The sequence below is a fragment of the Amphiura filiformis genome, chromosome 4 (assembly GCF_039555335.1).
Source record: "Amphiura filiformis chromosome 4, Afil_fr2py, whole genome shotgun sequence".
NCBI classification, from domain to species: Eukaryota; Metazoa; Echinodermata; class Ophiuroidea; order Amphilepidida; family Amphiuridae; genus Amphiura; species Amphiura filiformis.
In genome coordinates, this window is record NC_092631.1 from 27,050,163 (window position 1) to 27,122,251 (window position 72,089).

At 36.8% G+C, this 72,089-nt stretch overlaps 2 protein-coding genes across 2 annotated transcripts; both read right to left on the reverse strand.

The window, feature by feature from the left end:
• Nucleotides 1-252: 252 nt before the first annotated feature.
• LOC140150091 (adenosine receptor A2b-like) lies at nt 253-2,499 on the reverse strand. Its single transcript, XM_072172095.1, is given in 3 exon segments — nt 253-839; nt 1,697-2,451; nt 2,453-2,499. Coding segments are annotated over 3 exon segments (972 nt in total). The 3' UTR covers nt 253-669.
• A 26,967-nt stretch (nt 2,500-29,466) lies between these two features.
• On the reverse strand, nt 29,467-31,652 carry LOC140150092 (adenosine receptor A1-like). Its single transcript, XM_072172096.1, has 2 exons — nt 31,473-31,652; nt 29,467-30,312 (listed from the first exon to the last, which is right to left on the reverse strand). The coding sequence occupies exons 1-2, from the start codon at nt 31,650-31,652 to the stop codon at nt 29,467-29,469; spliced, it is 1,026 nt and encodes a 341-aa protein (XP_072028197.1).
• Between the last annotated feature and the right edge of the window lie 40,437 nt (nt 31,653-72,089).

The following is a 72,089-nucleotide window of genomic DNA, read 5'->3' on the forward strand; positions in this document are numbered from 1 at the left end:
TCACCGATGTACACTGATGCGCATTTTCGACACGTAATGGCATATATGCAGTCCTTAGTGGTGCAAGTGAAGTCATCCTTGATGTTAAAGTTATCTTTGGGACCGTTGATTGTAGCAGTGTTATAGACAAACCGACAAGTTTTACATCGCGGTCTCTTACATGCGGTCATGGAGGCATTATCTTGCTTGGGTGAGACTAGGGAGTGGACGAGAGAGTCTGTGAGGTTTTGGTCTTTCCTGTATGCTTGTACACTGCAAATGTTCCCGAACACGTGACGCCTCTCAGACGCGTCCGAGGTGTTCATAATTGTCTCTTTAGAACGCTAGTGTATTTGAAAATATGATAAGCCTTGCACATTAGTGTTCTTTTAGTATAATGTAGAACACATAGTATTGATCAGACGTGTCACAAGTGTTCTGAATGATTATATTGAATACTAGTGTTCAAAAATGGAACGCATGAGCAGATAGAGGCGTTGGAGAGCTGCGACGTGTCAGCGAGAAATACACGGTGCTCCTTTGAAGGAGGGATATAAGTAACAACAAGAACAACAACAATGGCGATGAAACGTGGAAACGCTTCCGGGAAACGCTATGACAAACTGTCTTTTCCAAGACAAATGGGATGATAGTGAGAGTAAATTCGAAGGATTTAGAGAAGAATGAAATTCAGGGCAACTTTGGGAGCGACTCGGAGCCCGTATATCTGTTGACAGCGATGAACAAGCATAGGAGAGACACCAGAGGGTGACTATGGCCGAGCAATTTTAATCGCATTAAAATGCGTTGCGCTGTCAGCCGGGAGATACGATCGGCGAGGGTTCGAGCCTTGGACTTGCCTTAGCTGAAAACTCTCTGGTTTCATCGGAATTCTTCGGAACACCGCCATTATCTTGTTTATACTACCATGCATTTGTTTATTGTCGAGTAATGAGATTTTGAAAATGTATAAATAAAGGTTGAACACCAGCATTCTGAAAATCAATGTTTGAACACGTGTCATGTGTTAAAAAACTGTTACATTTCTTTCATGTGTCCGAGGTGTTCATAGATAGTAACTTTGAACACCAGAGTTTAAAGGATTAGAACATGTTACACTAGTGTTCTGAGGTAATAACACCTGTGTTCTCTACATTAACACTAGTGTTCTCTAAATAAGTTGAACACGTGTCATGTGTTAAAAAACCGTTACATTAATGAACGCGTTCCATGTGTTCTGGCCAATTTACAGTGTAGGGGAGGTGATGGGAATATGGCATGAGTAGGAGCCTATTCACGGCCACCGTGATCCATCACTGACGATGCTGCTGTTGGTACTGATGAAGAATATCTTATTTAATTGTTTGTGATTATGTTTTGGGGTTAGAGTTAGCGGAGATCCTGGTACAGGAAACTGTACGACTATCACTGACATCTCGCACATCTCAAAATGAAACTATATAGTCAAGACGACCTTTCCTCTGTATGTTGTTCTATACTTTTGAAGACTTCTCGTTAAATTGATCTCAGCTCAAGTTGAGAATTTGCTGTCAGAATCATACATGTACATCTGCGATTGTTGACTGACCTCTCGATCTTGACAATTGACCAACGTCGATCACAGAAAGCGGATAACCAGTAGCATCATTCCGTGTTGTTTCAATTAGTTTCAATTTTTGTTTCTTAGAAATCCCAAAGAGTTTCCGAGCATACACACGAAACTGTTCACTACGCAAGCTATACACAATAGGATTGGCTGCACTATTTATAAATGCAAAATATCTGACGAGATTTCGTACATCTTGTCCTACATTATATGAAGGGTTGTATATTTCAGCAAGTATCACACCGCAAATGGGTACCCAACCAAAGATACACAGACCCAATAGAATGACCAGTGTTTTGATAGTTCTACGTTCTCGCTTTAACCAGAATTGTCGTCGCCCCTCTCTAGCCTGCTGTTGAGGTACGATCCTCCTTTCCTGTCGTATCGTTTGAATCAGCACGCGAAAGATTTGTCCATGTATTATGAAGATTAAACACTGCGGAAACAAGATATTGCCGAAAATAAGAAATTGTAGGTAGAATGGATTGAAAACTATTGAAAATCTTGTACATGTTAAATCTTCGTGCGTTTGATTTGCAATACTAAGTGGCAATCCATATGTCGTTAGTGCTGCATATAGATATATAGACATCACGATCATCATTGCTACTCTTTTAGACATCAAGTCATGATAACGCAGTGGCATTACAATTTTTAGATAACGATCCAAGCTGACTGACAGCAAAGTCAAGCAACTTATGACAGAAGGAAATATAATGGTGCACCGAAGCAAGAGACATCCAATTGGTGGTATTGGCATCTTAGGATTTAAATTGATAATAATGTTTGATATCAGGGTGATCCCGACGGTAAAATCGGTACTTGCCATTCCTATGATAAAATAATTTGTAGCAGTTCTTAGGCAATTTGATAAGAAGTACGAGTACCAGTCCGTTTCCTCCAAGGATAGTCATAACTAGACTAAGCTGTGGTCTAACCCACGAACACAGCCGTGTTGTTACCCCTAATGACCTTTGACCCCAAAATATATGAAAACGGCCATAGATATTGGCTAATGTCAATGCATGGGTGCATGTGGCACCACTTTGCTATGTTACTTGTGGCAGAAGGGGCATTTTAAAGGTTTTTCGTCTCAGACCGGAAGTGACCCCTTAATGACATTTGACCCCAAATAAAAAAATACCACATATGAATTGTATACCCACAATTCATGTGTGAACATACCGTTACTGTCCTGTTTTTCTTAGCAAATAGAAAATTTTGACGGTTTTTCGTTTTATACCGGAAGTGACCCTTAATGACCTTTGACCCCAAATCTGTGAGGACCCCATAGACACTGGGTTATAACAATGCATGTATGCAAGTGGTGTTACTGTCCTACGTAATTTGTGGGAGAAGAAGCATTTTAAAGGTATTTCGTTTTGTACCGGAAGTGGCCCCTTAATGACCGTTGACCCTAAATAAAAAAATACCACATATACACAGGGTAATTATAATTTATGTGTGAATATACCGTTACTGTCCTATGTTTTTCTTAGCAAATAAAAAATTTTGAAGGTTTTTCGTTTTATACCGGAAGTGACCCCTTAATGACCTTTGACCCCAAATCTGTGAGGACCCCATAGACACTGGGTAATATCAATGCATGTGTGCAAGTGGGGTCACCGTCATACGTAATCTGTAGGAGAAGAAGCATTTTGAGTTGAAATAACGTTTTTGACCCCTATGACCCCAGCGTGACCTTTGACCCCACGAGTTTCATGTGACATGTAGGGGCATGGTCAATAATGGTTGTGACCAAGTTAGGTCCAAATCGGTGTAAGTATGTGAGTGCTAGAGCAAATGTAGTGGTCGGCAGAAAGAAAGAAAGAAAGAACTAGACTTAGCTGTGGTCTAAGACCACGAACACAGCCGTGTTGTGACCCCTTAATGACCTTTGACCCCAAAATATATAAAAACGCCCATAGACATTTGCTAATGTCAATATATGGGTGCACCTGGCACCACTTTGCTATGTTATTTGTGACAGAAGGGCATTTTCGTCTCAGACCGGAAGTGACCCCTTAATGACCTTTGACCCCAAATAAAAAAATATCACATATGAATTGGGTAACCACAATTCATGTGTGAACATACTCGTTACTCTCCTATGTTTTTCTTAGCAAATAAAAATTTTTGAAGGTTTTTCGTTTTATACCGGAAGTGACCCCTTAATAACCTTTGACCCCAAATCTGTGAGGACCCCATAGACACTGGGTAATAACAATGCATGTGTGCAAGTGTTGTCACTGCCCTACGTAATTTGTGGGAGAAGAAGCATGATTTTAAAGGTATTTCGTTTCATACCGGAAGTGGCCCCTTAATGACCTTTGACCCTAAATAAAAAAATACCACATATACACAGGGTAACTACAATGTATGTGTGAACATACCGTTACTGTCCTATGTTTTTCTTAGCAAATAAAAAAAATTGAAGTTTTTCGTTTTATACCGGAAGTGACCCTTAATGACCTTTGACCCCAAATCTGTGAGGACCCCATAGACACAAGATAATAACAATGCATGTGTGCAAGTGGTGTCACTGTCCTACGTAATCTGTGAGAGAAGAAGCATTTTGAGTTGAAATCACGTTTTGACCCCTATGACCCCTGCGTGACCTTTGACCCCACGAGTTTCATATGACATGTAGGGGCATGGTCAATGATTGTTGTGACCAAGTTAGGTTAAAATCTGTGTAAGCATGTAAGTGCTAGAGCAAATGTAGTGGTCGGCAGAAAGAAGAAGAAGAAAGAACTAGACTTAGCTGTGGTCTAACCCACGAACACAGCCGTGTTATAACCCCTATATGACCTTTGACCCTAAAATATATGAAAACGCCCATAGACATTGGCTAATGTCAATGCATGGGTGCACGTGGCACCACTTTGCTATGTTACTTGTGGCAGAAGGGGAATTTTGAAGGTTTTTCGTCTCAGACCGGAAGTGACCCCTCAATGACATTTGACCCCAAATAAAAAATACCACATATGAATTGGGTAACCACAATTCATGTGTGAACATACCGTTACTACTGTCCTATGTTTTTCTTAGCAAATAAAAAATGTTGAAGGTTTTCGTTTTATACCGGAAGTGACCCCTTAATGACCTTTGACCTCAAACAAAAAATACCACAAATACATTACGTAAACATAATTCATGTGTGCACATACCGTCACTCTCCTATGTTTTTCTTAGCTTATAAAATTTTTTGAAGGAATTTGGTTTTATACCGGAAGTGACCCCTTAATGACCTTTGACCTCAAATCTGTGTATGATTCATAGCCACTGGGTAATAGCAATGCATGTGTGCAAGTTGCGTCACCGTCCTATGTAATTTGTGGGAGAAGTAGCATTTTGAAGGTATTTCGTTTTATACCGGAAGTGAACCCTTAATGACCTTTGACCTCAAACAAAAAAATACCACATATACATTAGGTTAGCATAATTCATATGTACACATACCGTCACTTTCCTATGTTTTTCTTAGCTAATAAAATTTTTTGAAGGAATTTGGTTTTTTACCGGAAGTGACCCCTTAATGACCTTTGACCTCAAATCCGTGTATGATTTATAGACACTGGGTAATAACAATGCATGTGTGCAAGTGGCGTTACTGTCCTACGAAATTTGTGGGAGAAGTAGCATTTTGAGTTGAAATCACGTTTTTGACCCCTGTGACCCCTACGTGACCTTTGACCCCACGAAATGCATGTGACATGCAGGGGCCTGGTCAGTGATGATAGTGACCAAGTTAGGTCAAAATCGATGAATGCATGTAAATGCTAGAGCAAATGTAATGGTCGGCAGAAGAAGAAAGAAGAATTAGCTGTGGTCTAAGACCACGAACACAGCCGTGTTGTAACCCCCAATGACCTTTGACCCCAAAATATATGAAACCCCATAGACATTGGCTAATGTCAATGCATGGGTGCACGTGGCATCACTTTGCTATGTTATTTGTGGCAGAAGGGGCATTTTGAGGGTTTTCGTCTCAGGCCGGAAGTGACCCCTTAATGACCTTTGACCCGAAATAAAAAAAATACCACATATGAATTGGGTAACCACAATTCATGTGTGAACATACAGATACTGTCCTATGTTTTTCTTAGCAAATAAAAATTTTTGAAGGTTTTTCGTTTTATACCGGAAGTGACCCCTTAATGACCTTTGACCCCAAATCTGTTAGGACCCCATAGACACTGGGTAATAACAATTCATGTGTGCAAGTGGTGTCACTGTCCTACGTAATTTGTGGGAAAAGCAGCATTTTAAAGGTATTTCGTTTAATACCGAAAGTGGCCCCTTAATGACCTTTGACCCTAAATTAAAAAATACCACATATACACAGGGTAACTACAATTTATGTGTGAACATACTGTTACTGTCCTATGTTTTTCTTAGCAAATAAAAAAATTTGAAGTTTTTTCGTTTTATACCGGAAGTGACCCCTTAATGACCTTTGACCCCAAATCTGTGAGGACCCCATAGACACAAGATAATAACAATGCATGTGTGCAAGTGGTGTTACTGTCCTACGTAATCTGTGAGAGAAGAAGCATTTTGAGTTGAAATCACGTTTTTGACTCCTATGACCCCTGCGTGACCTTTGACCCCACGAGTTTCATATGACATGTAGGGGCATGGTCAATGATGGTTGTGACCAAGTTAGGTTAAAATCGGTGCAAGCATGTAAGTGCTAGAGCAAATGTAGTGGTCGGCAGAAGAAAGAAGAAAGAAAGAAAGAACCTGTAAGAAAAAAGACACAGCCGTGACTAACGTCACGGCTGTGTAAAAAAAAAAGAGAAAGAACCTGTAAGAAAAAAGACACAGCCGTGACTAACGTCACGGCTGTGTAACTAGAACTAAGCTGTGGTCTAACCCACGAACACAGCCGTGTTGTTACCCCTAATGACCTTTGACCCCAAAATATATGAAAACGGCCAGGCAATAAACTGAATCTCGACCTACTCCCCTAAAATCCTCACACGCTTTGCGCATGTGCGAGTACTAGTCTGTGTTCAAGACTTTACGTATATTTGCCGTGCTTGAGATCACTCGTAGGCCTTAGGGGCCTTAACAAGTGTGCTAAAATCATGAAAAATAAACTGTTACTTTTACGATAAAAGAAAATATGTCTATAGGCCCCTATCCATAGAAATATTAATGCTTTATGCAATCAACTATCATTTTATTGTACTTTGCATATGTGGAAAAAATAAATTATGTTAGGCCGTGTAAAATTAATATTTTGGTTCTCGTCCCCTCCCTCCTCAATTTCTGGGATTTGTCAGATTTTTTTTTTTTTTAGATTTTTCAATTTTTTTAGACTTTGGAATGATTTATGAAATCTTCATACATATAAATATGTTTATTAGAGAACAAGCATCATTTCCAAGTCTTTTTGTGGTACTCTAAGGAGTTTATACCTAAAAATCTAAAAATAAAAAAAAAAAAAAAGGGCCTCATCGTTTCCTCGAGCACTGTTGGAGATAGACTGGCCCCAGTCTCGGTTCGGTTCCATCTCTGGATAATGTAACAATAAATAATTAAGTAATGCCCTATGAAAAAAAATGCCAACTCCCCCCCCCTTATTTTCTTCAATGCCAAAAACCCATTCCTCTTCATCCACAAATCGACGCCACTAATTACACCCACCACAGTCAACCATGCAGCAATATAGAAATATACTCGTATTATAAGTGAACGCGAAAGTCCATTGAGCGCTGATTCCGAGACTGGTCCAATCTGTTAGAGATCTCACTTCCAAATATTCGTTCAACGAAGCACGGTGATTCCGATGTCAATTACGAAAGCCCCGCCCCAGTTTCAATTCAAATATGGTAGCACAAAGCTATGCCGCGGGATGTGACGCAAGATCGGATGGGACACTTGTCAACAACTGAGAGGTATTGAGCTCAAGTGGCACGCGTCTGATAGACCCATGGTACGCGCAATAATAAAAAGGCAACCACTCGACTCGGACTTAGGCCTATTGTCCATATTGCGTACATTATCGCGTGCGGTTTGCAAATGTTTGCACATTATTTAGCTAGGGAAGCCTTTTCAAATATCCCCGCGCTGCCAAGCTGCGTTGATTGGTCGGATACAATATCGTTGTTTAGTCGCTTACACAAACGTTAATGTAGTGAAAACATGGACGTGGTATATAGAAAGATTGCGTGACTCCAAATCCGTAAAGTGAACTTCCAGCAGTTTGTGGGAGCTGGAAGTCAAATTGCCTACAGACTGGGAGGGTCCGTGTATTGGGTTGATTTTTAATGCTATGTAATCTACATTACCAGTCGTTCTCCACGGACCCGAGGGAGGGTCTATGTTGGAGAAGACCGAAAACTACTGACAATGCTAATTTTACATTGAAAAAAAAAAAAAAAAAAACACCTCCCTCCCTCATCAATTCATGAAAATCCTCTGGACGAGAACCAAAACATTAATTTTATACGGCCTTAGGCCTATGTTATGTTAATGCCGTGAGTTGGCTAGGCCTATGCCCGGGCTCCTATGCCTAGCTTTAATAGGCTCTTTTTAAAAAATCTTAAAAGATTTTTTAAAACGGCACGATGACTGTTAATTAGGTAGGCCTATTAATTATTAATTTTAATTTAAAAAATAATAAGTAATTAAAATCACTTATTATTTTCTTTATGTAGGCCTAAAGTTTGCAAACCTGCTTCAAAACATACCCCGTAGGCCTAGTCCACTTGCCCATTGTGCATGTATACTCTGGATATTCGATGATTTAATTAATGTGTGCACAATTGATAGATTTTCACATCTGATCAGTCAGATCACTTCCTCTGTTTGTTAGCTGGAAATTTCGGGGTTCGCTATCAATAAACTGGTAGATTCCATAATCAGAATTGTTCAGTATTAAAGTGAGCCGTTATAATTATTATGCAAGATAATGTTGCATTCAATTACTTTTATTGTCACTAATCGTCTGATATTTTTAACTCTTTATTACCATTTTACTATTGAATACTTTAATTTAAATAAACATCAGTTTAATTTTGAGTTCAACGAAATGGGTTCATCATGACTAATAATAACATATTTTTAATAAAATTCGACTATGGCATAGGCCTAGTCTACAAAACATATGGATGGATCTTCTTACAAACCATTATAAGTTCCCCCTAAATACTTATCGGAGTGGTCACATCCCGATATCAACGGTACATTTGGCACTGCAGCTATAAGGCCGTGTAAAATTAATATTTTGGTTCTCGTCCCCTCCTCAATTTCTGGGATTTGTCAGATTTTTTTATTTTTTTAGATTTTTCAATTTTTTTAGACTTTGGAATGATTTATGAAATCTTCATACATATAAATAAGTTTATTAGAGAACAAGCATCACTTTCAAGTCTTTTTGTGGTACTCTAGAGGGGTTTATCCCTCAGAATCTCACACTTGAAAAAAAAAAGGGCCTCATCGTTTCCTCGAGCACTGTTGGAGAAGACCGAAAACTACTGACAATGCTAATTTTACATTGGAAAAAAAAAAAAAAAAAAAAACACCTCCCTCCTCATCAATTCATGAAAATCCTCTGGACGAGAACCAAAACATTAATTTTATACGGCCTAATTATTGCGATTATGGTTGATTTTATAGGTCTACATTGATATCTAAAATGCAGGGGTGTTTCAGTATCATAGTTAAGAAGTAAAAAAAAAGTAGCAAATTAATATAGGCCTATGTCATTTTGAGAAAATGTCAAATAAAGACCAAATAGGCCTAATTCTCAATTTTGGACGCGGGAATTATTAGGCTAAATAAATAAGAAATAAGTAAATAAATAAACATGTTTCACGTCTTCTCTTGCTTTCTTTTTTTGAGGTTTCTTCGATTTATAGGCCTATAGGCCTATTATTAATTTTTTGAAATTCAGTTTAATATAGGCTAACTTTTCAAAACAGATCTAGGCCTATAGGCCTATGTCTAGGAAGTTGAGATGCTTTCTATAGCCTAGCTAATACAGGCCTACAAGAAACATTTTTGGAAGGTTTTGTGATAATTATTATTTATTTTGTTTGTTTAGGCCTATAAATTTGTTTATTTATTTGTTTATAAGTTTGTTTATTTGTTTGTTTGTTTGTTTATCTTTGTTATTTATTTTGTTTATTTGCCTGTATTTTGTTTGTTTTTAAGTTTGTTTGTTTATTTATATTTGTTTATAAGTTTGTTTAAAACTTTATTCATAATTTCTTCGTTTGCTGATCTTTTTGTTAATTATATTGTTTATTTGTTTGTTTTTAAGTTTGTTTATTTTGTTTCTTTGCTTGTTTGTTTATCTTTTGTTTATTTGTCTGTATTTTGTTCAAGGTGTATAAGTGTTTATTTATTTATTTGTTTATAAGTTTGTTGATTTGTTTATAACTTTATTGTTAATTTAGTTTGTTTATCTTTAATTATATTAGGCCTATATATTTGTTTTTTGCTTGTTTGTTTATCTTTTGTTTATTTGTCTGTATTTTGTTTAAGTTGCAAGTTTGTTTGTTTATTCATTTGTTTATAAGTTTGTTGATTTGTTTATAACTTTATTGTTAATAAGTTTATCTTTTTGTTAATTATATTGAATATTTGTTTGTTTATTTGTTTTTTGCTTGTTTGTTTATCTTTTGTTTATTATTTTGTTTATTTGTTTATTTAAGAGTTGTCCAGTGGAAGTCATTACTTAATGACAGTGACAGTTCGCTTATGAATGCAATACAAATGGCATACAAATTTGAATTAATGATCAATTGTGATTTTGGCAGCCATTTTGAAAAACCTTTAGGTTGAAAAAAACAAGACAGCTTTAGTGAATATTACTTATGTAAGTTGTATTTAATAGTTTGTAGTTTTAAAGTCCCAAAATCATATGAAATATTACGGTAACGACAATTACAATGATCATTTACACAGGAAAGTGGTGATTTGGTCAATTTGGCGGCCATTTTGAATATTTATTGCATCAAACAGACCAGTATTAATACGTATGTAATTAGTAATGGTAGGTTTTAATTTTAAAGGCTCAAATTACATAGAAAAACAGATTTTAGATGAGGTTAAGACAACAATATTGGTTATTTGGACAAAAATGTGTATTTTGGCGGCCATTTTGAATTTTGCCATAGAACCAACCCCAGGAGTCATCTGACGGCAAAAATAACAATATTTTTGGATTCTACGTCAAATTTCGCCACAGAAAACACATGAATTGCTTGTATTTTAATGAAAAAGTTTGTGACATTATCATGGGTCCTTCAAAATCAAGATAATTTGATTGAACAGTACGAAGTGCTGATTTTGACCCCCTCTGAAATCCCAACGAAATTCCGAAATCTATCTTTTTTGGCATTAGGTATTTCAGACACAGCCAGTGAGTGACCACATTCAACAAGAAGATCACAACTGATTCAATTAAGAAGAAAGTGCCCCTCAAAGAGAGCACTTTGTAATTTGGACCCCTTAAATTCCCAATTTTGGTCGAGGTCGCCAAACTTTGATTGCCCGCCATTCGCAAACGAAATGGAATTTGAATTTTTTCTTGTGACCTCACCTAGGGATCCATGAAAGGTACCCCTGAGCCAAAGGAGAACAAAATCCAAGAGGGTGGGTGTACACTCAATCTGTTTTGACATGGTCTGACCCTATTTTTAGTAGATAGCAGATTAATATCGCTTTTTTCAGCAGATAGCAGCTTAATATATAGCTATCTTCAGTAGATAGCAGATCAATATAGCTATCTCCAGTAGATAGCAGATCAATACAGCTATCCTCTGTAGATATCAGATCAATATAGGAGCTTAACTATCGTCAGAAGATAGCAGATCAATATAGCTATTTTCAGTGAATAGCATATCACTATAGCTATTTTCAGTAGATAGCAGATCAATATAGCTATCTTCAGTAGATAGCAGATCAATATAGATGTTGTCAGTAGATCAATATAACCATTGTCGGTAGATAGCAGATCAATATAGCTATCTTCAGTGGAAAACAGATATTTTCAGTAGATAGCAGATTAACATAGTTAGTAGATAGCATTTTAATATATAGCTATCTCTAGTAGATAGCAGATCAATATAGCTATCTCCAGTAGATTACAGATAAAATAACTATCTTCAGTAGATAGCAGATCGATATAACTATCGTCAGTAGATAGCAGATTAATATAGTTATCGTCAGTAGATAGCAGATCAATATAGCTATCTCTAGTATATTGTAGATGAAAATAGATATCAGATTACTATCGCTATCTTCAGTAGAAATCAGGTTAATATATAGCTATCTTCTGTAGATAGCAGAACAATATAGCAATCTTCAGTAGATTGCAGATCAATATAGCTATTTTCAGTAGATAGCCGATTAATATCGCTATCTTCAGTAGAAAGCAGGTTAATAGGCCTATATAGGAATCTTCAGTAGATAGTAGATCAATATAGCTATCTTCAGTAGATAGCAGGTCAATATAGCTGTTGGCAGTAGATCAAAATAACCATTGTCGGTAGATAGCAGATCGATATAGTAGTCTTCAGTAGATAACAGATTAATATAGTTATCTTCAGAAGATTACTTTATCGATCTGCTATCTACTGAAAATAGCTATATTGATCTGCTATCTACTGAAGATAGTTATATTCACCTGCAATCTACTGGCGATAGCTACATTGATCTGCTATCTACTGAAGATAGCTATATATTAACCTGCTATCTACTGAAGATAATTATATTAATCTGCTATCTACTGACGATAGTTACATTGATCTGCTATCTACTGACAACAGCTATATTGATCTGCTATCTACTGAAGATTGTTAGCCTATATTCATTTGCTATCTATAAAAGATAGCTATATTAATCTGCTATCTATAAAAGATAGCTATATTAATCTGCTATCTACTGAAGATAGTTATATGCATCTGCAATCTACTGGAGATAGCTACATTGATCTGCTATCTACTGAAGATAGCTATATTGATCAGCTATCTACTGAAGATAGCTATATTAATCTGATATCTACAGAAGATAGCTATATTGATCTGCTATCTACTGAAGATGGCTATATATTAACCTGCTTTCTACTGAAGATAGCTATATTGATCTGCTATCTACAGAAGATAGCTATATTGACCTGCTATCTACTGAAAATAGCTATATTGATCTGCTATCTACTGAAGATAGCTATATTGACCTGCTATCTACTGCAAATAGCTATATTGATCTGCTATCTACTGAAGATAACTGCATTGGTCTGCGATCTACTGGAGATAGTGATATTGAACTCCTATCTACTGTCGATAGTTAGGCCCCCATATTGGTTTATAAGGTTTTAAATTTATATATCTATGTATTTGTTTGTTTGTTTATAGTTACTTCCAGAGTGGTGTAAATCGTTTTCATTTAATAAATTAATAATTGCTAACCGCTGCTTGCCTATTTGTTTGTTTGCTTACATGTCTATTTGTTTGTTTGCTTACATGTCTATTTGTTTGTTTGCTTACTTGCCTATTTGTTTGTTTGCTTACTTGCCTATTTGTTTGTTTGCCTACTTGCCTATTTGTTTGTTTGCTTGTTTGCCTACTTGCCTGTTTACTTGTTTACTTGTTTGTTTACTTGCCTGCTTACTTGTTTGTTTACTTGCCTGTTTACTTGTTTACTTGTTTGCCTACTTGCCTGTTTACTTGTTTACTTGTTTGTTTACTTGCCTGTTTGTTTGTTTACTTGTTTGTTTACTTGTTTACTTGCCTGTTTGTTTGTTTTACTTGTTTGTTTACTTGTTTGTTTACTTGCCTGTTTGTATGTTTACTTGTTTGTTTACTTGTTTGTTTACTTGTTTACTTGTTTGTTTACTTGCCTGTTTACTTATTTGTTTACTTGCCTGTTTACTTGTTTACTTGTTTGTTTACTTGCCTTTTTACTTGTTTACTTGTTTTTTTACTTGCCTGTTTACTTGTTTGTTTACTTGCCTGTTTACTTGTTTGTTTACTTGCCGGTTTGTTTACTTGTTTGTTTACTTGCCTGTTTGTTTGTTTACTTGTTTGTTTGTGTGTTTGTTTACTTGTTTGTTTACTTGTTTGTTTACTTGTTTACTTGTTTGTTTACTTGTTTGTTTACTTGTTTACTTGTTTGTTTACTTGTTTGTTTACTTGTTTGTTTACTTGTTTACTTGTTTGTTTACTTGTTTGTTTACTTGTTTACTTGTTTGTTTACTTGTTTGTTTACTTGTTTGTTTGTTTAATTGTTTGTTAGTTTGTTTACTTGTTTGTTTACTTGCCTGTTTACTTGTTTTTTTGTTTTTTTGCCGGTTTGTTTACTTGTTTGTTTACTTGTCTGTTTGTTTGTTTGTTTACTTGTTTGTTTACTTGATTGTTTACTTGTTTGTTTACTTGTTTGTTTACTTGTTTGTTTACTTGCCTGTTTGTTTGTTTACTTGTTTGTTTACTTGTTTACTTGTTTGTTTACTTGTTTACTTGTTTGTTTACTTGTTTGTTTACTTGTTTGTTTACTTGTTTGTTTGTTTACTTGTTTGTTTACTTGTTTGTTTACTTGTTTGTTTACCTGTTTGTTTACTTATTTACCTTTTTACTTATTTACTTACTTGTTTACTTGTTTATTTATTTATTTAATTAATTAATTATTTAAGTATGTATTTATGAGTAAAATGAATGATTGAGTAAGACGGGAATTGAGTGAGTGAGTGAGTGAGTGAGTGAGTGGGTGGTTTGATTAGCTTATGATTGATTGGTTGATAATATTATTGAAATGTTGATTATGTTAATTGATATGTTGATTGATTGAATGGCTGAGTAAGTGATGATCTATATTCATGATATTGATCGCATGAGTGATTGAATGAGTTCTGAAGTATTACTTGATAATAGTAATTGTTTGTTTGACATGATCGAGTGAACTAATGAGATATATATAGATGAGTGAGCAAGTGAGTATTAATAATTGAATGATTGGATGATGATTGCTTGATTGAATGATTGCAATTTTGATTGAACAGGTGGGTAATTCAGTGAGTAAATGGGTGAGCGAGTAATTTGATTGGTCGATTGGTTGATTTATTGATCGGTTCATTGATTGCTTGATTCGTTGATTGATTTTAAGCAATCAGCGAATCATTAAAATGGTTTAATAATTGCTCGATTGCTTGATTGTGTGAGTGAGTGACACTGGTGGGGTTGATGAGTGAGTGATGAGTGACTGACTGTGTGCAAAGTGAATGATACTGAAGTAGTCGAGTATGAGCTTAATTGTGAGTAAGTTTGTTGGTCATAAGAAATGAGCTAGTGAGTAAGAGGTGAGTGAGTGAGGGAGACATGAGGGGGTGAGTGTATCAGGGGTGAGTGAGTGGATGAATGAGTGAGGGAGGGGAGGAGTCACGAGTGAGGGAGGGAGGTAGCCAGGGAGGTAGTAGGCCCTAATTAGTGAATGAGCGAGTGATAAGAGGGGGTGAGGGAGGGAGGGAGGGAGGGAGGGAGGAATGAGTGAGTGATGACTGACAAACAAGTTATAGGATCAAGGCCTGCATTGATGTATTTATTTGTTTAATCACTTATATATTTAATTATTTATGTAGACCTATGTATTTATTTATCAATTTATTTGTTTATTTATTTATTTATTTATTCACTTGGAGAAAGATGACTATCAAATTAATAAATATATAAATAAGTTAATAATTTTATTTATCTATTTATCTACCTATTTATTTATTTATAGGCCTATTGAATGTAGAGTCAATTGACTCCACAGGTAGAGTCAACTGACTCTCTTGTGTCAGTCAGGTGACTCATTTTGAGAGTCAGTGCTAGTTTACTCCACTTTGAGAGTCACTTGACTCCATTCTGGCTATCAGTGTTGTTATCAGACGGGTCAAGTTGGCATATATCTGTCGACAAGTAAACAAACAAGTAAACAAACAAGTAAACAAACAAGTAAACAAACAAGTAAACAAACAAGTAAACAAACAAGTAAACAAACAAGTAAACAAACAAGTAAACTAACAAGTAAACTAACAAGTAAACAAACAAGTAAACTAACAAGTAAACTAACAAAGAAGTAAACAAACAAGTAAACAAACAAGTAAACAAACAAGTAAACAAATAAGTAAACAAACTAACAAACAAGTAAACAAACAAGTAAACAAACAAGTAAACAAATAAGACTTAGTAAACAAACTAACAAACAAGTAAACAAACAAGTAAAAAACAAGTAAGCCAACAAGCAAGTAAACAAACAAGTAAACAAATAAGTAAAAACAAGTAAACAAACAAGTAAACAAACAAGTAAACTAACAAACAAGTAAACAAACAAGTAAACAAATAAGTAAACAAACAAACTAACTAACAAACAAGTAAACAAACAAGTAAACAAACAAACAAGCAAAGAAACAAGTAAACAAACAAGTAAACTAATAAACAAGTAAACAAACAAGTAAACAAACAAGTAAACTAACAAACAAGTAAACAAACAAGTAAACAAACAAGTAAACAAACAAGTAAACAAACAAGTAACAAACAAGTAAACAAATAAACAAGTAAACAAACAAACAAGTAAACAAACAAACAAGTAAACAAACAAGTAAACTAACAAACAAGTAAACAAACAAGTAAACAAATAAGTAAACAAGTAAACAAACAAGTAAACAAACAAGTAAACAAACAAGTAAACTAACAAACAAGTAAACAAACAAGTAAACTAACAAACAAGCAAACAAACAAGTAAACAAACAAGTAAACAAACAAGTAAACAAACAAGTAAACTAACAAGTAAACTAACAAAAACTAACAAAGAAGTAAACAAACAAGTAAACAAACAAGTAAACAAACAAGTGAACAAATAAGTAAACAAACAAACAAACAAACAAGTAAACAAGTAAACAAACAAGTAAGCTAACAAACAAGTAAACAAACAAGTAAACAAATAAGTAAACAAGTAAACAAACAAGTAAACAAACAAGTAAACTAACAAACAAGTAAACAAACAAGTAAACTAACAAACAAGCAAACAAACAAGTAAACAAATAAGTAAACAAACAAGTAAACTAACAAACAAGTAAACAAACAAGTAAACAAACAAATAAATAAGCAAATAAATAAGCAAATAAATAAGTTATCAATTAATTTATTAAATGAAAACGATTTACACCACTCTGGAAGTAACTATAAACAAACAAACAAATACATAGATAAATAAAACCGTATAAACAAATAAACAAATTAACATACATAATTATAAACAAACAAATGAACGAATAAACAAATATGCAAAAAATCAACAAAATAATAAACAACAAATAAACAGACAATAAATAAACAAACTTATGAAAATAAACAAATTAATTAACAAAAATAACAAATAAATAAACTTATAAATCAACAATATAATTAACAAAAAGATAAACAAATTAACAAACTTTTAAACAAACAAACAAAATAGTAAACAAAAAATAAACAACCTTTAAACAAACAAATAAATAATATAATTAACGAAAAGATAAACAAACATATTAACAATAAAGTTATAAACAAATCAACAAACTTATATAATCAAATAAATAAATATAGAAATAAATAAATAAATAAATAAATGATTAATTGATCAATACATACACAAAATGAGCAAAAAAGCAAGCAAGCAGCCGTTATCAATTAACTTGATGAAAACGATTAAATAATTAAGAAATAAATAGATCAATCATTAATTGACAAATAAAGACATAATATATAGGCCTACAATCAATTAATTGATAAACAAATACATAAACAAACAAACAAACAAATAAATAAATAAATGGATAAATAAATAAATAAATAATAAATAAATAGGGTACCTGCAGGTAATATGGGACCATTAAGGACGTTTAGCTTATGTGCATAAAAACTATAGAAGATATGCCCAAAAGAGATTGTTATGATGAACAACCTGTCCTTTAAGATTAATAAAACAGGCAATGTTATCTTGTTTTATGTTTGTTTGGACGCTATGACGTCAAAATGACGTCATCGTCAAGTGTCCCATATTACCTGCATGTGCAGGTAATATGGGACACTGTGTTATCTCTATGGTGAAAATCAAAATGTTCAGAAAATAACTCTTTTGTTCTAAAAACATTTTTGTTACATGATTTTGAATGTTAAATGCAAATTTCAACAAGAAAATTCAATTTTCTAAATAGTTTTGCTTTTCGCATTGACAATGCACACAATTTCCTATGTGTCCCATATTACCTGCACCCATTCAGTTGAAAATCAGAGAAAATAATCATTTATAAAGGAAAGTGCCACTTTTCAGTGGAATTTTACCTGCTGATAAGCTTAACCCATCACCTAAAGATCATAAAAAGTGACAAATGCACCCTCAGTACCAGAGTATTTGGATACACAATCATAAAATGTGGCGTCATTGATTTTATATCAGGCCAAAAAAACGACATAAATTTTTGGGCAATTTCACTCTTTTTGGCATTGATTTCCAAGAGTTTGATACACAGACTCCAAAACTGCATTTCTAGAAGCACAATTGATGTCTCTAAACACTTAACAAATCAACTTAAAGTGTTTACCTTCTCTAAGCTACTTTTTTTTAAAATGAAAACAGGTGTCCCATATTACCTGCTGTCCCATATTACCTGCAGCTACCCTAAATAAATAAATAAATAAATAAATAAATAAATAAATAAATAAATAAATAAATAAATAAATAAATAAATAAATAAATAAGTAAATAAATAAATAATTTAATTAATTAATTAATTAATTTAAAAAAATAGATAGATAGACAGATAAATAAGGCAAAATAAAAAAATAAACATGTTTCACGTCCCTCCACTTCCTTTTTTGAGGTTCCTCAAATATATTTTATTTTTGAAATTCAGTTATAACTTTTCAAAAAATATGTCTAGGAAGTTGGAATGCTTTCTATAGCCTTGTTAAGATACAAGAAACATTTTAGGAAGGTTTTGTGATCATTGGAGGGGTGTAACTCTCAGAACAACAAATAAAAAAGGGCCTCCTCCTTTTTCCAGGCATTTATTGTATACGCTAAAACAGCTCTAAGTATGGGTATTTACACCAATTTTGCGATAAAAAATAGAAAATAAAAAGCCCCCTCCTCCTCCTTTTTTTTCGAAAACCCGGACGTGAAACATGTTTTATTTTTTACTTGGCCTAAGTAGGCCTAAATACCAAACCAATACCAAAAATACCTACGGTACTGCACAAGTTTCAAAAAATATTGTTTTCATTTAGGGCCTATGCATAATTTTGACTAAATATAGCTTGAATAGTATATACTAAAAAAAGCCTATTAATAGGGAGATATCATTTTTATTTGCGTAAATGTAACCCCCTTACCTCCCATCATCCAGTTGAAAGGCCTACCTTCGCTTCGTTTTATTAGGCTAAGTAAAAAATAAAACATGTTTCACGTCCGGGTTTTCGAAAAAAAGGAGGAAGATCGAGGGGGCTTTTTATTTTCTATTTTTTATCGCAAAATTGGTGTAAATACCCATCCTTAGAGCTGTTTTAGCATAAACAATAATGCCTGGAAAAAGGAGGAGGCCCTTTTTTATTTGTTGTTCTGAGAGTTACACCCCCTCTAATGATCACAAAACCTTCCTAAAATGTTTCTTGTATCTTAACAAGGCTATAGAAAGCATCCCAACTTCCTAGACATATTTTTTTTAAAGTTATAACTGAATTTCAAAAAATAAAAATTTATTTGAGAAAACCTCAAAAAAGGAAGCGGGAGGGGACGTGAAACATGTTTATTTTTTTATTTGGCCTTATAATAATAAAATATTATTATTTCATCTTCAAAGAAGCATTTTCCCGGAGCATTTTATTCCGGGGTTTTAGTTCGATTATTAATATTATAAATCCAGGCAGGAAGATCCATGGTTATATCATATTAAATTATGGCCGGTAGGTTTATCATGGTTATGGTATTAAATAATAATTGTGGCCATAAATGTTGTACTTGTACTTGTAGGCTACTGGCTACAACATCAACATCAAACTAAATTTCCCGCGAAATGCACGCAATGTAGCAACGTTTCGCGATTCGTGCATGACACCGTGATTTATTTATAGACTGCATGCACCGCGCGCTAGACTTGTGAAATGAATCGTACTTGTGCCGTGTGCAAATTTAGGGGAGTAGGTCGAGATTCAGTTTATTGCATAGACATTGGCTAATGTCAATGCATGGGTGCATGTGGCACCATTTTGCTATGTTACTTGTGGCAGAAGGGGCATTTTGAAGGTTTTTCGTCTCAGACCGGAAGTGACCCCTTAATGACATTTGACCCCAAATAAAAAAATACCACATATGAATTGGGTACCCACAATTCATGTGTGAACAAACCGTTACTGTCCTATGTTTCTCTCAGCAAATAAAACTTTTTGACGGTTTTCCGTTTTATACCGGAAGTGACCCCTTAATGACATTTGACCCCAAATAAAAAAATACCACATATGAATTGGGTACCCACAATTTATGTGTGAACATACCGTTACTGTCCTATGTTTTTCTTAGCAAATAAAAAAATTTGAAGGTTTTTCGTTTTATACCGGAAGTGACCCCTTAATGACCTTTGACCCCAAATCTGTGAGGACCCCATAGACACTGGGTAATAACAATGCATGTATGCAAGTGGTGTTACTGTCCTACGTAATTTGTGGGAGAAGAAGCATTTTAAAGGTATTTCGTTTTGTACCGGAAGTGGCCCCTTAATGGCCTTTGACCCTAAATAAAAAAAATACCACATATACACAGGGTAATTACAATTTATATGTGAACATACCGTTACTGTCCTATGTTTTTTTTACCAAATAAAATTTTTTGAAGGTTTTTCGTTTTATACCGAAAGTGACCCCTTAATGACCTTTGACCCCAAATATGTGAGGACCCCATAGACACTGGGTAATAGTAATGCATGTGTGCAGGTGGGGTCACCGTCATACGTAATCTGTAGGAGAAGAAGCATTTTGAGTTGAAATCACGTTTTTGACCCCTATGACCCCAGCGTGACCTTTAACCCCACGAGTTTCATGTGACAGGTAGGGGCATGGTCAATGATGATTGTGACCAAGTTAGGTCCAAATCGGTGTATGCATGTGAGTGGTAGAGCAAATGTAGTGGTCGGCAGAAAGAAAGAAAGAAAGAACTAGACTAAGCTGTGGTCTAACCCACGAACACAGCCGTGTTGTTACCCCCTAATGACCTTTGACCCCAAAATATATGAAAACGGCCATAGATATTGGCTAATGTCAATGCATGGGGGCATGTGGCACCACTTTGCTATGTTACTTGTGGCAGAAGGGGCATTTTGAAGGTTTTTCGTCTCAGACCGGAAGTGACCCCTTAATGACATTTGACCCCAAATAAAAAATACCACATATGAATTGGGTACCCACAATTCATGTGTGAACATACCGTTACTGTCCTATGTTTTTCTTAGCAAATAAAAAATTTTGACGGTTTTTCGTTTTATACCGGAAGTGACCCCTTAATGACATTTGACCCCCAAAAAATACCACATATGAATTGGGCATCCACAATTCATGTGTGAACATACCGTTACTGTCCTATGTTTTTCTTAGCAAATAAAAACATGTGAAGGTTTTTCGTTTTATACCGGAAGTGACCCCTTAATGACCTTTGACCCCAAATATGTGAGGACTCCATAGACACTAGGTAATAACAATGCATGTATGCAAGTGGTGTTACTGTCCTACGTAATTTGTGGGAGAAGAAGCATTTTAAAGGTATTTCGTTTTGTACCGAAAGTGGCCCCTTAATGACCTTTGACCCTAAATAAAAAAATACGACATATACACAGGGTAATTATAATTTATGTGTGAACATACCGTTACTGTCCTATGTTTTTCTTAGCAAATAAAATTTTTTGAAGGTTTTTGGTTTTATACCGGAAGTGACCCCTTAATGACCTTTGACCCCAAATCTGTGAGGACCCCATAGACACTGGGTAATAGCAATGCATGTGTGCAAGTGGGGTCACCGTCATACGTAATCTGTAGGAGAAGAAGCATTTTGAGTTGAAATCACGTTTTTGACCCCTATGACCCCAGCGTGACCTTTGACCCCACGAGTTTCATGTGACATGTAGGGGCATGGTCAATGATGGTTGTGACCAAGTTAGGTCCAAATCGGTGTAAGCATGTGAGTGCTAGAGCAAATGTAGTGGTCGGCAGAAAGAAAGAAAGAACCTGTAAGAAAAAAAAAACACAGCCGTGACTAACGTCACGGCTGTGTAAAGAACCTGTAAGAAAAAAGACACAGCCGTGACTAACGTCACGGCTGTAATCAAAGCCAAACTAGAAATAAAGAGGATGATCGCTTTCGCACTTAGTGGAGTAGGTTCGGTAATGTTAACATCATCTGGGCTTTCTCCAAACAAGAATGAGTCATTCATGATAGAATTCTTGATAAGAAGCTCCGGAGATTGCAATGCCATGGTGTTCTGCTGAAATTGTACAGAAATTAATAGCGATTGTACGTACAGACAATAATAGCGATTAAAGTGTTACAGGAACTCAGAGGCAAGAGTGATAATTCACATCTGTTGTTTGGCAGCAGTCGTGCATTTGTATGACTTTACGGTAAAAATGTATGCTGCATGTCATGATTCAGCAAGTTTTATTTGCATAAATTGTTGCTAATTAAGTCACATGGCTTGACAAACACTAAAAATGGGCAGAAACAATCAGTGTTAATTGTAGCTGTATTAATGTTTCTAATGTCATTTTCTGCGTCATTATGCGTTGCTATGGAGATAATACACCAGTGTACTTCGGTTACATTTATAAATGCGCTTTTATAAATACGCACGTGACCCATGGGCACGACATACCAAGACTAACAAGCGTGACCAAATCCTCATGCATTGCCGAAAAGGATAGGAACCCTATAGATAAATATTATCAAATATAACAAGTATACTTTACAAGTGACTAACTTGGGAATTTAGAGTGCTCAAACCCATTACAGGTGAGCTATAGAAACAATATGTTATTATCAAATATACGTATTAATTGAATAGCAAAATTATTACACATGGGGGATTCCGAATTTGTAACATGTTATCAAAAACAACATTTTGAAAGTATTTGACGACGGATAAAATAATTCAAGGACGGAAACGTTTACCAATCACAAAGTTTGCTGCACAGTAGTCTCATGTTGTTCCGCCTTTGCATTTGTATGTATAGGAAGACCACCCGCTATGTAGAAGGTCACTTCCTCTACAAGCTGTTATGGCAGCGTGGAGGTGGTCACGTGCGTATTTATAAAAGCGCATTTATAAATATAACCGAAGTACACTGTACAGAGGGGGTATTGCTAACTGCATGGCACGTTAGGGGCCTAGGAACGAAATCGAGCATAACTTCTTAAAACACAGGCCGGATCCATATACTAGGTGTAAATGCGGCGCGCGTATAGCTCGTATGTCCTCCTAAAGTTTCCACACTAAAAAGACACAGAAAAAAGAGGACAAACGTAATGAGTAAGAGAAAGGAAAGAAATAACAGTAGTAAGACATGCTTATTTTGCTCTGAGCTTATCTTGTTTGCTACTGAGTTCTATTTGAACTTGCCTTCAGTTTTTGACTTGAATTTGTTTTTAAACTACAGCATGTAGTTTCCGTTGTGTTTGCTTTTATATTTTGTTGTCTGTCCCTGAAGAAGAGCAGTTTATCTGCTCGAAACGTCGGTTGTTTTTTGTCTGTTTGGTTTTGTTTGTCTGCTCCAGGTTACTTTATCCTTGTTGTTTTTGCAGGTTTGGCACTTTTGTGAGCCTTGGAACTGGTAATTTTTGGCTATCGAACTTGCCTACTTCCTATGCCTACATTTGCTGGTTTTGCCCCCTGCCCCTGCATATTGTCTAGTCTGTACTTGTTTCCCCACATCAAGTTGGTGTACCTTGCTTGTTTTCTTTTCTGTTGTTCATATTCAAGGTATCCTCTTGTATCATTTATTGATCCTTGATGTGTTTTGTGTCCTCGTCCGTTGGATTCACCATTACCCACTTTAACAGTAACATAAATAAAGACTAACATAGTTTATACTGCGCAAGTTGATCTGGTCGAACGCGTAGGCCTATACGCATCGATGTTGAAAAGGTCCGAATGAACGCAGGCAAATGAATATTCACTAGGTTGAATTAATTAATATTTGATGTTTCATGTTTTTGTAATCTATTGCAGGTAGAATATATTAGGCCTATACGTTTTTAAAGTCATTCATTTTGAAAGTTTTCTACTCAATCCCGCCCAGCAAACACGCAACATTGTACAGATAAATATCTGTAATAAAGGGTATAAACCGCGTTCTGATAACATTCAGAAAACATTTTTGAAAACAATGTAAACATTTGCGACGGCGAACCTGGCGAAAAATTATGTTTATTATATATAATTCCCGTCGATCATACCACCGTTTTCCCAAACAATGTATTAAGCTTCTGTCAGAACTATCTGTTGGTCAAAATAAACTAAATATTTCTTGATTAAGATTGAATCCTACGCACATTATTATTTAAAGCTACATCCTTTAGCCGTGATCTTAAATAAACATAATTGCCTAGCTCACTAGATCACTGTCCATTTTAAAAATAAATGTACTACCGTACATTATATGACATGTTATGTTTTACGACGTACAAAATGTGTCTAAAAATGTCACTAAAAATATTTAGTGTCACAAATGTCATATTTTGAAGACTCGTTTTTCAATACATTGACACAAATGCTACAAAATTGTATCGTTATTGCATAGTAACTCACTCAAAATATACTCAAAAATACTTTGATACATATTTATTTAATCATATACCATGCTGATTGCTGACCACTCAAGGTTCTGAACAGAAACATGAGACACAAAACATCTACCACTTAGGGTTCTTATTCACATAGGCTTACCATAATTATCCAGTACAAAATACTCAATGATGCCCTCCCACAAGGGACAAACCTTGGCCCAATTGACTTCCAAGATTCAAGCAGGAACTGTTGGAAGTATGTGTAGATCATATGATACTTGCCGAAAATTGAGCGTATTCACAACCAAGCAAACTTCAATATACTCAGGACTAGCGCATACGAGCTATAATAGCATACGCATGAGCAGATTGAGCACCATCAAGTGTCAGGCAATCTAAGGCTGTTGAAAATGAAAACACCACCCCAATGAGCTCATCCAACTGAGACTAAGATCCTAGGTATTAACCTTCAAAATGACCTGAAGTGGGAGAAAAAACGTAAATGAAATCAGTAAGAAGTCCAAACAAAAGTAGAATATGTTAAAACTGCTGAAAATATTCAAGGAGACGGAGGAATATCTTATTCATTGTTTGTGATTATGTTTTGGGGATTGGAGTTAGCGGAGATCCTGGTACAGGAAAGACAACTACCCTCGGGCAACTATCTTTAACATCTCAAATTGAAACATTATAGTCAAGACGACCTTTCCACTGCATATTGTTCTGTGCTTTTGAGGCTTTTCATTAAATTGATCTCAACTCAAGTTTTTGCTATGCTGCACACCGACATCGCCCGGTTAATAATTACATTATACAGCAGAGACACTGAAATGCATACCCGGGCTCGATACACGTGAATGTGCTATGCACGATTTGATATTCAGACGATAAATCTTTGGATACCGGGGTAGAAAATGATGAATATCTCCATAATTGATTTAGTCTAAAGAAGCCAGATTTTGTTCCTTGCACTTGAACATATGTGTTCAACGGATATGATAGTCGTTAGCTTGCGTCTTGAGAAAGAAGCTTGTGTCTTGAGAAAGAAGCATGCGTCTTGAACTCAAAAACTGACAAAAATATTCTGATTTTATATGTGCCGAACTATAGTGCAGCATAGGCTAGCTGCACTCATTCGTGGACATGGTGGAGGCATCATACCTCATCATGGCGTATACATGCTCACTCACACACAGAGAGGTCAATTACCAGGCTATTATCAGTAGCCTTAGTCGGATGTCCGGCATGCGTCTCAAAGGTCGGAACAAAATGGTCATGCGTGGCTGTGACTCTTCAACCTACCATGGCGATTTCTGCCATGAAGATATCGGGGCGATGACACTGTGTGTTATACATCTGCGTTTGTTGACTGAGCTCTCAATCTTAACAATTGATCCACGTCGATCACAACAAGCGGATAACCAGTGGCATCATTCCGTGTTGTTTCAATTATTTTCAATGTTTTTTTCTTAGAAATCCCGAAGAGTTTCCGAGCATACACACGAAACTGTTCACTACGCAAGCTATACACAATGGGGTTGGCTGCACTATTTAGAAATGCAAAATATTTGACGACATTTCGTACATCTTGTCTTACTTCATGTGAAGGGTTGTATATTTCAGCAAGTATCACACCGCAAATGGGTACCCAACCAAAGATATACAGACCCAATAGAATGACCAGTGTCTTGATGGTTCTACGTTCTCGCTTTAACCAGATATGCCGTGAAATACCATGATTGTAGCACCCCCGGGCCCCGTAGCGCCCCTCTCTGGTCTGCTCTTGAGGCACGATCCTCCTTTCCCGTCGTATCTTTTGAATCAGAACGCGAAAAATTTGTCCATATATTATGCACATTAAACACAGCGGAAACAAGATATTGACAAAAATAAGAAATTGTAGGTAGAATGGATTGAAAACTAATGAAAATCTTGTACAGATTAAATCGTGCGTTTGATTTGCAATAATAAGCGGTAATCCATATGTCGTTAGTGCTGCATATAGATATATAAATAACACGATCATCATTGCTACTCTTTTAGACACCAAGTTATGACAACGCGGTGGCATAACAATTTTTAGATAACGATCCAAGCTGACCGCTAGCAAAGTCAAGCAACTTGTAACAGAAGGATATACCATGGTGCATCGAAGCAAGAGACATCCAATTGAAGATATTGGAAACTGATCATGTTTTAAAATGACAATAATGTATGGTATCACGGTGATCCCGACGGTAAAATCGGCACTTGCCATTCCTATGATAAAATAATTTGTAGCAGTTCTTAGGCGACGGAATTTAGTGATAAGAAGTAAGAGTACCAGTCCGTTTCCTCCAAGGATAGTCATAATCAAAGCCAAACTAGAAATAAAGAGGATGACCACTTTCGCACTTAGTGGAGTAGGTTTGGTAATGTTAACCTCATCTATGCTTTCTCCAATCAAGAATGAGTCATTCATGGTAGAATTCTTGACAAGAAGCTCCGGAGATTCCAATGCCATGGTGTTCTTCAGAAGTGTTATAGGAACTCAGAGGCAAGAGTGATAATTCACATTTGCCGTTTGGTAGCAGTCGTGCATTTGTATGACTTTACAGTAAAATGTATGATGCTTGTCATGACTCAGCAAGTTATGTTTGCATGAATTGTCACGTGACGTGACAAACACTGAAAATAGGCAGAAACAATGTTAATTACAGTTGTATGGCTCCAATGTAATTTCCTGCGTCTTTTGTTATTGTTATGGAGATAATACACGGGGAATATTGCTAGCTAGGGGCCTGAAAACGAAATTGACCATAACTTCTCAAAATACAGGCCGGATCCACATACTACATGTAGGTACTTCTCGGACCATAATAATTTCAATCGTGAAACCGTATATAACGATCCGTTGGTCAGTATAGACTGAATATTTCTTGATTAAAATTGAAACCTACACACATCATTATTCAAAGCTACATCCTGATTAGAATACTGGCTAGCCGCGATCTAAAATAAACGTATGATAATTGCCTCGCTCACTAGATCACTGTCCATTTAAAACAAAGTGCTATATGACATGTTTTGCTACGTACAAAATATATCTAAAACCATGCTGAATGACTCGGATATTTAGTGTCCCAAATGTAATATTTTGAAGACTCATTAACAATACATTGACACAAATGCTACTAAAGTGTATCGCTTTTGCATACAAACTCACTCAAAATAAATAGAACAGATAAAAAATACTTTAACACATATATATTTAATCATAACAAGTGTACTTTACAAGTGACTAACTTTGGTATTTAGAGTGCTCAAACCCATTACAGGTGAGCTATAGAAACAAATTCAAAGTATAGACCTCTGGCAAGGCAACCGTTACTTAAAGTTTCACGGATTAATATTTAATCATATACGGATCAATATTTAATCATATACCATGCCGACCACTCAAGGATCTGAACAGGATGACAAAACAGGCGAAAATACTAACTTTTTGCACAAGATTGGCAATTTAAAGATAATTGGCCATTGCTCGTTCTAATGAAGCTAGTATATCGACAATATAAGTGTGCTCTTTCATTTAATGACATAAAATTTGAAAAATATTGTAAGAAACGTTAAATAAATGAGTTCTGGTACAGATCCAATAAAAATGAAAGTACTCACTAGATATATTTCAGTTCCTATCAGGAACCTTGTTCACTCTGCAATGACTGTAGTTTCTAGATGTCGGCAGATCATAGAGCGTGTTTATAGCGAATACACCGCATTTTGAGTATACCGTACACGATAATCCTTGTATACATGTATGTACCGATACTCTTGCTGTTTATAGTGGGACACAATTACCGCACAAATTATATACCAACTAACATTATCGTACATTTGCAATGACCCCGAGGTCACACGGGGAATGTGTAAATATTGTGGCGCGAGCTATAAACAGCCCATTCAACAATATGATCATGGCGGTGAACATGTAGCTTCTGTTTTGATAACTCTTGGGGTGAGAATCGTTCCGAATGTCCTGCGCGCATCCTACGCATCATGAAGAAGCTCCTACTTCCGGTAATACCGCACACAATTTATACTGGTGTGTTTATAGTGGGAATATCTCGCTACAATATCCTTCGGTTGAGAAGGATATCGATGTACCGTACATACATATACTGCTAGTGTTTATAGTGGGCAAGTATCCGGATAATCTCTAACCGAGTAGAAATTGTACCGCAATGTACCGCACATCTGCTCCCACTATAAACACGCTCATAGATAAAGAGGCAGACAAAACCACGCGTTGGCTAAAAGAAGCCATATGGATCAGGAGCAGGGGCAAAAACACTATGAACAAGGACGTGGGGGCATACAAATTGGACAGAATCTATGACCAGATCATCTCAAAACGGTAACCTACAAATGTGGCAACACCATCACAGCCACCAAGGACTGCAGACTTTCAAGTTATTATTTCATCAATGATGCAGTTAAGGCCAAAGATTCAAGCATGAACTGTTGGAAGTATGTGTAGACATGACACTTGCCGAAAATCGAGCGTATTCTGCACAAGGTCAACACAGCTCAATGAAAATTGATCTTCTTTGTCATGTTACCAAAGTAACAAAACACCTGAGATATGGCAAACTATTCTTTTTATAAAATGATACCATTTTTCTCAAAATCAGAGAATTTTTAATTTTTTGTCCCCTTGCTATGGTTTTAGACAGATTTGACCCAACTTTGAAATTTCACCCCTACATAAGCGGCCATTTTGGATTTATGCAAATTAGACACTGTTTCACCACATGGATTTTCGGCGACTTTTGATATGTTTTCGTGTGAGCTTTTGGGAGATGGAAGCATGCAAAATATAGATTCTGTTGCAATTAGTGGTGGGATATTTTTTAAATTTGATTAGCCGATTTTGGGATTAGAGTTAGCGGAGATCCTGGTACATGGCAACTATCACTGACATCTCGCACATCTCAAAATGAGACTCTATAGTCAAGACGACCTTTCCAATGCATGTTGTTCTATACTTTTGAAGACTTCTCATTAAATTGATCTCAACTCAAGTTGAGAATTTGCTGTCAGAATCATACATGTACATCTGCGTTTGTTGACTGAGCTCTCAGTCTTGACAATTGACCCACGTCGATCACAGCAAGCGGATAACCAGTAGCATCATTCCGTGTTGTTTCGATTAGTTTCAATTTTTTCTTCTTAGAAAGCCCAAAGAGTTTCCGAGTATACACACGAAACTGTTTACTACGCAAGCTATATACAATGGGATTGACTGCACTATTTAGAAATGTGAAATATCTGACGACATTTCGGACATCTTGTGCTATTTGATGCAAAGGGTTGTATATATCTTTAAATATCACAACGCAAATGGGTACCCAACCAACGATACACAGACATAATAGAATGACCAGTGTTTTGATGGTTCTGCGTTCTCGCTTTAACCAAAGATGTCGCGAAGGACCAAGATTGTAGCACCCGGTGTTGCGACCCTCTCTGGGCTGCGGTTGACATGGTTGAGGTATGATCCTCCTTTCCTGTCGTATCTTTTGAATCAGCACGCGAAAGATTTGTCCATATATTATGCACATTAAACACAGCGGAAACAAGATATTGACAAAAATAAGAAATTGCAGGTAGAATGGATGAACTATTTCTTTAAATATTGGACAGATTAAATTGTGCGTTTGATTTGCAATACTAAGTGGCAATCCATATGTCGTTAGTGCTGCATATATGTATATAGACACCACGATCATCATTGCTACTCTTTTAGACATCAAGTCATGATAACGCAGTGGCATTACAATTTTTAGATAACGATCCAAGCTGATAAATAGCAAAGTCAAGCAACTTGTGACAGAAGGAAATATACCGGTGCACCGAAGCAAGAGACATCCAATTGGTGATATTGGCAACTGAGGATTTAAAACGATAACAGTGTGTAATATCAGGGTGATCCCGACGGTAAAATCGGCACTTGCCATTCCTACAGGGTGTCCCAAAAAAAAGAGGCCCCTCATTGCGCCCTGTTTTTCTCCTATTTCTGGAAAGTGGATTAAATATATTTTGGTATGTAAAGAAACATTTAATCGTTAGCTTTAATAAACTAAAACAATTATTTCAATCGGCTCACAACTTTTGAAGATATGCCCTTTTGAATAAAAGTACCCGTTTTTCACTCTGTCCACTGATAGCAAACAGAGTGATTGGGGTGGCTCATGCTGTGGAGTGGCCTACACCATCACCAGACCTCACACCACTTAATTTTTCCTTTGTGGCAAAATCCAAGATCTTCGCAAACGTATTACTGAATGCATTCGCAAGTATCCGGCGGACAAGGATGGTACGCAACGCAATTGATGCAATGAGGACCAGGGCTGAAACCTGTATTCGCCAAGGAGGCAACCAGGATAGAGGGCAAAGCAGCACAGTAAACTCACTTCAGAAGAACCAAAGACAACCAAACATCCTTTAAGGGCTACCTTTTATCCTAAACACAGAAATGACTTATGTTGTAAATATTTAAAAAAGAAAGCAAGAAACAACAAAGTAAGAAAGTAAGAAACATAAGAAAACAAAAAGGCTTAAATAACCAAGAAAAAATAAGTAATTGCAAGTAAAGCAAAAGAAGTCCCATTCGGCATCCATTTTACCCACAAATAAATGACACTATTAACAAATTCATTGCCCATAAACCAACCGGTAAAGCCCATTCCATAAATAAAGTTATTTTGTAAAGTAATCATTGAGGAATGTTTGATATTCATGCATGGTATGTGTACTCCTTTTCAATCTTTGAAGTAGCCAAACCTTCTCCGTGGACAGAGTGCAAAACGGGCACATTTCTTTAAAAGAGCATATCTTCAAAAGCTGTGAGCCGATTGATATAATTGTTTTGGTTTATTAAAGCTAACGACTCGAGTTTCTTTACATACCAAAATATATTTGATAAACTTTTCAAAAATAGTTGAAAAAGAGGGCGCAATGAGGGGCCTCTTTTTTTTGGGACACCCTGTATTATAAAATAATTTGTAGCAGTTCTTAGGCGACGGAATTTGATAAGAAGTACGAGTACCAGTCCGTTTCCTCCAAAAATCATAATCAGAGCCAAACTTGAAATAAAGAGGATGGTCGCTTTCGCACTTAGTGGAGTAGGTTCGGTAATGGTATAAACCTTAAGTGGGCTTTCCCCAAACAAGAGTGAGTCGTTCATGGTAGAATTCTTGGCAAGAAGCTCCGGAGATTGCAATGCCATGGTGTTCTGCTGAAATTATACAGAAATTAATAGCGATTGAAGTCTTACAGGAACTCAGAGGCAAGCAATAGTGATAATTCACATCTGTTGTTTGGAAGCAGCCGTGCATTTGTATGACTTTACGGTATGATGCATGTCATTATTAAATGTTTAATTGCATGAATTTATTCTAATTAAGTCACGTGACGTGACAAACACTGAAAATAGGCAGAAACAATGTTAATTACAGTTGTATGCAGGAACGAAGAAGAGAAAGGAAAGAAATAACAGCAAAATCAATCAAGACAAACTTAGTTTATACTGGGCATGTTGAACTGGTCGAACAAGTAGCGCATCGATGATGAAAAGGTCCGAATGAACGCAGGGAAATGAATATTCATTAGGTTGAATTAACGAATATTTGATGTTTCATGTTTTTTGCTATCTACTGAACATATCATATATTAGGCCTATACTTTTTTGAATGTCATTCATTTGAAAGCTCATACTGAGTGGACTAGCGCATACGAGCTTATAGCATGCGTGCCATCAAGTGTTAGGCAATCTCGGGTTGTTGAAAAAGGAAACACCACCCCATAATAGCTGGTATTCAACTGAGACTAAATTCGTAGGTATTTACCTTCAAAATAACCTGAAGTTGGAGAAAAACGTCAATGAAATCAGTAAGAACCCAAACAAAAGTTGAACTTGATTATGTTAAAACTGCTGAAAAATATTCAAGGAGACGGAGGAATATCTTATTTCATTGTTTGTGATCACGTTTTGGGGATTGGAGTTAGCGGAGATCCTGGTACAGGAGAGACAACTACCCCCGGGCAACTATCACTGACATCTCGCACATCTCAAAATGAAACTCTATAGTCAAGACGACCTTTCCAATGCATGTTGTTCTAAACTTTTGAAGACTTCTCATTAAATTGATCTCAACTCAACTTGAGAATTTACTGTCAGAATCATATATGTACATCTGCGTTTTCTGTTGACTGAGCTCTCAATCTTGACAATTGATCCACGTCGATCACAGCAAGCGGATAACCAGTAGCATCGTTCCGTGTTGTTTCAATTAGTTTCAATGTTTTTTTCTTAGAAATCCCGAAGAATTTCCGAGCATACACACGAAACTGTTCACTATGCAAGCTATACACAATGGGATTGGCTGCACTATTTATAAATGCAAAATATCTGACGACATTTCGTACATCTTGTCCTACATCATATGAAGGGTTGTATATTTCAGCCAGTATCACACCGCAAATGGGTACCCAACCAAAGATACACAGACCCAATAGAATGACCAGTGTTTTGATGGTTCTACGTTCTCGCTTTAACCAGAATTGTCGTCGCCCCTCTCTAGCCTGCTGTTGAGGTACGATCCTCCTTTCCTGTCGTATCTTTTGAATCAGCACGCGAAAGATTTGTCCATGTATAATGACGATTAAACACTGCGGAAACAAGATATTGCCGAAAATAAGAAATTGCAGGTATAATCGATTGAAAACTATTGCAAATCTTGTACATGTTAAATCTTCGTGCGTTTGATTTGCAATACTAAGTGGCAATCCATATGTCGTTAGTGCTGCATATAGATATATAGATATCACGATCATCATTGCTACTCTTTTAGACATCAAGTCATGATAACGCAGTGGCATTACAATTTTTAGATAACGATCCAGGCTGATAGATAGTAAAGTCAAGCAACTTATGACAGAAGGAAATATAATGGTGCACCGAAGCAAGAGACATCCAATTGGCGATATTGGCGACTGAGGATTTATATTGATAATAATGTTTGATATGAGGGTGATCCCGACGGTAAAATCGGCACTTGCCATTCCTATGATAAAATAATTTGTAGCAGTTCTTAGGCGACGGAATTTGATAAGAAGTACGAGTACCAGTCCGTTTCCTCCAATGATAGTCATAATCAAAGCCAAACTAGAAATAAATAGGATGACCGCTTTCGCACTTAGTGCAGTAGGTTTGGTAATGGTAACCTCATCTACGCTTTCTCCAAACAAGCCTGAGTCATTCATTGTAGAATTCTTGACAAGAAGCTTCGGATCCCGCGGAGATTGCAATGCCATGAAATAGTACGTAAAGAAATTAATAGCGATTGTTCTGTAGCGAGTGTTACAGGAACTAAGAGGCAAGAGTGATAATTCACATCTGTTGTTCGGAGCAGTCGTGTATTATTTTGTATGACATTACGGTATAAAATGTATGCTCGGTATGTCATGATTCAGCAAGTTTATTTTGCATAAATTGTTTCTAATTAAGTCACGTGACGTGACAAACACTAAAAATAAGCAGAAACAATCAGTGTTAATTGTAGCTGTATGGTTCTAATGTCATTTTCTGCGTCATTATGCGTTGTTATGGAGATAATACACTGGGAGATTGCTAACTGGATAGAACGTTAGGGGCCACGGAACGAAATCGAGCATAAATTCTTAAAACACAGGCCGGATCCATATACCTAGGTATAAATGCGGCCCGCGTATAGCTCGTATGCTCTCCTTAAGTTTCCACACACATAAAGACACAGAAAAAAGAGGACAAACGAAAAAAGGAATGAATGGTTAACTTAAAAGGGCATTTCGTGATCCACAGCCTCATTCCCCGCTTTTCTCCAAAAAAGTTGAGATTTTTACACCACTGGATACGTCTGGCTACATAATGTTTATATACCAAAAATTTCTTTCAGATTAAGGGAGGTGTAATGAGCGAACCGTGGTTTGGATTCCAGCGGGAGGGTGCCTGTAAGAGGCACAGCCATCAGTAAATGAATAACTGAGATCGCGCGCCAAATAAACTTACTGCAGTAATTTTCCCAAGTCTTTAAAAAAATAGGCATAGGTGGGAATCGAACCCGGCACCTTCCAGTTCTGAATCAACGGATAGTATCACTAAGCCAAAAACCTGTGATATTAATTCTTGATAATGCTTAACGGAAAAAATCAATACTAATGTACGATGTCATTCAAAATTAAATAGAAGTCCCACAACTAAAGTAGCAATCGATAAATCTGCTCACATAATCAATCGAAAATAAATAAATAAATAAATAAAATAAATAAATAAATAAATAAATAAATAAATAAATAAATGTGTCCATTCTCTCAAGCCCCAAAACGTTTATTAAATAAAATAAATAAATAAATAAATAAATAAATAGGGCCTAGAAAAACTAATTTAAAATTTCTTTTGTATGATTTATTTATTTATTTATTTATTTATTTATTTATTTATTTATTTATTTATTTATTTATTTATTTATTTATTTATTTATTTATTTATTTATTTATTTATTTATTTATTTATTTATATTGTACTATCATAAATGGCCGTTAATACCTATGTATGCGGCACTCCATATAAACCTGGATGAGTGGAGTCTTCTGGAATAAGCAGAACTGAATGTACATTTTGCGCAAGATTTTCGACAACCAGAACCACATTGAACGTACATCTCGCGATTTAACGTTTACATTTCAATCAACGATATCTATATTTAAAGGAAAACAAAGACGTGACAATTAGATCTACAGACAGTACTTAATAAACCACGAATAACAACGACATAGTATTTGTTTTTGTCCGTGGATCGGATATATAAATTTATTTACACGCCGTGTCAATGCATCTACTATTGAATTTATATTAGAGTCACGCGGTAGCCGTGACCAGCAAGTTTAAAAAAAAAAGACTGATAAAGAAGACTAGTAATAACAGATGCTCCCGCGAGACTATATTTACACCTAACATTAAAACACTTGACTTCTATTGTTCGATGTTATTTTCCGCTGGGTACAAAATGTATCTAAAACCCTGCTAAATGTTATTTACAGTCCCAGGTGTAATATCGTGACAACTCATTAATTCCAAAAGGGCCACCAATCCTACAGTCAATCATTGTTCGTAATAAACAAATATTTTTGCTTCCATTTCACGCGGTATTTCATAGCGAAAATTAGTTGCAAATCATACTGATCCAGAATTTTTAGACACTGCTACAGGTCTACCTGGTTATCACCGTCATACTACTTTTTCAGATTCACTTCCAAATATACCCTAGCAGTTTCCTGGATACCCTACATACAAATTCTGAGCCCCATTCGCCAAAAAATCAAGTTTTTCACAATTCTTTTGTTCTTATCGGACGACGCATCCATTTATATAATAAATGCTGTATTTCGACACAGTAATTTACAGCAGAAGCCCGTGGCCTAATGGTTAGGGCGCTTGACTCCAGATACGCTATCCCGAGTTCGAAACCCGGTGACCAACTGACGGTTTTTTTTTCAATGTTTTATTAAACAATTTATTGTCATTAACCAAGGATAACATAATTTTAAACATCCAGTGCTATAGTGATATTATTTTTTTATTAAAGCAAGTTGTTTGATTCGCATGGAAATTGTTTATTGTGTTAAGGGCCTATTTAAAAACACAGCATAATGTGATACAACACCATCAAGGATCAAAAGAAATCTGAATAACACAAGAAACTAGATCAGGTATTATAGGGTATGCAATACCACGTTACTCATTGTAATTCTCATTTAAATATATTTTGTCCTACCACGGGCAAATTCGCATGATAATAGGACAATAAAACATGATTGTGATATGTATGAATTGTTGTTGAATCGATTCAGAGACCTGACTCTCTGCCATCTTCAGCTATCGTAGAACACGGTAGGTTGATTACAAACACTCTGTAGGTGTGGAAAATTGTTCCGCTAGTATGGAAGGCCAGCAGGAAAAAAAAATATCCAAATAACATTTATCAAGCATATATAGTACGGACATACTGCAGTTACTGTCCGTTTTCCTATACACAATACACAGTGCTCTTTCCCATTGACGCGTGACCTCTACAAATAGCCTACGTTAAAAGCATGGGGATATGCCTAGTCAACGTCGCTGTGTGAAAAATAACCGGCCAATATTAAAAGTACTCTTCTAAAATTCTAGACAATATAGTTTTGTAACATGTCCTAAATTTTTAGCTAATTTAGTTGTTTGGAAATATGCGTACTTTGGTGTTTTAGGAAGGATATGTAAACGACAGATAACACCAAAAAATATGAAGAAATTATTTCCAAACCGTGTTAAGTCTGCAAACCACCATGTTTCTCATTTTCAAGAACGCTGGTTAACAATAAGCACGTATTGTCTTATTTCGTTAACAAAGACCACACACAATTGTTCTCTAGCGCTCGCTTTATAATCGTTCACCCAACTGAAAGTATAATCCCAGCTCATTGCTCCATTGTACGTGTAAAGCAGACACATATGTTGTGTGTATTTAACCAGAGAAGATATGATTTAATCAGTTGAGCTGTTTTCAATGAGTGTTATCTTGGTTTAATAGCTTTTAATGGGGTTTAAGTCCTGCAAAGGTCGAGTTGAATTCTACTGTAGACATGACTGCATCATGAAGCGTCTATGTGACACAACAACACAAGATAATTATCTTGCCATGTCGACTTATTATCAGCATTATGTCAACATGACGATATAAAATATCTCGCCAAGACAACTGAACAAACAAGTCAACATGGCAAGATAAATTATCATGCTAACTTGAATAGATTCATCAGGTTTGTTCAATAAATAAACATTTTGGATTTTTTGCTTTTCGAAACCATGTGAAATTTAACTCACTACAATATTTCGTCCTATGCGTCGGAGGACTTCATCAGGTATGACTGATTTTGGTCATCTGATCCACTTTCCCGGCAAACAAGTTTGAGTGGTTTCCGGTATTCCTTAGTCTCTTTTGCAGACTTCAAAAGTGGATCGTAGACATGACTCAAGAGGTAGGTGCCCTCCTGCCAAAAAACACCCTCTCCACCAAAAAATGGGTGTAATAAGAACCCTGTTTGACCGCATGAACTCCGTTGTAACGGAAACGGAAGATAGAATCAAAGAAGAAGAGCGAGTGCGTGCAGCCTTGAAAAATTGTGGCTACCCGGATTGGGCCATGGATAAAGTAAAAAATCAAATGCATAATAAAACCAAAGATGCTGAAAAACTGAGATCAAAGAAAAGTAAGACCGCCGAGGAAAAAAGCAAAGGCATGGTGGTCATTCCTTATGTCAGCGGCCTTTCGGAACGTATCCAAAGAGTATACAAAAAACACAAAGTTGACACGGCAATGAAACCCCACCACACTCTCAGACAAATACTAGTCCACCCAAAAGACAAACGTGAAAAGGAAAAACCGGCAATTGCATTTATGAAATCGGCTGCAAAAACTGTCATCTCTCCTATGTCGGTGAAACCTCACGGATGTTCGGCACTAGACTTGCTGAACATAAAGCGGAAGTCAAAAAGGCCAATGAAAAAAAAGTTCACTCGCTCAGAACGCAGGACATCGGAAATGGAACAGACCAAATCAGCCATATCAGATCACGTAGCAAGGGCAAACCACGTTATAGATTGGGAAGAATCAAAGATACTTGGACGGGAGCACCACAAAAGATCAAGAGAAGTCAGAGAAGCAATGGAGATTAGAAGACGGGGCACCAACACCCTAAACAGGGAGGAGGGCACCTACCTCTTGAGTCATGTCTACGATCCACTTTTGAAGTCTGCAAAAGAGACTAAGGAATACCGGAAACCACTCAAACTTGTTTGCCGGGAAAGTGGATCAGATGACCAAAATCAGTCATACCTGATGAAGTCCTCCGACGCATAGGACGAAATATTGTAGTGAGTTAAATTTCACATGGTTTCGAAAAGCAAAAAATCCAAAATGTTTATTTATCATGCTAAGTCGACATACCAAAAAATGGATATCGTCTTCGCGAAATAAATTATTATGCCAAGTCAATTTAGCAACAAATTAATGTCTACATAGCAGGATATTTTGTCACGTCCAGTTGACTTAACAAACAATATAAGCCAACATGGTAAGATAAATTATCATACCAAGGAATAGTAATTTTTGACACCGTATAATTTAAATTATTGAAAAGCATCCTCGGGATGTAGAGGAGGGGGCGGCCCGAAATTAAAGGGAAAATTAAATCTCAAAAGACCGCCGACAACCGCCGCTCAATAGGGAGATCCAACTAGATTGCCCCGCAGGGCTACAAAGAACCACAAACCGCGAAATTTGGATATCCAGCTAGATTGCCCCGCAGGACTCAGGAACCACAAATCTTGAAATATGGATATCCTACAAATTAAAACCACAAACCGCGAAAAACCGCCAACAACTGCCGCTTAATAGAAATATTCAACTATATTGCCCGCAAATCTACAAAGAACCACAAACCGCGAAATTTGGATATCCAACTAGATTGCCCCGCAAATAAAGAACCATAAACCGCGAAATATGGATGTCCAACAAGTTTTAATTATAAATTAGCCCTCGATAGAGGGCAAAGCTTGAAGGATTAGGGAAATTATAACCACGAACCGCGAAAGTTGCCTTAACAAACAATATAAGTCAACATGGTAAGATAAATTATCATACCAAGTAATAGTAATTTTTGACACCGTATAATTTAAATTATTGAAAAGCATCCTCGGGATGTAGAGGAGGGGGCGGCCCGAAATTAAAGGGAAAATTAAATCTCAAAAGACCGCCGACAACCGCCGCTCAATAGGGATATCAAACTAGATTGCCCCGCAGGGCTACAAAGAACCACAAACCGCGAAATTTGGATATCCAGCTAGATTGGCCCGCATGAATCAGGAACCACAAATCTTGAAATATGGATATCCTACAAATTAAAACCACAAACCGCGAAAAACCGCCAACAACTGCCGCTCAATAGAAATATCCAACTAGATTGCCCCGCAAATAAAGAACCACACACCGCGAAATATGGATGTCCAACAAGTTTTAACTATAAATTAGCCCTCGATAGAGGGCAAGGCTTGAAGGATAAGGAAATTTATAACCACGAACCGCGAAAGACCTCCAACAACCACCTCAATAGAGATATCCCCGCTGCTTTCTCCCTGCTTTAAATTACCCTTGTTGTTATTTAATGGCTCGTTGATCACCCTCTCAATATGCATTGTGATTCTTAATCACCATGTTTATCTCATGTTGATTTCTTACGTAATTATGCAATTTATCTGGCTCATCATGAACTAAATTGTTTTTTACATATTGTTTTCTTTTTTCACTTGTTATTGCTTTCCAACTCCCACTCTTGTTTCCTCCTGTATTATGAAATCTAATAAATCATACATGCATAAAAATGGCATGAAACCACTTTACTTGCCCTTGAGTACTGCAAGATAGGCCTATGGGAACATAGGTTCTTACCTTGAGTATACTTGGCCAAGTCCTATCCCAATCCTCATTTTCAGTCTGCTTTATAAAGACTTGTGTGATTTGATATTTATATTGTACTTTTACAAAAAAAATTCTCATGTATATCATTCCATTGATGACTTATGTGATACTCATAGTTTCCTTGTTATATCTTATCAAACATTGCTTATACTGTGCTTATTTATATCTTGTCAAGTTGCTCTTTTGTTTGATGATGTCTTATGCATACCTTGTTACGTATATCATTCTAATAATGATATGTGATATTCATTTTCTATTGTTTGATAATGATTCTTGTAAAAACAAATGCATACTTTGTTATGTTTATAATTTTATGATGTTATGTGATATTCATATTTTCCTTATCATAGTATGAATGCATCCATGCATATACGTGTGCAATGTGTTTCTTGCTCTTCCAAGCTTATTGCTCATCTCTTGCATACATGCATGTATGACTCTTGTGGTTATTTCTGCTAATACATAACATGATTGTATAGATTATATATGTTTCAATCCAGTTATAAATTTGTCTTTTCAAACTGTGCTTATTATACTCTGCTTTTGTTGTTTGATGATAGATCTTGAAAAATCAAATGCATAATTTGTTATGTTTATCATTGAATGATGACATGTGATATTTATAATTATCTTATTATTTTAGTATGAGTTCACTTATGCATGTACGTATGCAATGTGTTTTCTGCTCTTCATAGCTTCATAGCTTCATTTGTTGCATGCATGTTTGACTTATACTAGTAAATCATCATCATTATTATCTTCAACTGACTTCGTCTTCAGTACTTGATCTTTCTTATGTTCTTACACTTGATACTTGATTAGCCTCTTACTATTGCTTTTAATTGCATGATCAAGATTTAAATTGCATTGATAGTGTATTTACTCATTTATATGATTGTACAGATTATATATTTCAATACAGTTACAATGTATGTTTTCCTTATCAAACATTGCTCATTCTTTGCTTATATCTTGTCAAATAATTATTTTTTGACCCCTCCCCCCATATGATTGATGATTGTGTTCAATGAGAAATAAATGCATATTTCACCCAGCCTAATAGCGCTGGTGGTAATATGGAATCCATCCTATCCATCCCGTCCACCCTTCCTTAAGACTGGCCTTCATGTCTTGATAATATCCAAGCTCTCAATTTGCCATGTTTATCTGTGTTATCCTTATTATTTTTGATAGCAGCTAGTAACCCTATTATCATCCTCGGTTACTAAATCATGTTTGAAGTTTGTTTATTATTACTTGTACTTTTCAGTACCATCCATTGTTTCATCTTTATACCCAATAGTACATTTACCCATGCTCTTTTATTGATGTTCTAAAGTTGCATATTGATTTCTATTATCCTCTTGGGATACTCAATCAAGTTGTTCATTTAGTTGTATACTACAGTACCATTCATCGTGTCCTCGTTACATCCAAGAGTACATATGTACACCTATGTTCGCTTATTGATGTTCTAAACTTACTTATTGATATCCATTGTCATCTTCGGATACCTAATAGTGTTGTTCATTATTAGTTCTATTCACTGACTCCTCATTATATTCAATGAGGAGTACATCTACCCTTGCTTTTTATTGATGTTTCAAAGTTACATATTGATTTTTGTAATGATAGTGGTCTTAACATACTGTACAATATAATAGCATCTATCACCATCCAGTCAATCCACGCCCACTGCTGTTAAATTGCTCACGTGGCCTTCTGCTTTCACGCTCATTGAGTTCTTCATTGAATGTGATGACTGGAATACATGCTGTTGTTGTCAACCGCTTCACAGTACTTCTGGTAATGATCATTATAATGACACCTTTCATCTATCGTTGATCTGTAACCACGCCCTCTTACATATATTAGCGTTTTACCACGTGGTTCGCACTGTTTACACGCATTGTTCCTTTTTCATCATGGTCACTATGATGGATCCTGTCATTGTATGTCATTATTAGTTGTACGATACACTTCCAGATATTGCTTCATCATTATTTACATATGCTCTTGTATTGATTTCCCAACTTACTTATCGATTTCGGTATTGGTAGTGATCTATATATTGTACAATACAATAGCGTCTAGCCAATCACGTCCCCTTGCTTTCCATCTGCTCACGTGATCCTCCTGTCGCATGCTTATTTTCTCTTCATTGACTGCATGTGGTAACTGGCACACGCTATTAGTATTTGTATTTTATGTAATCACTTTGCATTACTGTTATGTAGTAACACTACTCTTTTATTGTTATACATGCATGATGAATTCATTTATCGATATCAGTGCTTTGTTATTGCTATACATCAATATCACTCAATGTGCTTTGCATATTTGACAGCTCTTTTAACCATTCACTATCAAATCCACTGGATTGTGCTGTGCGTGAAATCAGCTGTTCTTGATTTTTCACGCCCTACTTATCTATTGTAGTTGAAAATTACAATAGATTTTGTTTATGTTATTTGTTATTCATGTTGTGTTTGTACTGTTATAAATGTCTTAGGGGGAATACATATCTTACTTGTGCTATCTGTAAACAATCAATCCACACTCGTTGTTCTAGTCTCAGTGAAAATGATCTTTCCAACCATCTGACTAAAAATAACTGGCACTGTAAAAATTGCATGGGATCAGCTCTCCCATTCAATCACATAATTGACAATGACGAATTTATCTACGAACTAAATAATTTTTATCAGATACAGCCAATTAACTTTACTAAACTCCAGTCGCTCAAAACAAACCCATTTGACTTAAATGATGATAATAAAGACGCCAATGAACTCAATAAAAATTATGATTTTCCTAAAACTAATGATAAATGTCACTACCACTTAAGCGATTCCTTTAACGAACTCACGAAAAATATTAATTCAGAACTAAGTATAATTCATTTTAATTCACGTAGTTTAAATAAAAACCTAGACTCCATAACTGATTACCTAAAAACACTAAATCATACGTTCTCAATATTAGCTTTCAGCGAATCTTGGCTTTCTGATAACAACACTGCGCCTGCCCTTATCAACATCGAAGGTTACACCATCATTCATGACGACAGAAGTGATAGACGGGGAGGCGGAGTTGCGTTATACGTCCTAAATGATCTAAACTTTAAAAAACGAAACGATCTAAATCTACCCTCCAGTTCAGATTACGAATCAATTTTCATCGAAGTTGAAACTAAAACTAAAAATAACATTGTTGGTGTAATTTATAGGGCCCCTGATAGTAATCTATACCCATTCATTGACAACCTACCTAGATGTATCGATCTTGTCTCTAAAGAACGCAAACCATCTTATATATGTGGAGACTTTAATCTTGATTTACTAAAATTAGCATCCCATAATCCAACTAGAGAGTTTCTTAATTCGTTTTACGTTGGCTCGTTTTACCCATTAATTGATAAACCAACCCGCGTAACAACTAAATCAGCAACCCTAATTGATAACATTTTTACTAATGTCCTTGATAGTAAAATCACTCCTGGCATCCTATACAATGATATCACTGATCATTTCCCAGTCTTTCAAATACTAAATAATAAAAACAATAATAATAAACATAATCAAGCTAGAAAAGCCAATGCTAGTTATCGTACTACACGTAAAATGAACAAAGCTAACATCTCATCGTTAGGCTCCGAACTAAATCAAACTAAATGGGACGATGTATTAAATTGCAACTCTGCTAATGATTCCTATAACCAATTCATTACAAAATTCTCTAATTTATATGATAAACACCTACCCAAAGTTAATAAAAAGATAAATAAACGAAAAGAGACTAAACCATGGATCACTGCTGGTATCATAAAATCAATAAAAACCAGAAATAAACTTTATAAAACCTTTCTAAATCACCCAAATGAAAAAAATAAAATAAAGTATGTCTCCTATAGAAATAAATTAACTCACATAATTAGGATATCATGCAAAAGCCACTACTCAACCAAATTTAACATGTATAAAAATAATATTAAAAGCACTTGGCAAACCATTAATGATATTCTAGGTAAATCCAAAAAGGTGGCAGGCCCTACCTATTTTACTGACAACACCACTAAAATAACTGACCCTACAATTATAGCTGCTAAATTCAATAAGTTCTTTGCCGAAATTGGCCCAAAGCTTGCGAGCGAAATCCATTCTCCTTGCAGCTTTTCTGATTTTTTAAAAGCACCTTTTGACAAATCAATTTTCTTCAACCCAACATCTCCGAAGGAAATCCTTGACATCATTGACAAATTTAGGAATGGTAAGAGCTCGGGTTTTGATGATATCAGCCCCTCTGTTGTTAAACAAATTGCTCCCTTCATCTCCAAACCACTTGCCCACATCTTTAACCTCTCCCTGTCCACGGGTATTTTCCCTTCTGTCTTGAAAACTGCCAAAGTTATTCCTATCTTCAAAAAAAGATGACCCTCATACTTTTTCCAATTACCGCCCCATCTCACTCCTCCTTGCTTCTCAAAATCCTTGAACGCCTTATTTACAATAGGCTTGATAATTTTCTCTCACATCATAATATTCTTCATTCCAACCAATATGGCTTCAGGAAACAACACTCCACTGATCTGGCTCTCCTTGATATTTATAATAAAATTTCCTCTGCCCTCTCCAATGGCCACCACACTATCGGAATGTTCCTTGATCTTTCTAAGGCATTCGACACCATCAATCATGACATTCTTCTCACTAAACTTTATCACTATGGTATCCGCGGAACCCCCTTAGCGCTACTCTCCAACTATCTAAGTGACAGGCAACAGTATACTTCCTTTAATTCTCATTCTTCTGATCTACTCCCAGTGTCTTGCGGCGTCCCGCAAGGCTCAATACTCGGCCCTCTGCTCTTTCTGTTATATGTCAATGACATCCCACATTCCTCAGACCAACTCTCCTTTGTCCTCTTTGCCGATGATACCAATATTTTTCTATCCCACCCCCACCTAGGTACTCTAACAAACACTTTCAATAAAGAGATCACCCATGTTTCCAACTGGTTTAAAGCAAATAAACTTTCCCTAAACGTCAGTAAAACTAATTATATTCATTTTTCAAAACGAAGAAAGAAAACCAGATCATCCACTTTAAATATCAAAATTGACGGCGCTACCATCAACCCTACTGATAGTACCAAATTCCTTGGAGTCATAATTGACAAGAATCTAAATTGGAAAAATCACATCATCAAGATCACCAATCAGATTTCAAGAAGTATTGGTATTCTCAAAAACTCCGTCACTCACTTCCATCAGATATCCTTTTCACACTGTACAATACCCTTATTCTCCCCTATATTTCATATCAATATTGCCTGGGCTATCACGACCCATACTTTTGATAATAATCACTGCCCTTGGACCTCAAATAATTCAATCAAACTAGATAAGTTATTTAAATTACAAAAAAGAGCCCTTCGTATTTGCACTAACTCAGAATTCTCAGCTCACACTAAAAATATTTTTCATAAATTAAATACCCTAAACATTTTTGACATCAATAAGCTTCAAACAGCAATCTTCATGCATCGCTTCCTTAATAATAACCTCCCCAATTCATTTGCCAATTTCTTTTATAAAAATAAAGACTTCCATAAATATAATACTAGATATGCTGATAATTTTGTTACAATCAAAGCAAACTCAGACTTGATTAGATACTCAGTCAAATTTTCAGGACCAAAAATCTGGAACCCACTCAATTCTAACTAAAAAATTCAAAAACAATTAACAACTTTAAGAAGAACTATAAAAACTTTCTTATTTCCGCATATAAGTGATCGATTTATTAAAATTACTTAAAATAATAAACCAAATTAAGTGTTATATAAACATGTTAGTTCATAACTAACAAATTATAATAGAGAGCTACCCATGCTTTGTTTACATGGCCTACGTGCATTCACATCATGCATGTAGGCCTGTGGATTGCACGTGCATTCTACCGACCTGCTTTACTAATAGCACTTCCTATGTCTCCAATCAAATGTATTCCTCCCTTTGACTTTGTTTATACCAGTACTTACTCACCCCATCCCCGCCCCCGCCCACCCATGTATCGTTTGTATTGTCCTGTCCTGTCCTGTCCTCATCAGTCAAAATAAATTTTCATATCTAACCTATGGTGGGGCTAGTCTAAAAGCTCCTCGGAGTTTATTTAGCCTCTCCTTCACATATGCCCCTTCACTTTACAATTCGTGTTGCTCAAAATGATATTTAATTGTTTTACTTAAATTAACCAGCTTGTCAAATCAGTTGTTGTTATAGCTTGTTAAATCAGATGTGTCATTATTTGAAGAGCTTGAATCCAGGCCGTGATGTGTCCACAATCCGTGTTTCTCATTGACCGTGTGAAGCAGTCGATATTGTTTTGTCTAGTTTGACATTACATTGTAGCAACATTGTGTTGCTCCATCAACATGCCGTATTTCCCACATCAATGCTATTGTGTTTACTATGAACACATATCAGGATGGATTACGCAGAACACAAAGATCTAATATTCTTATTAGATAACACTGGTTTATTTACTACTGGAGGTCGCCATCTTGTGCTACTCCGATTATGGGCGCACATCACTATATGATTATTATGATATCAATACACCTTCCCTCCTTTAAAAGATAGGAAGTTACTAAATAACTTGACATCTGAAATTCTAATATCTCAAAAGTCCAATGTGACATAAATTATCCAATTCAGGAAAAAATGCTTATCGAGCACAACCAAGCATTTCGGTTGATTAAGTTAACATGTCACAACATGTGAAAACTTTTAAATTATTGAAAACTTACAACTTCAATTAACTCACAAAATTTTGAAATGATACCAAATTTTGACTGAATAAAGTGATTTAGAAAAAACAATCAGTTCTTGTCTTCACTTTTGTATAATTAAAGTGTGATTATATATCAGACATGTGTACCATAACTTTGAAACAAGTTTTAAAGTTCTTCAGTTCAGAGTTCACAGACTCGTGGTACACAAAATTAATGTTCAAGAGTTCTATGTGCAATCATACACATCACTGCTGTACTTCGGATTAGGCTTCCGGACTCTTGTACTTCTGCGGATCTCAGGTGGATGGTTGTTCACATCTGGTTGCGCAGCTGGTTGGTTGTTGTTCCTTCTGGTACTGGTTGTGCAGGTGCTTGCGGATCAACTACTGGTTGGTCGTCTGCGTCGTACCATTCATCTTCCTCCTCTGGCTCAGTTGTTGCCAACAGATGACGTCTGTTTCTTCTGAGGACTTCACCGGATTCAGTTCTCACCTTGTAGGAACGGTTTGGGAGAACTTCCACAACTATTCCTTTGAGTGACCATTGTGGTTTGTTCATGGTTGGTTTCTCCATGTTTTGTAGTCTAACTGTAGCTCCTTTTTTCAATGTTTCAAAAGGCACAGCTTTTGCTTTTTTGTCATAGTTAGTCTTTTGTCTCTTTTTCAGCTCTTTTTTTCTTTTCAACCACATTCGAGCTGGGCGACTGGTTCTCAAGTAACTTTTTAGCTACTGGAAGATTTGATCTGATACGTCTGTTGAACAGTAACTCTGCTGGGGATTTACCATGTTCCAGAGGTGTACTTCTGTATACTTGAAGAGCTTGATAAATATCTTCACGAGTACTAGTTACTTTCATTATCATGTTTTTCATAATCTTCACAGCATTTTCTGCTTGTCCATTAGACGATGGAAAGTGAGGACTTGATGTAGTGTGATCGAAGTCCCACTCCTTTGCAAACTCTCTAAATTCTTGACTTGAGAATTGAGGACCATTATCACTTATGACTTGAACAGGTGTTCCATGTCTAGAAAATATAGATTTCACTATATTTATTACAGCTCTGCTTGTAGTACTGGTAAGTGTGGAGATCTCAATATACTGAGAATGATAGTCTACCACTGCTAAGTAGTCTTTTCTGTTTACAGTGAAGAGATCCATTCCAACTTTTTCCCATGGAACTTGTGGTATTTCATGTGATTTCAGTGGTTCTGCCTGTTGCTTCTTTCTGTTACTCATGCATGTTGAACATGTTTGTAGCATATCATCTATGTCAGCATTCAAACAAGGCCAAAAAATAACTTCTCTAGCACGGCGCTTACATTTTTCCATGCCCAAATGACCCTTGTGAATTTGTTGCAACAGCTCTCTTTGCAGACTTGTAGGTATTACTAATCTGTTACCCTTTAAGATCAGATTTTCTACCACTGACAATTCATCTCTGTAGTTCCAGAAATCTCTGATTTCTACTGGACACTGTTGTCTCTGTACTGGCCATCCTTCCATTATGGCTTTAGTTAGCTTTTGCAGCACAGGATCTATCAAAGTTTCTTCTTTGATTTTCTTAGTTGAGCTTGTGGTTACTGGAAGTGATGTCATGATCATATCAACATAAACATCTATGTCATCTTCCATACTTTCATCAGGATGCGATGATGCATTAATATCTACAGCTCGAGAGAGAGCGTCAGCTGTAAATAACAGTTTACCTGGTGTGTACTCTAACTCAAGATCATATCTTTGCAATCTAATGCGCATCAACTGTAATCTTAGCGGACTTTCAGAAAGTGGCTTCTTAAATATAGCTACCAACGGTTTGTGGTCCGTTTCAGCTTGTACTTTCTGACCATACAGGAACTGATGAAATCGCTCGCATGCAAATGTTAATGCTAAACATTCTTTTTCGATTTGCGCGTATCGCGTTTCAGCACTTGTCATTGCTCGAGATGCATAGGCTATTGGTGCCCATTGCTCATCATCATGTTGTTGGAGTAAGACTGCTCCAAGACCATCTTTAGATGCATCAGCAGATACTTTGCATTGTTTGTCTGGATTATAAAACTTAAGCACAGGGGCTGAAGAAAGCACTTTCTTCACTTGCTGCCAAGACTTTTCTTGCGCATCACCCCAAATCCACTCATTCTGCTGATCAAGCAGTTCTCTCATAGGTGCTGTCATTGATGACAGTTCTGGCACAAATTTGGCTAAGTAATTTGTCATGCCCAAAAATCTTTGAAGATCAGCTTTCTGCTGAGGGCGCGGCATGTTGGTTATGGCACTAATCTTACTTGGATCTGCCATAATGCCTTGATCAGTGATAAGATCTCCCATGAAGATCAGTTTGGTTACTCCAAACTCACACTTGCTTCTATTTAGCTTCATGTTATTTTTAGAAGCGGTTTCTAGTACTTTGCGCAGGCGAGTATCGTGCTCTTCACGAGTAGCTCCCCATACAATAATGTCATCCATCATTGTATTTACCCCATCTATTGATTCAAACAGTCTATGAATCTTCTGGTGGTAGGCTTCAGGTGCCATATTTAACCCAAATGGTAATCTCAAATATCGGTATCTACCGAAGGGTGTGATAAAGCATGTAAGTTTACTGCTTTCTGCATCGAGCTTTATTTGCCAAAACCCTGATGAGGCATCTAATTTACTGAAATACTTTGCTCCAGCAAATTCAGCCATTATCTCCTCGCGTGATGGTAGCTTGAAATGCTCACGCTTTATAGCCTTATTCAAGTTACGAGGATCGAGACATACCCGAATATCACCATTTTTCTTTTTTACTGTTACTAGGCTACTGACCCAGTCAGTAGGTTCTTCTTGCTTGACTAAACACCAATACTCTCCATTCTTTTGCAATTCAGCTTTGACTTTGTCACGCAATTTGAATGGAATTTTTCTACAAGCATGTTGTACTGGTGGTACTGAGGGATCTACATGTATTGTATGTGTATCTGGTAGACATCCAAGCCCTTTAAAGACATGGCTAAATTCTTCCATAACAGTATCTGTCAGTTCATCTTCAACTGAGTCTACCTCCACATTCCAAACTAACTTAATGAGACCCAATGACTCACACGCCTTTAACCCAAGCACTGGTCTAAATTTGACGCCTTGTCTTGTTTGGTTAGGTATGACTATGAACGATAGTTCTTGTGTTTTGCCTTTGTGTTTTATTTCTGCTTTACATCTACCAAGAACTGGAATGACTGTACCAGAATATCCCCTAAGTTTCACAAAACTTTTCTGCAATTTTGGTCTGGGTTTCAATTTCTTATACACTGAGTGAGGTAATATGTTGACCTGAGCACCGGTGTCTAGTTTCAATGAAACATTGTGCTTATTGACTGGTAGCTTAACAACCCATTCATCACGTTTCCGTGTTGTGAGCTCATGAGTGATCGCATGAATGTCAACAAAGTATTCTTGATCTGAATCGCTTTCATTTATTTCATCTACTTTGCTTCTGTTGTGAGACTTTTTAGAAAGACAGAAGGTTGCGAAATGCCCCTTTTTTCCACATTTGAAGCATTCTATTTTTAGCGCTTTGCACTCATCTTTGTTTTTGTGGTGCTTTCCACATCTTCCACATTTTGAACTTGAACTTTCAGTTTTCTGATGTGGGTTTGTCTTTTGATATGACTGTTGCCTAGCTTGTGGCTGTTGTTGTCTAGATCTAGTAGGTCTTTTATTTCTATTGACCGTGTCAACATGTGATGATGTACCTGATTTGACTAATTCTTTAGCCTGCTTTCGTGATTGCTCTTTTGCTCTGCACTTTTTTAATGCAGTATCCAATGTTAGATCAGCTTCTTGAAGTAAATTTTCTCTCAACTTATTGTCCTTGACCCCTAAAACTATCATGCCTCTGATCAGTCCATCCTCGAGCGTATCAAACTCACAGGATTGGCTACGAGTACGAGCTCTGTCACGTGCACTGATCAATGTTTTCATTTGCATCTTGATGACGAGAAAAGAACAAGTACCTTTGGTATGTTACGTTCTTCTTGGGCGCACAGTACTGCTCGTACTTCAGCATTACTGGCTCTAGTTTCATTTTGTCATCCTCATTTGTGAATTCAAATGTATTGTATAGGCTCAGAGCCTCATCACCCACTACGTGGAGAAATGTTGATGTTTGTTGTGCATCGGTACTTGCCGTTAAACCTGATGCCACCCTAAACAATTCAAACCTTTGTTTGAATTTTTCCAATTCTCAGAGAGATTCCCCTCTAAAACCAATGGTTCTGGTTGTGAGAGTGTTATTCGACTAGCTACTACTGCCTGATCGGCCATGGCTGTACTATTTGTGTTTTCACTGTGTACGTATTCACCTAATTTCTAAATCGCTGTATCGAAGCGCACTTGATTTTAACCCGAAAATGAAGAAAGGCGCCGAAGCGCTCCTGAAAACGCAGGAATCTTGGTTTTGACCACCAACCAAGAAAGGCCGTTGTATGTCATGCGTGTGTATTTGACTCGCTTTCGAAGCGCATCCGGCTTGATCTTAAGCTGAGATCAAGAAAGCCGCGAGCGCAAATGACTGATGTGTGTAATTGAGCGTGTATTTGTTAAGCCTAAGGGGCGCCCACCGGCTTGATTTTTAGCTGAAATCAAGAAAGCCGCTCGAAGCGCTCCTGTCAAAATCAGTCACTTGACTTGATTTTTTTAAATCACAGACAGGTTTACTTTTACTAGCCTGCTCAGTTTTATTAAATAAGCTTACAGCTTCTTGCTACTTTTTAAGAAGCTTACAACTTCTTGCAAGGCTATTCATTAAGCTTTCTAGCTCAAATTTGACGCTTACTATATACCCTTATTACTACTTGCATGACTTGCGATACGTTGACATGTCGTGCATGCCTTCAAAATTCTGCACCTTTCACTCGTGCGAATTTTACTGGGATTATTTCTCCCACTTACAAGCAGTTAAAACAGCTGTGACTTCTTCTCCAGTCACTTCTGATCACCATATTGTGTTTACTATGAACACATATCAGGATGGATTACGCAGAACACAAAGATCTAATATTCTTATTAGATAACACTGGTTTATTTACTACTGGAGGTCGCCATCTTGTGCTACTCCGATTATGGGCGCACATCACTATATGATTATTATGATATCAATACAAATGCTGCCTTTGTTCTCATTTGATAACCTGTGTCCTCACACAGTACTCACAGTGTTGTTGCTGTTCATCCAGCCACTGTTTACTTTGTGCTTTGTGTTGGTGCATTCATCCCAATCTGCTGCTTGTGGTTTCACGACCCACTTACCGCACGAGTAATTCAGAGACACGTGTTTGTGGATTTGACATGGTCTTAAACCAGGCTCTTTATCTTATTCAGTTATTGATATTATTAAATTTGTGTGATACTCACATCTTTAATGTACATTTAGTATCTCTTAATATTTAAGTGATACTCATGACTTGTATTAATTAAATTATTATTGTTAATATAAATGTAAACACCATGATTGGTATACTACTACGCTTAGTATTTCTACAACCTCCATTGTCATTTCTATTATACCAGTAGTTATTATATTTAATGTATTATTTTTTCACTTATATAATTTTTTATTATTATTATCGTGTTATTATTTCTACTATAAATAGTTCTGACAATGAGGGAGTCTGTGTTGATTTAAAAAAATCCTATATATTGTGCAATACATGTAAAACTTATATCATTTACTTATGTATGTGAAGAATGAATATGTGAAAATAAAATAATCTGAATCTGAATCCAACTAGATTGCCTGCAGGGCTACAAAGAACCACAAACGGCGAAATTTGGAAATCCAACTAGATTGCCCCGCAGGGCTACAAAGAACCACACACCGCGAAATATGGATATCCAACAAGCTTAAACAATAAATTAGCCCCGATAGAGGACAGGGCTTGAAGAATAAAGGAATACCACGAACCGCGAAAGACCGCCAACAACCGCCGCTCAATAGAGATATCCAACTAGATTGCCTGCAGGGCTACAAAGAACCACAAACGGCGAAATTTGGATATCCAACTAGATTGCCCCAGGGCTACAAAGAACCACGTACATTTTAGTTATAGGTATATCTACATATACTCGTATTTTTTTATTATCATAAATCAAGGATAATATTATTCAAACTTCTATTTTTCGCTTTATTCGTCTTATGGAGTACTTCGTAACCGGATGACTTTTCAAGCTTGGAGCTACTCGGCTTCATTCATAAAAAGAAAGGAAATCTACCAAAAAACGTTGACAACGTAAAGAGCAGCAAGTTTAAAAAGCCCCCACCTCGGCTCACTTTTTGAAACTTGGTCCCATTTGTAAAAAACTGATTTAAACTTTGTCATAGTTATCACTTTAAAACATTTCCAGAAGTGTTATGAATCTTTAATGTGCCGATGCGATATATTACTTAAAAGTTGTTAGCATTCTGGAACGATCAGAGAGGTTATTATGTTGTTCTTGGCCAATATCCTATATATGTTTTGTTTTATAATAATTATTAAGTTCATGATCAATGATTGAATTCAACGAATAACAAGTAGGCATGTTAATGGCAATGACGCTATTGTTTAAACGTTAAAAACACCGATTTGCTGTTGATATTCAAAATGGGACCAAGTTTCAAAAAGTGAGCCGAGGTGGGGGCTTTTTAAACTTGCTGCCTTCTTTACGTTGTCAACGTTTTTTTGGTAGATTACAATTTACATGTAAGTATGCTATCATAAGATATTAAATGGAATCATAGAATGTTCGATATCATCTTCCGAATGAAAATAACGGGTTCTTGTTCAAGTTGTTGCTGACTCCATCTCTGATTTCATCTATTACGAGGAATACTTGTTTTGTGTACGTGGAATGCATATATGTGACGTGTCATGTCAAAAGGAGACACTTTTGGGCAGGTTATCAATTTTGAGATTCTTACATATCTTAAATATAGAGATATTTTGCTCCACAACACCGTTTTCTCCAATGAAATCGGACATTCCTAAGCGAAGCTATTGAGTTCGTAAGTTATGGTATTATACAATTGGAAATTGAGATATCGGCCTTTGAAAATATTATTGTCAATGTTGAGAGTAGGAATTACCTTGAAAAAATGTTTCAAAAAATACAAGATGCAAGTTATATTGCGGTCTGAAACTATCAGACAATATTTTTAACATTAATAACATCACAAATTCACAACAAACCCAAATTGTGAACAAATTACCACCGGGTAGATTTTTGGCTATTTCTCCATTTACGATCCTGCCCAAAAGTGTCTCCTTTTGACATGACACGTCACATATAGGCTATATACCCTGGGCTATATACATGAAATGGAATATATCGAGTCTTTACAATTCGGTAAGTTTATAAAAAAAATGTATTATCATTTTTCATGTAGTCCATTGTCCTTAGGTCCTAGTGTCAAGTTCATCCAATTCACGTGCTCTTTGGTGCCAAAGAAAATGGTGGCAATCTGCGTGATTTTCACACACACTGTCTTGATTGGCTTGTTTCAAACGGGCCACTTCCAACCTCGCTAAAGTTATCACCACGGCTTTTGTGTAGGACCCATCTGGGGTCAACAGCGTTGTAATATGCGTATCTAACAACTGAAAAGGCCCGTCGCTTTTGCTATACTTTGATCAGCTTGTAATCGGCGGGTCTTATAACATCGCGGATTAATATCAAATTATTTTATTTTGAAAATTGTCTTGTGACATCTCCCCAGAAGCATCAAGAATTATCAATTCAAGTCCTATAATACTTTGTCTACTTTCTTTATTAACACATATAGACAGACATGTCAACTAATAGCACTCTGAACGTGGGTCTTCTTTTCGGCGTAGTGATAAAAGCCTAACATTTCCCGCCTATTACGAGCTAATCAAACTATAGAACTAACTCCATCGCGATATTGCTTGTTTTTCCATCTTGCCTTAGATTTCTCGACAGCAGTGTCTTCAAAATTGATTACGTATGTCCTGAGCCCCATAATGTGCGCTACCTCTAACCATATAGCATTTACGTGGTTAAGATCCAGTTTGAGTATTGCTTCTTCGTAAACTATATCCCATAAGGGGTGGTGCAATAATTATGTGTACCCCCGGGGTGAATTCTCAAAATGGTCTGCCAAAAATCGCTTGCCCCCCCCTTTGGCTGTGCCAAAAAATCTTTGCCCCCCCCTTTAGACGTAACAAAAAACCTTTGCCCCCCCCCTTTTGACGTGCCAAAAATATTTGCCCCCCCTTACACATGCAAGATTTTGGGGAACCCGAATTTAAAACCTTAAATTGTCTTAACATATAATGCGAGCAGGAAATTTTGCATATTTGAACGTGTTCGTAACGTTTTCCTACGCCTTTTAGGGCGTAATATAGAAACAATGCCCAAAATATCTGTGCCAAAAGGCGCTTGCCCCTCCCTGTCTACCTGCCAAAAATTGCTTGACCCCCCTTTCGACCTGCCAAAAATGCTTGCCCCCCTTTTGGCCTGCCAAAAATCTTTGCCCCCCTATAATTCACCCCCGGGGTACACATAATTATTGCACCACCCCTAATGGGTCTTCTTGGTCTAGACAAGGGGGTGACACTAAATTCACGGTTGTTCTATTAGCAACGCAAAATCTATGAAAAATTCAGCTGGTTTACTAGCTAGAAAGTGAGGCCAGTTCCGGGGGCCAGTTATCGATCCGTTATAGCTCGTTATGAATAATTCATGTTCGACCCCTTGGATCATGTTAATTGAGTTTGGCAAATAACAACGTTGTTAGTTTTGCGAACTTTGCCTGTTCAATGAGAGTATAGCGCGCCCCCACAGCTTTCTTGGTCGGGGGGGGGGGCAAAATAACATTTTGGGGGCACAGACGAAAAAAATTGCAGTTGCATCATACAATACATAGAGACTGTATGTCTTCGAGCTTCCCGAAAGGGTGCAGACAATGTTACTTGGCTCCCAGCATGAATTATTGATTTTATATGTAGGTAAAGAAATGCACAGTGTATGTGCATGGGTTACGGTTCGCTATCTCTAAGGTTCGCTATCTCTAAGGTTCGCTATCTCTAAGGTTCGTTATCACTAATTACGAAAAAGGTCCGCTATACCTAAGGTTCGATATCACTAATTTTGAAAAAGGTTCGGTATTTCTAAGGTTCGATATCACTAATTTTAAATAAGGTTCGCTATCTCTAATTTTAAATAAGGTCCGCTATCACTAATTTATTGAAGGTTCGCTATCTCTAAGGTTCGCTATCACTAATTTAAAATAAGGTCCGCTATCTCTAATTTTAACAATCCCGGTATCCCTAAGGTTCGCTATCTCTAATTTTAAATAAGGTCCGCTATCTCTAAGGTTCGCTATCACTAATTTCAAATAAGGTTCGCTATCTCTAATTTTAAATAAGGTTCGCTATCTCTAATTTTAAATAAGGTTCGCTATCTCTAATTTCAAATAAGGTTCGCTATAGCGGTCCTTATTTAAATTTACTAAACGAATTATTCTGCAAGAAATATTTGGTACATAAACATTATGTAGCCAGAGGTATCCAGTGGGGTAAAAATCTCAATTTTTTTTGGGAAAAGTGGGGGGATGAGGCTGTGGATCACGAAATGCCCCTTTAATACATGACCTATTTCCTGCATGCCAGGGATGGATCGGGGACCGGATAACGTAATTCAGACGCGCGTGGATAATATGTTGCCCCCCCCCCCCCCGAGCTTGAATTTTTTCAACGGTAGTTATTCTACGATGAATTCAACATTCACTCCGTCAATGGTTTCTACGACTCTAAAAACCTTTAAACTTGGAGTGTTTATAAATTTATGAACGCTTATAAATCGATCGCGTTTATGAATTTAAAACGTCTATCGAGATCTAGGTCCTTTAACAGTCTACCTTACTACTCCAGAGTTTCCGAGCATACACACGAAACTGAGCACTACGCAAGCTGTACACACTATTTATAAAAGGAAAATATTTGACAACATTTCGTACACCTGGTCTTTCTTCATATGAAGGGTTGTAAATTTCTGTAAGTATCACATTCAGCATCCTAGCAGGATACCTGCTTCACCGCGACGTGTGTAACAATTCCAGCGTCAATTCCAGAAGTTGATTTCTTCAGAAGGTAGTGAAGTTATCAACAAGAATGGTGCCAACACATCACGCTGAAGCACTCCAGTTGTTACTTGGAAAGGCTCCGAGATACTTCCATCTAACATAACGGCACTATTGGAGTTCTTGTAGAGCACCTGGATGGCATTTAGGGAGTGTTCATAAATACTTGGATGGGGGGGGTTGGAAAATATGGGGATCAAAAAATTTGGGTCCTAAAAGGGGGATAAAAAAATTCAGTCCTTAATAGGGGGGGATCAAAAAAATTTGAGGGTAAAATTCCGGGGTAAAATATACGAGAAGGCATGTACATTCTAAACTTTTTGCGCGCTCCGCTCAGCTTGAGATCGAATTGCAAGACACCACCACGGAAGATCAGGTACAACTGGGAGGTTTTGGCACAAGACACGCAACTACAAGATCTGTACTGTGTTGTATGCTGTTAAAGTATGGAATAGATTCAGTGCTCTACAACTTGAAAGTGAGTGCGATGAAGATGCTACCTCCACATGTCAATGTTTCAAACAGGGAAGCTACGGAAGAACTGATACCAAAGGCCCCCAGACGCCATAAGGGGACAATCTGGACTGACTCCAGAACGGAGAGTGCCCGGAATGAAGTGCACGAAGCATATGTGAAGGATACCCACGAATGCACTAGTGTATCAAGATCCGAACTACAAGGCTTACAAGCCAGGAAGAATCGCCTAAAAGAGACATATGACAGAGTTAATCAAGAAATCCTGGAACAAAAGATCAGCCAGGTAGAGAAAGCAGATCAAAATTGCCAGCACAAAGCTGCATAGGATCTGATAAATGAGATCAGTGGAAGGAGAACTGCCAAAAAGGTCAGATCAAAGGGGACACACAGAGTGAAAGAATGCATTCTTGGTTTTCCCATTTCCAGCAGCTACTTGGGAATCCACCAGTCATCACCAATGAGGATGAGCCGATAGAGCAGGTGCATCGGGAATTTGACATGCGAACAGATGCTTTCGATCAGGAAGAGTACGAGGCAGCATGGTAGGAAACCAGAGCAATGGTCAGTTCTCAATCTCATTCCAATTCCAAAGAGCGGTGATCTCAGAGAGGGCAGGAATTACAGAGGCATCTGCTTATCATCCATAGTGGCAAAGACCTACAACAGACAAATACTCAACAGAATTCGTCCCTTCCTGGATCCTGTACTACGAATGAATCAAAATGTCTTCCGCCCTGGAAGGTCTACAGTGGCACAAATACTGGCCTTGAGAAGAATTATTGAAGAGATAAACAACAACAATCTGCATGTAACAGTGCAGAATGTTGATGCGGGGTCTTACTTTTTTGTAAGACATTCTTGTTGAAATTCACGATTTCGGATTCCGATTCCTTTCATAAACGGCTATTGCCGAATCATTCCGAGTCTTTCATTAGGAACAATAGAAATGCAATCTTGACCAATCACAGTTCAGGATTTGTATGGGCTGACGTGGGCGAAGTTCCGATAAAATCTGTAGCGCGTGCTCACGGAGATTCTCTCTATCTCAGACCACAGACACGTCAACATGGGGTTGTAACACGGAGCTTTTGCTCTGGTTGTTATCTCATTTCTGTTCTCCGGAGTTTATATTACAAATTATCTTTATGTTATCTGCACCAGTAAGAAGAAATAAATTCATCACCAAACCAATTCCTGTTGTTGCCAGAACTTTTATTTAAACCAGTGGCCTACCATATCAGCCATGTTTACATGCAAGCAGCGCTGGTCTTCATCGATTTTAAAAAGGCATTTGACACCATCTATCGAAGGAAAATGTTAGACATTCTAAGAGCATATGGAGTACCAGAGAAACTTGTGGCGGCTATTGGAAATACCTATGAGAACACTGTTGCCCATGTTACCACACCAGATGGAATCACCGACGACTTCGTAATTCAGGCAGGAGTACTACAGGGGGACACACTTGCACCATTTCTATTTGTAACAGTCCTCGACTATGCTCTCAGGAAAGCACTCCATGGGAATGAAGATCGTCTAGGGCTCACACTAAAAACAAGGAAAAGTCGGAGGATATGACCGCAAACAATTACAGACCTCGACTTCGCTGACGACATAGCACTATTGGCCGACAGTCTCAGTGATGCCGAATAGCTACTCCATCTTGTTGAGACTGCAGCACTAACAGTCGGTCTCAGCATGAATGCCAAGAAAACCAAGGCAATGGTTTGCAATATAGCCGCATCCCCAATCCAAACACTTGATGGAAGTGAGCTTGAAGTAGTTGACGATTTCAAATACCTTGGGCCTGGATTGGCAGCAGTGGAAAGGATTTTAACATCAGGAAAGCCCAGGCATGGAGGGCCTGCAACAGCATGAACAAGATATGGAAGAGCAGCCTGCCTAGAAATCTTAAAACCAAGCTATTCACTACCACAGTCGAATTAGTTCTGATGTTATGGCGCAGAAACCTGGACAATTACATCAAAGTTTAGGAAGGTGCTTGATGGTTGCTACACCAGACTACTGAGAAATGCACTCAACGTTACCTGGCAGTCGCACACCACCAATAAGGAGCTGTACGGCAATCTCTCCCCAATTTCCGAAAGGCTGAAAGCTAAGGGGCTGTGCAATAATTATTTACCCCCCTGGGGTAAAATTTCCAAACGGCTCGCCAAAAATCGCTTGCCCCCCCTCCTCGGCCTGCCAAAATCGCTTGCCCTGCCCCCCCTCCCTCTCGGCCCGCCAAAAATTATTTGCCCCCCTTGAACATGCCAAATTTTTGGGATCCCAATTAGCAAACCTTAAATGGTCTAGATGTATGTTGCGAGTGCAGCGAGCAGGAAAGTTTGCATATTTAAGCGGTTCCATACTGTTTTCCTAAGCCTTTTTAGAGCGTTTTATTAAAAAGGCGCCCCATGAATGTGTGCCAAAAATCGCTTGCCCCCCTCTCGGCTTGCCAAAAATTGTTGCCCCCCCCCCTTTTGGCTCGCCAAAAATGTCTTGCCCCCCCAATTTTACCCTCCCCAGGGCTCATAATTATTGCAAAGCCCCTAAAAGGATGAGATTTGCTGGACACTGTGCCAGAAGGGAAACAGAGACAGCTTCCAGAGTTCTGCTGTGGCAGCCTACGCATGGCAAAAGATCAAGAGGACAACCACGGAAAGATTACATTAAGCAACTAATCGAGGACACTGGGATAGAGAGACAAGACATTAGGAACTGCATGCAGAACAGAGTTGTGTGGAGAGCCATCAGCGGAGTCCGACTAGACAAGTCGACATAAGCAAGCAAGTAAGCAAGCAATGATGTATATTTTTGGTTTCTTTTTAGGACATGAAGGGGGGGGGTCAAAAACCTTAGACCATAAAAAGGGGGGATAAACAAAATCCACCCTTTTTTAGGGGATCAAAAATTTTTTGACGTCCGAGGTTCCAACTTTTCCACCCCTCCCCCCAACCAAAGTATTTATGAACACTCCCTTACTACAACCTTTGGTATGCCATACTGCCGCATCACTGAAAACATGACGGACCTGTTGATGGAGTCGAAAGCTTTTTTGAAGTCCACAAAAGTGACTGTCAAGGGAAGTTGGTACTCCTTGAACAGTAGACTTCGGTTGTATATATAAATGCGCTTTTATAAATGCGCACGTGACCAGATGGCCAGCGCCATATTTGCATTACATCACTGTCAATCACTGAAATGGCGACCATTGAAGGAGTGGCTACAGTTGTGACCTTGTTTCGTGGCTAGCACTGGCAAGGAACATTGGCTGGAGGTTCGATGCTATAAATTTGCAAGGATAAATCATGGATATCAAAGGATCATTATTATTGCACAGCACCCCCCCCCCCCCATGTACAAACATAACTAATGTTTATTTATTTATTTATTTCTTTATTTATTTATTTATTTATTTATTTATTTATTTATTTGTTTATTTATTTATTTATTTATTTATTTATTTATTTATTTATTTATTTATTTATTTATGCGACGAAAAACGAAAACCCTGTTCTATTTTGAACAAATTGGGAAACAAATTTTTTCTGTACAAATGAATGCCGACCCCAAATTTCGGAAATTTCAGGACAATTTTTTTTTGTATTTTCTCAAATTGAAATTTATTTACAGATTTTTGTGATTTTTTGGGTTATTTAAATTTTTTTTTGAAATACCAACCGACCGACCGACCCTACTTGAAAGGTCCGTTCGTCCGTAGAACAGGGTTTCTCTCTTTCTCGCCTTACTTATAATTTTATAAATATTATTTGCCCCCCCCCCTTCCCCCCAAAACCATCCCCTCCACCGTTTTACACTCATAAATTAATTGTTTTTTTTGCTAACTTTCCCCTTCCGTGTAAAGTAAAACTTTATAAGCCGGTTGAATCAAACTGAACAAAATTGACGTATACAATTACAATATAATACCATGACAATAATGTGTATGACGAGATCTAACTTACTAGCTGAATAAACCTCAAACCATGCATCACATACGTGATTGTACGTCAAATTGTCATATAACGTATGAGCGTGATGTATAGTATACGAGTCTTCCTCAACATCTTCCAGCCGGGATCATTAGATCATGTACAGTCATCTACGTGTTTATACTCTAAATTGTACGTCAAAGGGTGACAAAGGGTGTACAGATTACCGATTTAGCATGGGGGACACAAAAAGGTGCTTAAAAACACATTTTGAATTTTTTTTTGGTCCATTTGCGAGCGAATGAGTAAGTTAGAGTTGAGGAGGTCGGGCGGGGACATCTAGCCTATAGTTTGAGAGGGTCATTATACCGAAAAGGGCTAAAGTTATATAGTTTCCTCAATTTTCGTTATAATTAGAGTTAAAATTAGGGTCAGAGTTATGTTCATTGGCGGCACTACGGGGGGGGTACTTATCTTGACTCCCAAATAAATAAATCCATGACCCCTTCCTTCCGAAGAAAATGACAGCCCCCTAAGTTCCCTACGTGCAAGCATTATCAAATAACATCATCGGCAGCTACCCAGTTCAGACCTTAATGCCAGTAAGAATCACATTTCGTCATCAATATGGCCAATTGCCACGCCCATTTAGCACGGAAATAATGAAATATAACTTTTTAAATCAGCTATATCTAGCTTTTCCGTCATATTTTTTTCCGTAATGGAAAATCCAAATAAAGAGTTTATGTTTCGGGTCAAATTATTTTGCCCTTTGCAATCAATGCCACTATTTTGCAAAACCAATTTTCCTTGTAACCTGTCATTTTCGCCTATACTTTTGCGTGTGGATTTTGTGCACATCCGGGTACCTTACATCGTTGAACACGGTATGGCGACTTGTAGATGTCACGTGCGCATTTATAAAAGCGCATATATATACCCGAAGTCCACTGTTGAAGCCTCCCATGTACCTCCTCAAAATATACAGCTGCGACCTGATCTGGTTGCTTCTCAGTAAAGGATCAATGTTAGGTCGGATCCTTCTTTAATAAGTGTTATAAGGATCTTGTTATACACTTATGCGGCAATGGACATAAGCGAAATACCACAGTAGTTTGTCATGAGAGAGAGGTCGCCTTTCTTTGGTAGAGGAACGATTTTACATTTGTGACCCATTGACGTGGCTGTGTCAGTGTTGAGAATACTTCCATGCAGAATTCCAGAATCATATCAATCATACTGCTATCCCCTCCTCTCTGTAGTGCTTCAGCAGTTATAGCACAGTCCAATACTACTGCCTTGTTGGTCTTTATGGCTGCTATTGCTTCTACTACTTCTTCATGAGTTCAAAATGTATCTTAAACCATGCGTACAAAATGTATCTAAAACCCTGCTGAATGATATTTAGTGTCCCCAGTTTAATATTTTGAAGACTCATTTATCAATACATTGATACAAATGCTACAAAAGTGTATAGTAACTCACTCAAAGGGTTACGGTTCGCTATCTCTAAGGTTCGCTATCTCTAAGGTTCGCTATCTCTAAGGTTCGTTATCACTAATTACGAAAAAGGTCCGCTATACCTAAGGTTCGATATCACTAATTTTGAAAAAGGTTCGGTATTTCTAAGGTTCGATATCACTAATTTTAAATAAGGTTCGCTATCTCTAATTTTAAATAGTTCAGTTCAGTTCTCTCCATATGGAGAGATTTTATTTCTCAGTATATATAGACCTTCGGCCTTACAATACAATAAAGTACAGTACAATATATTTACCCAGCACCCGGGAGCAAAAGAGTTTGCCTGATTTTATGAGCATTAAAAATAAATTTTGATAATGAAATTATAGTTTGTTGATTTCTAGACTGAAATAGAGTAATAAAATAATTGAAATTTGGAATACACTCTGGCAATAAGCGATTTCTTTCATTAGCATAAGCAGGACATTTTAATACAAAATGATACAAATCTTCAATTTCACCAGTGTGGCAGATTTTACAAATACGTAAATTTCGAGGAACCTTAAACCATATTCCACGAACATATTCTAACTCAAGAACACCCAATCTGGCTTTGGTCAGAAGTATTTTATGAAATGGTTTCTCCAGCCACAATAAATAGTCTTCCACCACTAGATTTTCTTTGATTTGAGTATAAAATGTAAGTTCGATATCACTAATTTTAAATAAGGTTCGCTATCTCTAATTTTAAATAAGGTCCGCTATCACTAATTTATTGAAGGTTCGCTATCTCTAAGGTTCGCTATCACTAATTTAAAATAAGGTCCGCTATCTCTAATTTTAACAATCCCGGTATCCCTAAGGTTCGCTATCTCTAATTTTAAATAAGGTCCGCTATCTCTAAGGTTCGCTATCTCTAAGGGACGCTATCTCTAAGGTTCGCTATCACTAATTTCAAATAAGGTTCGCTATCTCTAATTTTAAATAAGGTTCGCTATCTCTAATTTTAAATAAGGTTCGCTATCTCTAATTTCAAAAAAGGTTCGCTATAGCGGTCCTTATTTAAAATTAGAGATAGCGGACCTTATTTAAAATTAGAGATAGTGGACCTTATTTAAGATTAGTGATAACGAACCTTAGGTATAGCGAACCTTAATCGAAATTAGTGATAACGAACCTTAGAGATAGCGAACCTTAATTAATTAGGGATAGCGAACCTTAAACAAAATTAGTGATAGCGAACCTTAGGTATAGCGGACCTTTATTGGAATTAGTGATAACGAACCTTAGAGATAGCGAACCTTCAATAAATTAGTGATAGCGGACCTTATTCAAAATTAGTGATAGCGAACCTTATTTTAAATTAGTGATAGCGAACCCTATTTAAAATTAGTGATATCGAACCTTAGAACTAGCGAACCTTATTCTAAATTAGTGATATCGAACCTTAGAAGTAGCGGACCTTTTTTTAGGTATAGCGAACCTTTTTCTCAATTAGAGATAGCGGGATTCTGATCTCCATAGACTTTACACGTTAGTGATAGCGAACCTTAGAGATAGCGGACCTTAGAGATAGCGGGATGTCACCACTCAAAGGAGATAGCTGGTATCCAACTGAGACTCAAATCCTAGGTATTTAGAGTCCGCTTTTCTATTTAAATGAGCACTCAAACAATGATCATTTATATTACAAATTCTGCATGAATCTAACATTAATTTTGCTTTATCAAATCACTTTTTTTCTGAAATAAATCCATTTGGGAAGTAAACCACACCGTTTCACAGGTTTGCCCATATTTTGCATTGTGGGTCAATTAGTTAATATTATTTTTTTTTAAATTAAATCATACTAAAAGATCAAATAGACGAACACCTTCAGTGACTTATATAATTGTAGCTAATTGTTTCAATCAAAATTATTCCATTTCGTGAAAAAAAATCAGTTGTTTTGTCACTCGTCTCCACGCACAGTGGTCTCCACACTGTTTCATTTGCATCGACATGCTCCTTTGGTAACATCGCAACTGATTAACATAATCATTATCTAAGCGTCGTGTGGGCCGTCGTTTTTGAATAATCTCGCAACGCAACTATTAGCAAAGAATGACGTCGATATTTTTCATTTAATTACTATTCAGGGTTTTTGCAAAGATTGACACTAAATGTTGTGTTTGTTGCAGTGTTGAAAACCCATCCGTCTGAAAACAGACTTTTCGAGTTTAAACACGAATTACACTATCGCATCTCAAACTGAAACTCTATAGTCAGGATAGTCAAGACAACCTTTCCAATGCATGTTGTTCTATATATTTCATGCTTTTGAAGACTTCTCATTAATTAAATTGATCTTAACTCAAGTTGAGCATTTGCTGTCAGAATCATACATGTACATCTGCGTTTGTTGACTGAGCTCTCAATCTTGACAATTGATCCACGTCAATCACAGCAAGCGGATAACCAGTAGCATCGTTCCGTGTTGTTTCGATTAGTTTCAATGTTTTTTTCTTAGAAATCCCAAAGAGTTTCCGAGCATGCACACGAAACTGTTCACTGCGCAAGCTATATACAATGGGGTTGGCTGCACTATTTATAAAAGGAAAATATTTGACGACATTTCGTACATCTTGTCCTACTTCATATGAAGGGTTGTAAATTTCCATAAGTATCACACCGCAAATTGGTACCCAACCAAAGATACACAGACCGAATAGAATGACCAGCGTTTTGATGGATCTTCGTTCTCGCTTTAACCAGATATATCGTGAAGTACCAAGATTGTAGCACCCCCGGGCCCCGTAGCGCCCCTCTCTGGCCTGTGGTTGAGGTATGATCCTTCTTTCCTTTCGTTTCTTCTGAATCACAACGCGAAAGATTTGTCCATATATTACGCAGATTAAACACAGCGGAAACAAAATATTGCCGAAAATAAGAAATTGTAGGTAGAATGGATTGAAAACTATTGCAAATCTTGTACAGATTAAATCGTGCGTTTGATTTGCAATACTAAGTGGCAATCCATATGTCGTTAGTGCTGCATATAGATATATACACATCAGGATCATTATTGCTATTCTGTTAGACATCAAGTCATGATAACGCAGTGGCATTACAATTTTTAGATAACGATCCAGGCTGACTGACAGCAAAGTCAAGCAACTTATGACAGAAGGAAATATAACAGTACACCGAAGTAAGAGACATCCAATTGGCGATATTGGCAACTGAGAATATGAATTGATAATTATAATGTTTGATATGAGGGTGATCCCGATGGTAAAATCGGCACTTGCCATTCCTATGATAAAATAATTTGTAGCAGTTCTTAGGCGACGGAATTTGATAAGAAGTACGAGTAGCAGTCCGTTTCCTCCCAGGATAGTCATAATGAAAGCCAAACTAGAAATAAAGAGGATGATCGCTTTCACGCTTAGTGAAGTTGGTGGTTCGGTAACCTCATCTGGGCTTTCTCCAACCAAGAATGAGTCATTCATGGTAGAATTCTTGACAACAAGCTCCATAGATTGCATTGCCATGGTGTTCTGATGAAATAGTACAGAAATTATAACAGCAATTGAAGTGTTACAGGAACTCAGAGGCAAGAGTGATAATTCACATCGGTTGTTTGACAGCAGTCGTGCATAAATTTGAATAAATTGTTTCTAATTAAGTCACGTGACGTGACAAACCCTAAAAATAGGAAGAAACAATCAGTGATAATTACAGTTATATGCAGTTGTATGGTTCTTACTGTCATCTTCTGCGTCATTATGCATCGTTATGGAGATAATATACACGAGGGATATTGCTAGCTGAATAGGACGTTAAGCATAAATTTGCATAAAGTGTTCCTAATTAAGTCACGTTAAGTGACACACACTATAAACAGGCAGAAACAATCAGTGATAATTACAGTTATATGGTTCTAATGTCATTTTCTGCGTCATTAGGCGTTGTTATGGAGATACACGGGGGATATTAGTAGCTGGATGGAACCAGAGAAGGAACGAAATCCAGCAGAACCATTCAAAACACAGCCCGGATCAACATACCAGGTGTAAATGCGGCACGCGTATGTCCTAAAGTTGCCACACAAAAAAGATACAGAAAAAGAGGACAAACGAATAAAGGAAGGAATGAGGAAGAGAAAGGAAAGAAACAGTAACATGAATAAAGACTAATAATACTGCGCACGTTGATCTGGGCGAACGAGTAACGCAAAGAAATGAATATTCACTAGGTTGAATGAATGAATATTTTGATGTTTCATTTTTTGCTATCTACTGAAGCATGTTTTAGGCCTATACATTTTGAAACTGAGTTTTCTACTCCAGCCCAGCAAAACACATAACATATTGACATAAAACTTTTAATAACATTTTTGAAAACAATGCAAAACCGTCTACCAAAATGTTATTGACCTGATAGTACCTGAACTAGAGAAGCTCAGTCCCCAGCGGCAAGCGGCAGGGCGTTTCAACCAATGACAAGCCTTGATTGTGTCCGTTTGTCTGCAATGCGTGTGCGCCACACCGCTCAGCGGCAAGCGGCAGGGAAGTATGAAACCAGCTTAAGAGGTGACATGATCCAAGTCTACAAAATAGTGGATGTTTTCAATGACATTCAGAAAGAGGTTTAAAGATGAGAGACAAGAAGAAACAGTATGAAGATTCTACATAGGTATTCAAGGCCTTAAAGCCATATTATAACATTTGCGGAGGAGAACGCCCTCAAAAAAATTTAAATTCAGGTTTTTGCACGATTGTAATGTACTTTAGTAAACAAAGATTCTCTGCAAAAATCAAGACTTCAGGTGCTATAGTTTTGTCAAAATCCGAGATTTTGAATAAACCGCCTGAATCAGCGTTTTATTATTACGATGGAAATATTAGTCGAACGCGTATTCGATGTCAACACACCCCTACGTACACGGCGTGCGTGACACACACACACACACCCCCACCCCAGAGGATCGTACCATATTACAACCGCCGGAGTAACATGCATTGGCGCTAGTAGTAGGCATGTCCACTAAAAATTGAAGTACTTTTAAATTGATTCAGACCTAACTTATTGGCTGGGAATTGATGAAAGAAACATTTTGGCGTTTAAATAATCTTAATCGGACGTTTCATTCCAGAGATATGGCCTTTTGAGTGTCACGGTTTTATATAGGGCTGCTAGAACATGTTAAAAAGATAGTCCAAAAAGGAATACTAACAGAAAGTGCAATTTTAAGGTACTTTTTCTTAATGTATTTATTAACTAGCGTTATCTGGAACATTATATTTGCTTATAACAACATGAAAATAAGATCATCCTGAAAATTTAATCGATTCTGTTGACATACAATAAAAATATAAGACCTCAAAACCCATGGTTTGTTTGGTGAAACCGCAAGCATGATCATAGATGGCCGCCATGGAAAATATCTCCATAGAGGAGATGAATAATAAGTGCATTATTTCAAATGAATAGCGGTAGTCTTAAACATTGTTCAATCTTTTACGGTCAGCACATTTTATCTTCAAAAATTATTATATTTCATCATGGCATAAGTTTGGTAAAATTAATCACTACCAATTTTGAGAAATTTGCTCCAACTCAAAGGTTATCTTTACTACATTGAGCAATACACTGTGTGTGCATGGAAGCCATGATGGATAGCATATGAAATGGACATGGTAGTGAGAAGTGCATGATTTGAGATGGGCCGCGGTAGGCTTAAACATTCTTAAATTTCTTAACATCCTGTACATTTTGTCTTCAAAAATAATTACATTTTTAAGTTTGCTTGTCTGATTCTCTCCAAATTCGGAGATAATTGCGTTTGAACACCTGATGCACGGAATGGTGTCACTTCAACCTGTTGTAGTTCTCATCTCATTAAATTTTTCATTAAAAAAAGTTGATCTCCTCATGAAGGAAGGTCCTCTCTATTTACTGACCAATCAGGAAAAAGTTTGGTTAATGTTTTCTGGTGGAATCAGGAATTTCTTGAAACACCCTGATATAGGCCTACATTTGGATCAAAACAAGTATGTACGCCATTTAACAGGCCTGTGATTTCTTGGATCGATCAGTTTCTCCATAGACAATACGTGTGGGGGTGCACGCACACAGTAAATGAAAAATCGTTCTAGAGGAAACTGTATTGACAGTGGGCATCCGTACTAGTAGTAAATTCCAATTTTCTTTGCTTTACCTCACTTGTTCGGCTCACAATTAAAAGGGAACATATCTGACAGTAAAAGCTACCATTTTATGGAAAATAAATACTAATCTATTTTTAAAGAAATGTTATAATATGGCTTTAACTTAAGATTGAACTCACTCATTCAACCAAAGAGCAGTAACTCCATGGAACAATCTCCCGGTCCCTATATGACAGGCAAATCAGTCGACATATTTATAAATGGTGTAGAATCTCAATCACAAATGATATTGGCATTGACCTGCACTGGAATGAGCGGTTTCAGCGTTTCGACAGTATTTTTTGTGGGACATGAGAGCACATCAGACATATTGCATTCTGAATACGAAGAATGTCTTTCTGATATCAAATCATTTTCATTTTTTGAAATTCACGATACAATACAAATTTTATGAGAAATTATTAAAATTTGATATTTTTCACATTTTTGATATATAACAGTCCTCGAAGTAAATTTTATAAATCTAATGATATATTCTTAAAGTGTATGTAGCTGGGAGGAAAAGCCGACGATCAATTGAAAATTTTGACCTTTCAAATTGAAGATATGGATTTTTTTCCCAAAAAGACCTGATTTTTGTGTGTGTGTGTTTTGGGGAAAATCCATATCCTCAATACGAAAGGTCACAATTTTCAATTGATCGTCGGCTTTTCATCCCACCTACTTACACTTTAAGTATAAATCATCAGATTTATAAAGTTTACTTCGAGTAGTGTTAAATATCAAAAATATCAATTTTTAATCATTTGCCATAAAATGTGTATTACATTGCGAATTTAAAAAAAAATCAAAATTATTTGATATAAGAAGGACATTCTTCGTATTCAGAATGCAATTCGATATGTCTGATGTGCTCTAATGTCCCACAATAAATACTGTCCAAACGTTCATACCCCACTGAGCAACGTGTTGCTTCAAAATCGTGGTCCTCGTTTACAAATCTTGTCACCAACAAACTCCTGATTACATTTCTGATATGCTTCATGAACAAACTGGTCGCAGACGTCTTCGCTCCATAACATCATCAACACCACTATTCATTGAACAAAGAACTCAACATTCAACCGGTCTTTTTCCTGCTATGGACCCCGCATCTGGAACAACCTGCCTGAACACATCAGAAATGCAGAATCCATTGACATAACGGTACGGGCAATTTTAAATCGATTTGCGAAAAGTTTTTTGATATGTTCATTGATTTCTCAAAAAGTAAAAATCGCAGTTTAACAAATAACGGTTCAAATGAAAGCCAATATTGGGGGCTAATTGTTGTATCACTATGAAAAGGCCTGACACCAATACAAACATTTATTTCGGTGACCCAAGTTCATGGTCATTTCCGCCCACGCACTTTTTGGCGCCCTCTACGGAGGCGCCAAAATATAGGCATGACTTTGTGATTCTTTGTGAAAAGCTTCTAATTTCACTCTTGCTAGATTGACTTCGCAATTGTTTTGCTAAAATTATGCCCAGCTCAGAAATAAAACCACAATTTGCTTGGATTTTATTTTATTATTGTTTTCTGATATGCACAGGATAAAATGGTGAGCGTATATTCTTTGTTTAAAATACAAAATTAGGATTTATAAAAACACCAAATAAATCCTGACCTTTGTATGGGTTCAACCAGTTTACCGTGTGCCTTAGAAACCCGATAGACGGTGACATTTGACCATACACTAGGATCCACAACATGCTCATCTATCATGGGAACAGTTCTTAAGCCCTAATACATTTGTAGGCCTACTTTCATCCTTTGAAAATTTGGGTACACAAACTCATACTCTGCAACTTGAGGTCAAATTTTGCACTATGATTATGTAATTGAGGTTATTGGACTATGCCATTGGGATGAGACTATTGTGGTCCATAGTGATAAGAATAAGATCAATTAACGAGGACTCTACTGATGGCTTTTGTTTGCTAATTACCATAGAATCTATATAGCGGTTATTGCCAAAGTTGCAATATGGTGGCACAATTGGGCGGAAAACTGTATGCAAACAACACGGCATATTAATTATACATGTTCTACATTGTTGTATTTTAAAGCACTGAAGACCAAAATTGACGTTATTGCCATGATTGGATCATGGAGGTAGTATAAAGCCTAGTACTACAACTCTGGCGGAAATTCGTTGCCACACCAGGGCCACACCAGCACGTTCTGGTGTAAAAGCACGCAATCGAAGCTAAATATGGGATAGTTCCGTACTATTTTGTATAATAGTTGCAAATGCACATTCAGATTACACTTGCCCCTTCCCCACCCCCACCCCCCATTTTCCAATGTTGGGAGACTGTAATGTAGAAATGATGACGATTTTGTCCAAATCAACATTGCAATAGGGGAGCGGGGAAGGATGTTGGCCAATTAACGCTCAGGTGTGGCAACATTTTTCGCCAAGGTTGTAGCTATACTACCTCCATGATTGGATTAAGTAAATAACTAAATCCTGTTATCTACCCAGCAATGTTTGCTTATCATAATAATTGTAACAAACTGTAGACAGAAAAGGCAAACAGACAGAAATTTAGAGTTTTAAATTAGAGAGTTGACAGGAAGTTGTAAGAGTTAAATTGTTATGGATATGATTGGTGTAAGAACGAAAAAGTTGAATGTCAGATCAAAGTCATCCGAGGTGAATTACGTAATGTCAATCACAAATTGTTACAGGTCATTTGAGGTGGACTAAGTTTATATTTGGATTGTCAGAACACCTTCCCCAATCAGACACATTTCTCTTGTTTGGCTTGACTTTGCAAAGAGCGTCTAATTTCGGTCTTGCTAGATTTACTTCGCAACTGTTTTGCTTAAAAGTATGCCCAGCTTAGAAATAAAACCACAATTTGCTTGGATTTGATTTTATTATTGTTTTCTGATATGTTCGGGATAAAATGTTGTGCGTATATTCTTTGTTTAAAATACAAAATTAATGGACTTTCTATGCTAATATTACATTATTGTTTTAAAGAGAAAAAAAAGTATCCAAACAGTTGGGCACCCATTCCTTTTTTAAAGGAATTTTTATTTACAGATGGACTGGAATTTCATATTTCGGTTTCAGCGATTGCCCGAAAAAAGGTGGTATGTTTTTGAAAAGCGTTTCCGC

Coding starts and splice junctions, on each gene's coding strand:
- LOC140150092 (XM_072172096.1), bottom strand. CDS start 31,652: ATGGCATTGCAATCTCCGGAGCTTCTTGCCAAGAATTCTACCATGAAC. Junction 30,313..31,472: donor TTTTTGGAGGAAACGGACTG/GTACTCGTACTT, acceptor TTAAATCCTCAG/TTGCCAATATCACCAATTGG.